Source organism: Gymnodraco acuticeps, unplaced genomic scaffold, assembly GCF_902827175.1.
Source record: "Gymnodraco acuticeps unplaced genomic scaffold, fGymAcu1.1, whole genome shotgun sequence".
In the NCBI taxonomy this organism is placed as follows: domain Eukaryota; kingdom Metazoa; phylum Chordata; class Actinopteri; order Perciformes; family Bathydraconidae; genus Gymnodraco; species Gymnodraco acuticeps.
The window spans coordinates 721,430-792,407 of NW_022990943.1; the positions used below are offsets into that span (position 1 = coordinate 721,430).

Sequence of the window (70,978 nt, forward strand, 5' to 3'; positions counted from 1 at the left end):
AATAGAATCAAATCATTTTTTTGTTGCATTTTAGTAGATTATAAAAAGAAATGCCTTTAAAATAGGATGCAAGCAACACTAGTTTCTTAACCTGAATTGAAAATAGACTATAATCAATTTAAGTTTGCATTCTTATACCATTTTGTACAATAATTATAATGAATAAGTTCAAACAAACTAAAACTTACAGCTGATTAATAACGGTATCTAACTTGAGTTTTTATTATATCAAAAACCTGTTGAAATGCTACTGTTATTTTTACTGTCCCCCAAAAGCGCGTCGGCAGCCTCCAGGAATGCTTCTTTCACAACTTCGCCGTCTTTGAAAGACTTCGGCCCAATCCCAAACCACTCCCTCGACCCTCCCCCTCCGTGACGGAGTGAACTCCGTCTGTAGGCACACTCACAGCTGAATGAAGTTCCCTCCATTAAGGGTTAAGGGTAAAAATACAGCGGCAAGCTTTGGGACGGCCTCCCCTCTCTCCGCAGGAAACGGAAACGGACGTCATGGTGTCCAACTCACATCTCCATCTGTCGGCTGCATTGACCTGCGTTGCTATCCGTCGCCTGTTACTGGGTGCAATGGCAAGATCCAACAGAAGGCGCAGAAGGTTGAGGCGCATTTTAGCGATGTGCCAGTGGCAGGTAAACATTTCAATATTGCTAATACAACAATTATCTTCACTTTATTTCTTATATAGTAGCCTATGAACTTTGTATGTGTAATACAAATAGATATTTAGATATATTGTGATATACATTCATTTATTCTTTCCTTATAAGCTATATGTGTATATCTGTATAGTGTCTGTAGAATTCCAACACAGAGAAATGTTGTCAGTAGTTTATAGAATAAAAAAGGAAAGGTTAATTTGACTTGGTCTCAGAATTGTCCCTGTGTGTGTGTGTGCGTGTGCGTGTGTGTGTGTGTGTGTGTGTGTGTGTGCAAAGCGCTGGAGGTCAGTCCAAGCTTTGCCCCTGACATCATTGCATGTTGTGCATTTCTGTGCATAGACATGAACGATGTCCTTGAGGATGCTGAAGCCTTCCCCCCTGAAGATGGGGACCAGAGTCCTCCCCCTGCCGCAGCATGTGGACAGGAAAGTCCTGGACACCACCTAAGGAACAGGATTGCTGCACAACTCTCTGCTCCTGTCCAAATGGCACCACACCAGAGAGCACGATTACATCGAATGAACTTTGTTTTTTTTTGGAAAAACGTGGTTGTCTGTTAACTTGTGTTTTTGAAATGATGTGCACACATACCTGATTAATTTTGTTTGTTTTAGTGAGCTCCACTTCTCACTTTAGAGAAAAGAGGTGAAATAAAATAAACCTGTGCACCGTTGATTTCAAACTTGGTTTTCCTGAATTGTCTTTCTGCATAATCCCAAATTGGAGACAAATGTCCTTACCTCTTGGATCATTCAATCACGAGCACAGAGCAAAGGTTCAGAAAATGAACACAGGTCTTCTAATACAATCACTTTTGTTTTTGAGTGAAACTCTGCAAATGGTTTGACATGAGCAATTAAGACCGTAAATGTCATGTATATTTTAATGCCTTATACCTATGAAGCGCACAGACATATCTTTATTTAAAATGCTGATATTCAGGGTTAATCTTCAGACTTTGGAAAAAACACTTTAGTTCTGTGCACAACATTACTTTGTGCAAAACTTTTCCTTCTACATTATGAAACCCACACAGAACAATGTAGCCATCTAACAATCAAGCAAACGCAATGTCACCTTCATCACCCGTCTACCTGTATTTACTATAGAATATTGAAGACATGAAGGACAGTACGTTAAATTAGGTTTATTGTCTTCCAAATAAATAATACAAGCGAACAAAAACAAGTCTTTTAAGTAACATCAATAATCAAACATAGAAATGGCCAATGGTGGGGGGAAAAAAATAAATCACATTTTGTCGACCATTTTTTCGAACAGGGTTAGAGTGCTGCATTATTTGTCTGTGGCGTTCGTCCTCTTTTTCTGCCTCGCGTTCTAGGCACTCCAGCACTCCCATAGCACCTTTTCTTTTATTGGGGGGGGGCTGCTGGGTGGTTCCAGCATCAGACAGTGATGAGGGTGGTGAGGGGTCTGGATCATCAGCCACATTTGGGGGGGGAAGGAAGAGGAGCAGGAAGCAGCCTCCGGATCGAAGAGGATTGTGGAGTTTGCCAAGGCTGAGGCAACAAGGACAGGAGGACTAATTGAAGGCCTTGCACCTATGGCCTCATCCATGGCCATGAAGAAGGGCCATGTTGCAGGGGTTTCTTCCCCCTGATCAGTCCCTGTTCCAGTCCTTGGCCTTTTAAGTTCCTATTGCAAACAAATGCATGTTAGAAATCTTTGTTCAGCTTTTTCAAAAACAAACATGTTTTACAATAACAATACACCATTTACCTTGTATTTCTTTTTTAGGTTCTCCCATTTCTTGGAGGCCTGTTTGTGAGACACATGTTGCCCAAGGTCCAGTTCCTTAATGATTGACCTGTTATCCTAGAATATTTAAACAATATATATTGGTGTTAAGGCAATGACCCACTGTGCACATTCATTACTTTCATTGCACAAAATATGAATTGAGTGCATAACTCACTCCCATGCTTCTTTGGCAGCATTGCGTTTTTTGCAAAACAGGTCATCCTTGTCCATCCTTAATGCAATAAGTGCCTTGGTTTTTACCACAGTCCCTGAAATTACAAATCACACTTAAGTTTAAACCGATTTCGTAAGTGAATGGATACATGAATTGACACGTGTGTTGTTAGTTTGATTCCGATTTAGATTTGTACATCTTCAAAATAAAAATCTAATGTAATCTTGGCAAATCAAATTAACACGTGTAGATTTATAAATACATGTTCACAAAGGCATGTTTTAGTTAAGGCAACGTATTATTTATCGTTTAAAAAAATAACCACATGGAACTCACATTTGTATGACGTTGTTTCCTCCATGCCCGAAAAACGGTTGCACACCTGTGGAGTGAGATTATCAAGCCTGCATCCATGCAAACTCGCTGTCGGAGGCTTTTATAACCCACTACGCCTCCGCCCTGATTGCTTTGGACCAGCCCTCAATATGGCGGACCCTTCGCGTGAAACGGAGGGGTAGGGTGTAGGGGGCGGTTTGGGAATGGGCCTTCATGTGTTTCACAAGAACGTGACTGACACGATAAGATGCTATGGGAGCAGCCTTGCTCTTGTTGTTGGGCCTGGTGAAAATGGACTGCTGTGCATTTAGCTGTGCTTTCAGGTCCCTCCCCTTTTGGGAGCGTAGGGCAGAATTAGGAGGGAATAGGCTACATGCACAGTCACTTCCGCATTTTACTCATAGCGGCCGATTCATTTCCTGTTTGAAAATGACGACCTTCTACACCCGCTGCCTACAAGAGCTTCCGAAATTAAAAATGTCAGATGTTCATCGGATTTGCCGGACGACTAAAGCCCCAGCCAGCAAACTCGATAAAGGCTTCAAATTATATGCTGCGTCATATATACACAACTATGAAGGTAAGAAGGTAACCGGTACTAACCAGCTAGCTTATGCTCCGGGTTACGCTAACATTAGCCGTCAAAAGCTAGGTAACGCCAGAGCCCTATAGTATAACTACTATTATTATTATTATTATACTACTACTATAGTAGACTACTATAGGGCTCTGGGTAACGCTATGTACTGTTTCTGGTGTTAATTCTTTAAAACATTAGCCATTTTGCTAACAAATACTATCGTTTAATAGCCTTATAGCCTAGCCAAGGTTATCTTGTTGTTAGCCACACTGCATAATGGTATCAGTTTTTGTAAAGCAATGTTGCCATAGATGTGTTGACGTGAGTATAGATCTAACGCTGTTGCTCTGTTTTTCTTCATTCAGTGTCCAATAAAGACAGGCTGACAGGGCAGGTCAGCGTGAGAGCCTTGTGCTACAGGTCAATGCGGAAGAGCGAGACAGCACACAGTTTGAGTGTAGGCAGGCAGCATTGACACTGTTCCCCCCTGTTTATTGAGTTTCAGTTCAGTTAAACATTAGTTTACCTTAAGGGAATCTCAACAGTGTCCTACTTCTCCCTGCTTTATCACAGCTGATTGGTCAGATATTATTACATTGATTATGGATGTGTAAGTTTGGGGGTTCAAATATATAGTAAAAACTGCTTTAATACAATTTTCAAGGCATCTTAGTTTCCAAAGAAAGTTCATTGTGGTATTGTAGGGTAAGAGGGTAACACTAAGCATTCAGGAATACATGCTTCTTCTAGGATAATGGGTCAGTAAAAATAACCAATAATTCTACTCATAATAACCTCCTGGCTCATAGTAACAAGTGAGGTTACTAATCACTAGTATTTCTTCTCTCTTTTTTAGATAACGCTTCGTGATTCATCACCAGTGGTGCTCACGCACAACCAGTGCTCCTGTGTTGCAGGAACTGTTTTGTGCAATCACACAGTAGCATTGCTGTTCCAAACAGCACACTACACTGAACTGAACATGCCAGTTGTGCCACCTGTGCATAGCTGTACTGAATCGGAACAGCAATGGCACAAGCCGCGAACAATGGTAATTTCAATGAGGTTCAAATACTTGTAATCTTTCACAGAGTTTTTGTTTTAAAGTGACTCAACGAACAGTAATTGTCTTTTCCTTAAGGGTGTGAAGCCAGGGCCCATCAACTCCATGGTCTTCACCAAGCCTGTACCAAATAGGATGGTGCAGACTGGAGTAAGGTAATTTTAGCTGGAAAATTGTGTTTCCTGTGTTTTTAAAATTCATAATTCTAGTGCTGTATTCCTAACCTTTATTGTCACATTAATGTGCTATATTGTCTTTGCCATTCTTTGTAGGAGTGGATTCTACAGAGGCATGGTGGGGCCATTACCAGATCCCTGCCTGTTCAGAGTTACGGAGGCATACTCAGCATTCAGCATTGAAGACAGGCCGCTTGTGACCACAATGAACATGAGACCTGACAAGCCCCTTGTGGAAAGTGCCTTCGGGATTGTGCAGGAGGGCAGTGTTCTGTCCTATCAGATGCCTGCTTTGACGTCTCGGTACACCACACTTCACACTGACACACCACCAACACCCCACTTGCCCATAGAGGGGTATGTGATCTTGCCATGTGATTTACCGCTGGTGTGCTCAGAAGAGGAGCAACTACATATGAACAGCTTATCTGTTGATTTGGAAATGTCTCACAAAATTGAGGAGGCTACCCGTGAGCAAAGCTCTAGCTCAGAGTGGCATCTGCTCCGCAAACCCAGGGTTACTGCCTCTAGGTTTAGAGAGATTTGTCACGTCAGAGGTGAGAGCTCTGCTAACTCTCTTGCAGAGCGAATACTCAAAGGTACAAGGCAGACTGCAGAAATGAGGAGAGGTGCCGAGATGGAGCCCACAGTAGCAGCTGAATACAGTAGACTGGCAAACGTGAACTACTCCCCTTGTGGCCTTGTCATTCACCCCTCTACGGCCTGGCTTGGTGCCTCCCCTGATGGAGTTGTTTTTGACCCAACAGAATATCCCCAATTTGGCCTTGTTGAATTCAAATGTCCCAAATTATGTCGACTGCAAATATGTGCAGATGGAATGTGGCTCCCCTAAACTCAAGAAAAGCCATGCCTATTACTGGCAAGTACAGGGTCAACTTCTTGTATCTGGGATGCAGTGGTGTGATTTTGTAGTGTGGGCACAAGAGGACTACCTGGTGCAAAGAATATACACAGATCCAGAAGTGCAAAGAGCAATCAGAGAAAAAGTAGACTTTTTTTTTTTTTACACATACATGCCGAAGTACCTGTCATTAAAAAAGTAGTGGGCACTGTAGCCATTGTTAACTCTGTAAGCAGTTAGCTGCTAGACCCTGGCTCAGCCGTCATTGTTTTTAGGAGGCAATCCCTCAATCATGTGTTCTGAATGACAACAAAATGTGATTTCAATATTTTGTTTTTGATATATATTGTTTGTCACATTTCATATATGTAAATAAATATACAATTGTATTTAAAAAGACAATAAAGTGAAGTGATTTGTGTAATGAATAGTAAATCAGTGCATTTGTAAGAAATCATCAACGCATTGTAATTTGCTATTTACCATTTATTCAAACAAAACACTAGCGTGTGTCAGGCAACACGGGATTACGGTGTGCTCACCCAGCTTAATCACAGCTACCTGCACAGGTGTCATCATCTTGTCTTATTTCACCCATTTCTTGACCAGTGCTTTGTTCTGATAGTTTGACAGCATACATGCTACTGCAAACAGTTGGTTGATGTTGTAGGCATGGGACAGGAGGATGACACCATCAAAAAGTTTGTTCTCTTTTATCCTCCTAATGACACGCTCCACATGAACCCTCAGTCTGGCAATGGCCTGTGTCTCCCTCACCTGATAGGCTGGCATTTGCTTCTGCTTTGACAGAAAAGGTGGGCAGTACACCTTGCATTTGCAGCAATCGCTGATCAGGAAGCCCTTATCTACCATCACTGCCATGTTTTCAGTCAACAACGCAGCTATTCCAGATTGTTTGAAAATCTCCTTGTCGCTGACAGAACCACCATACAGACTAGAAACAAATGTCACTGCGCCATGTGGGGCTATGCCAACCAGGGCTTTCATGGTGCAGTGAGATTTGTATGTAGAATACATTTCACTTTGGAGGAGGAGTGAGGATGGTGTTTGACACCTCAGCTCTGTGCAATCCAGGATCACCTGTGTGTCTGGGAAATCTTTGAATGCCTCTGGGAGGTGGGCTTGAACTTCTGCAGGTGTAAGCCAGATGCACTGTGACCCCAATAAAGTTGTAAGAAAACTCGTCCATGTTGCAATGATGCGGCTCACAGTGGACTGGTGTACGTTGAAGCGGTTTGCAAGGTCCCTCTCTTTCAAACCCACCGACAGGAAGCAGAGAAAAAGGAAGAACTCGTCAATTGGCTGAAGCAGCTGTCTCTGGAAGATAAACAAAAAAAGGGTACTATATCCAGGGCTCGACATTAAGGACTGCCCGATGGCCCGGGGCCATATAGTATTTAGCTCTGGCAATGGAGCCTCACCTGCTGGTTGCCCGACCGGGCAATCTATTATGCCAGTATCATGCAGCTTGCGGATCCAGTAATGAGTGACCCGACAGTAAATCTAAACATATCTATAACTAGTTTAGGTAGTTTGAGAGGTAATTAAAATAGCTACGTGTGATATTCTAACCTGAAGTGTGTGTTTTGTCCGCTCACCGCTGCAGGTGATTATGCAGAGCTGCGTATCAACTCGTCAGCAGCAGCTGATCTCTCTCTCCCGTCAGATTAGACTTCACTCGCGTTTATGTCCATATCGATCAGATCCAGCTAGTTCTAGATGATATGACTACCTGCTTATTAAAAGACACCTAAACAATAAGTGTCGCTATGCAACCGGGTGAGGCCGCAAAGTATAGCGCAGCATTATGCATTTGTTTACATGCCCACCGGAACCCCAAGGTATTACCAACAGATCAACGCACAATCAACCCATACAGGACATCTCTTTCTCCACATTAAGTGTTAGACATTAGAGTTGACTCTTCTTGTCTGTCACATACTCTTCTTGTCTGTCACATAAGTGGCGCAACTGAAGCGGTATTGCGCTAAAGGGAAATAATTTTGACCGAAGAGATTTAGATTTGCCGGCTAACGGGAACTCTGACGTCCCATTTTGTGTGCTTCGCGGATACGCTCGGCTCCTCTCGACTGCTGCTCGGGTCTGCTCGGTCAGCTTCCGGATGAGGAGGCATTCGTTCGACCAACTTACAGTAGATAACATTACAAACATTTTTAACAGGGGCCATAATAGTGTAAATAATGTTTGTTTTGGCAGTTATAACTGAATGTAATGTTTTCTACTTTTTTCCATCTGGGAAGCCATTTGCCTTCATCAGATGGAAAGTGTCTTGATCAACAACTTAAGTATTTATTATAGCTATGCAGGTCATGCAAGCGAGCAAACACAAACAAGAACAAACAAACAAGTGAAATGAAGAATAAAATTGAACAATATAATATTGTGGTGGTTCATCTTATAATTCAGTCTAGAGAATGCACCAGACAGCATCTAAGACCTGCAACAATCTAAATGTTCTAGGGGGAGGCCCCCCAAACCCTTCGTGCGTCATTTAGTCCGCGAGCATTTTTCAGGGCAATCTCTATTGGGCTCAGGGCCATCTGTAAATTAGCTTAGATGGCCCACAGGGCCATCTCCCAAAATCCTTAATGTCATGCACTGTATATTAATGTCATGAGTGTAGCACACCATGGGAAAAACATTAAGTTGTTTTAGTTCTCTGATGTATTCAAAAAGGATTGAGTACTATAGCCTTTTAGCCTACACGAAAGCAATGAAATGTTGGAGAAACATTTTCCCTTCAATTTGTGTGTTAAAAGAAACGTAGCCTACCGTTGATGGACGTGTGTGTGTAACCACTTCTTCATTCCTCTTGGCAGCTGATATCGCACTTGTAACACGAACCATTTTATAAATGGAAGGCTCAATCAAAAACCAGAAGGCCATCAGGTGGTTATAGCTTGGGAATCTGTACACAAAAGACACATGTCAGTCATTAATTGACTCGTTAACTGTAACACATGGGCTAATGCTTTCCTCTTGTTTGCTATAATACATTACAATTCAAATAGACTGATTAAGAAGGCACTTGGTGCAGGTATAGTAATATACAGCAGTAACATGTAACAACTACATTAAAGCAGCAGTAATAATAATCTAAAACATACAGGGAACATTTTACATAGAATGACTACTTTTACTCTTCATTCTTAAGTGTGCAACTGGGAGAAACGCAGTGGATATTGACATGTACTTTTACTTTGGTAAGGTTTTGAAGATTTCCACTTGTAGTAAAGTATTATCAGTATGTTGTTAGTATTAGTATGTTTTACTCCACCACATTTAGTTAACCTTCATAGTTTCTAGTTACTTATGAAAACACATGATTTATGATTCTACATGTTCAGTTCAGGAGTATTTTCAAACCATAGTATTTGTACTTATACTTCAGTTAAGTTGAGTAGCCTACTTATTCCAACACTGCATGCAAATAGTCAGCAGTCAAACGGCAGGTAAACAGGATTCTTTATAAGCTAACCCATCTTAAAAACTTGGATAGAATTTAGCCAAAACATTACCTGGTATAGAATCGGAGGTTGTCGTCGGAGCCAGCAAACCGCTGTAAGCAAAACTCTCGCTGGACTCTTAACTCCTGCAGTTGCTTCTGCAGATCCTCCACTGTTTTGGAGTTGTCTTCTGTAGCTTGAGAGGACATGTCCAGTGAAGCTGGTTCAGGGGTTGAGCAGTAATCATGGTCACGGACATCGATGTGCTCTTCCTGCTCCTCCCGAGAGACTGGTTCAGTGGGCCGCTCTCTTCTCTCCCAAACACTAGCCCGCGGTGTTTGAGCAGTGAAGTGATAACACTGAATATTGTTGTTCTATTTTTAGACACATCTCGCGATCGACTGGGAATCTCTCCTGCTTTAGGGAAATGAAGGTGTCACAGCACCAAGAGCAATAAGAATTAAACTCAGTATAGGGCACACAAATGTGAAAGGAATAAAATAAGAATATAAATGTACATATTATCAGGTCAGTGACAAACCCCTACTATTGATCCAATTATTTTCACAATAACCGCAGAACTTATATTACACTTACACTCCAGAAAAAAACATGAACTTCAACAGTAAACACACAATAGAGAATCCGAGAAAAAGGGACTGATTATCACATATTGAAAACATTTTCTGTTTATCAGGTAAAGTGCTTGATAAATGACACGAGTCAATAAATCCTTTATTTATAAAGCACCTGATTCTATTCTTTTTATGTGTTTGAAGTATATTAAGGCATTGTGGAACTCGCTGTAGCAATCTTAATCTTATTTTCATTATTATTGAACTTTATGTCAAAGAACTGATTTGAAAAATACATTGTCATTTTTTAATCAGGCACTTTTTTTTTGTAAAGCCAATGATATCTTAAACTGGGTGATTCAGGTTTTAGATATAAACATAATAATGCATATTTATGTATAGCCTAAATGCCGTAAGCTAGAGCAAATCAAGCATGTTAAAACGTTCTATTTAACATTCTAAGAGACTGATAAGTGACAATATAGTTAAATGTTATGAGGATGTTTCGTGACCTCCTATATATATATATAATTCTCAAACTAGTATTACCAATGTAATGTGCTTGTCACAGTCTGCTCCATCCTTCACCAGTAGTTTTCCATTCACCTGTCTCACCTGTTAACCACACACACGTTGTTGCTCTCTACTGCACCCATTAGTCATATTGCCAGTATTTAAACCCTAACCAGACACACACCCGTTGCCAGATCGTACTTTGCCTTCATGCTAGTCTTTCACACGTTTGTTACCAGATTGCCTACCCGGTTCCGACCCTGCCTGTCCCCGACCTGCCTGCTCTGCCTGTTCCCTGATCCTGCCTGTGCTTGGACTATCCTGCCTTGCCTGCTGTCTGACCCTGCCTGTACCTCCGTTGACCGCCTCGCCTGCTCCCTGACCCTCTGCCCGGCCCTGACTCACCTTCTGCCTGCTGTCCTCTGGTTCGTTTGCCTGCACATCATCCGGCTGTTACTGTTCTGCTGTTATCTCTCTGCTCTGGTATTATTACCAATAAAGTACATTACCAATACTCCTTGGTTTCTCGAGTGCTGCATTTGACATTGTGACAGATTGTGACAGTGCTAAATAAATTATAGAAAAAGTTTTTTTTTTATTACATTTGAGTTAGGTTTGGATAATTCACAGGCTCATGTACAAGTTTAAGTATGAGTGTGACACATTTTAAATTGAACATTTATTAAATAAATTACAAATAAAAATACAAAATGAGATTACAATGTAGAAAGAAATCAAATGCAGATGTTCAAAAAGGGAACAAAAAGGACACTGAATGGTATGATACAAATAAAATGTAATGAATCATGTGCTATGGGTATTATAATCCCAAATGCCCTTATTACTAATAATGTTATTGCAAATCATATTTTACTTTCAAATACAGATTTGAAAATAGTGGTATTTTTGCGAACCTATTCATAATTTGTAGATTGTTAATTTCACATGAACTGCTTTTGTTAACATTAAAAAATAAAATAACAACAAATGTGTCAAATGTTTTGACTTGCCATTCGATCACATTGTTACTTATTCTGACTTCTGAGTGTGTAAATGTAATTCTTAGAGAAATAGTTTGGGTGTTAATTTCAACCTGACAAGAAATATGGAAGATGTAAAGGCTGTACACACCAACCTGAGACCAAAGAACGCGTACCGAAGGCGTCCCACTTTTACGTCGCCTGCGTCGGCCACGCCACCCGCCTACGAACACACCGCAAAGACTTCAGTCGACGAGTGGCCATAACTGTCCTTACCAGCAGGCAGCGGTAGTGTGTATTCGTCATTCAAAAGAGGCAACAACCGGAAGACAGACTATACACAGAGAGAAGAAGAACAGGCTGCGTGATATAAACAAACAACAAATAGCGTCTGGGTTCCATTTTCACTCACTCTCGTCGATCAAAAACATGTAAACATAAAAAAGAAACACTTGCGTCCGGGTGAGATGAAAATGAAAAAGATTAGCCGTCTGTGTGTGCCTTCTTAATCGTTTGTTTTGGTCCTTCACTTCCGCTTCGCTTCTCATGCACTGATTCGCTAAGCTGAACAGCCAATCAGAGTGATTTATTTGGCCGATTCAACATGTTGAATCAGCCGCGGGAGGTGTGAAAATGTGCTGTAAAGAGACGACAGTGCGGGACACACCAACCTGAGTAAGGGCGCCGCGAATGCCCGACTGCCTCTGACGGCCTCTGACTCCCAAAATCGGGTTGGTGTGTCAGGGGCTTTAGACGACAAATTAAAAAGCTGAGATCCAATGAAGCATTGAAGTGGTCAATTCATTTCACCCGATGCTGTTGTTTCTTAAACCTCTTTCCCATCTCTTAAATGCGTATACAAAATGATTGCATGCCAAAATGATTCTGCTTCCCATTTTCCACACCAGAGCCTGAACACTGCAGCGATGCCTCCCCCCGGTGTGTGTCTGAACATTATGGAGGCCCGTCAAAGGCACGACGGTTATGGTTGCTTTGCCAACCCTGAGAGGTTTTTAAACCAAGACTACCAGCAGCTGGAACAGTATTGCAACATTCGAGGAGTGCGGTACATCGACGACATGTTCCCCCCCGACAGGAAATCTATCGGCGAAGGGATACTGAAGCCTTCTGACCTGAAGCGAGTGGTGTGGCTGAGACCAGCGGTGAGTGTTTGGGAAGAGCTCAACAGAAGCTAAAGAGTATGCCAAGCCATTTGAGTATTTATTCTATATACTTGATATCAGACGGCAGTTTCCTTCACTACTTTTACTAGTGTGTACCAAAATACTAACTACTTAACTAGTAGGAGTGTATTTTGACTTTACTAGTTGACTAGTTATAAATACATTATTTAACATGCTAATAAGTTCATACAAAAGTGTTCTCTAGGTCTCTAGGCTTTTTCACCTCACCAGTTAACTAGTGAAGCTCAAAATGTTTATTATTGGAACTAGTAAAAGACAAAATGTTCATCTTGTTGGAATGACTTTACAACTAAACTTGTGAGATTCCCAGCGTTATATGGCAAGCTATTCCATATCCTTGATATCAGTCGGCCGTTTTCCGACACTAGTTGAACCAAAATGTTCCTTAGTTTACTAGTAGAACTGTCTTTTAACTTTACTAGTTTACTTTTTTCCAAACTTGATTCAACAAGTTTACAAGTTAAGGCAAAAATGTTCACATGGTAACTAGTAAAAGCCCATTTTACCTAGCGTGTGAGGCTCAAAATGTATACGAATAAAATAAAAAATCAACAAGTCACACTACTTTGATTGTCTTTTAGAATAACTAGTTCATTTTTGATATTTGATATACTTTATTAATCCCCGTGGGGAAATTGTTTCTCTGCATTTGACCCATCCTAGTGTTAGGAGCAGTGTGATGCCATTTTGAACGGCGCCCCGGGAGCAGTGTAGGGAACGGTGCCTTGCTCAGGGACACCTCGGTAGCACTTGGTCTTGCCGGGACCTGAACTGGTGACCTTCCAGTTACCAAGCCAAGTCCCTATCGACTTCGCCACCACCGCCCCAAACTCAGCGATTGTTGATCTAATTAGTTAACTAGTGCAGACTTTTGTAGTTCACTGGTTAAGTGGTGAGCTGAATCCCTGTTCGACTAGTTAACTTGTCAGGAACTTTACAGCCCAGTAGTTAACTAGTACAACTTTCATGGTCTCTAATATGTCTGGAGGGCCACTAGTGAGTCATAAAGTTGACTCGTTTGAACTTTGGCACCATTATTGCGGTGCCTGGTGTCACTAGTAAGGCCTGTATTGAAACACGTTTGATAAAAGTGTACTTTTAAAAAAAAGAGCGACAAGTCTTTGTTCAACTAGAAAGAAAGAATGCAAACCAGTGGGACCAAATGTCTAACTACTGCTGACAAAGAGCCACCTAGTGGAGGAAATTGCCATCTGACATAAAGGATACATTTTCACACGGCTTTCCATAGATGACTGCCTGTATGTTTGATCAAGTAAGTCATAAATAGTCTTTCATCAGCATAGAGCTAAACCATATACTCTTCAACACTCCCCGTTTCAGAAAATTGCTCCTTACCCAGCCTTTGTACTTGACGGGGTCTGCAGGTTTGACTTTGGTCAAGGACTTGTTGGTAAGACATTTCTTCATTTATCATTTTTCCAATAACATGCTTCTTGTCTCAACAACTCATTGGCTCATTTTTTAAACAGAAGACTGCTGGTTTCTGGCCTCAATTGGAGCACTGACATTCCAGAAAGACATCCTATGTAAAGTTGTCCCTCTTGAGCAAACGTTCAATGAGAAATACTGCGGGATGTTCCACTTCAGGGTAAATATTCACAGCACAAATGGTTCTTATTTTTGGCACTATATTTTCATTGAACTCTGATTGTAATCAAACTTCATGTGCTGAATGTGGGATGTCAATTATATGGAAGCAAACAAGAGACGTAATTATTTAAATTGTATCAGTCACCGAATTTATAGCATTGAAAATGTTTACTTTGAAAATCATGTATCTGAATTTTTTTGTTCCGAATTTATGTGAAATAAAAATCTGAAATATCTTGATATCCTGAATTTCAATGTATTTGTTTCAGTGTTCACAAATTCAGATATAAAAATTCAAGTAAAATACATTTGAATGCATAAGTTGTTAGAAGTAATCGTGGTGAATGTAGTTTTCAGATAATTTACTTCAGTAAAAGTACTAGTGCTACACTACACAAATACTCTCTTACAAAAGCTCTGCATTTAAACATGTTAATGTTACTTTAGTAAAAGTATACTAGTATAATCAGGAAAGTGTTGTTAAAGTATTTCAAGTAGAACATTTTGCTGTATGATGTCCTTTTGTTGTTCTGTTGTTTATGTTTTTATGTCTTCTTGTGGAACCTACTGCTGCAGGTCTCCCTTGAAAAAGAGATCATTGATCTCAATGGGATTTTACCTGGATAAATAAAGGTTTTGAATTGAATTGAAGAAACAAGTTATACTATTATATTATATCATTTGTTTTTTTATTATTATTATTACCCATGCAAGAGTTGACTTAACTGTTGTAGTTGGAGCTCATTTTGAACAACTAATGATTACTTTCATTATAGGCGCTTTCAAACCGGAGTACTATTACCCGTACTTTTCCCGTTTAGTTCCGTTAGTGCCTGGAATTTTGCGTTCACACCAAAAAGAGAACTTAGTTTAGAGAACTTTCACCCCCAATTTTAGTGCCTGCTAGAGAGGTGGGACTATCCTGGGGAGAAAAAAGTACCAATTTCTGATTGGCTCGGCGAATTGCAAACCACGGCCCGTAAAACTCGGAAAAGTGTTTTGAAGCCGCCATTGTATTTGCTGGCATTAGCATTATTAGCATTAGCCCCACGCACCAACGGAGAGAGAATAACTTATGGCAACACAAAAAAAAAACATGGGAGCGGTGGAGGTGTCGGCATTCTGGCGATTTACTCGGAAGGCCGGGGACTTCCGGCCGGGGACTTCCGGCCGGGGACTTCGGGTGGCAGTATACGCCAGGGTTGCCAACTCTCACGCATCTGGCGTGTGACTCAAGCGTTCACTCTCAATCTCATGCTCTCACGCTGCCCAAACTATTCTCACGCCAAAAACAAGATGAACCGGCGATCGTTTTTGGCTGGTTATTTACAATGTTGAGTTGACAGCTGCTCAAGCTGTCGATCTGCTCCCTCCCCGCCCCCACCACCACCTTAACAACGTTAACAGACAGCAGAGCAGTGGGAGCCGGTTGGTCAATCCCTGACCCGTATTGCGCATGCGCAGATCTAAGATCCAGTAGAAATGATAAAAAAGTAAAAGTCTGCTGCTCATTGTTCTACTAGGCCAAAATAGAGTCAAAGAGTATATGAGAGTGAGAGTGTGCAATTAATATATTTGGCGGTTTGGAGTAAGTCTGTAGATTTGTTTGTGTGTGTGTGTTTAATGTATAGGCCTCTCACGATAATTAATTTTGTTGGATACATTTTCCCGGAAATTATTACGATAATATTGTCGGCACCGTTGTATGACCATTTTAGACCACTGACATAATGATAATATATAATAATAATTCAAGTACATCCTTTCAAACTGCTAGTCACATCCTCATGTAAATGGAAATGTATCGCGTTCATTTTTATTTATCGTACGATACGTCAATTAATTGCTTATCGCGACAGGCACACAATAAAACAGTGGGAAAAAAAATGTGTTTGACTTTCATTAGTGAATGAAACGTTGTGCCCTTTATAGTCTGTGTCCAATATTGTGTATTTGTATATATTGTATATATATCCTATATACAGTGGGGCAAAATAGTATTTAGTCAGCCACCAATTGTGCAAGTTCTCCCACTTAAAAAGATGAGAGGGGCCTGTAATTTTCATCATAGGTACACTTCAACTATGAGAGACTGAATGGGGGGAAAGAATCCAGGAAATCACATTGTAGGATTTCTAATGAATTAATTGGTAAATTCCTCTATAAAATAAGTATTTGGTCACCTACAAACAAACAAGATTTCTGGCTCTCACAGACCTGTAACTTCTTATTTAAGAGCCTCCTCTGTCCTCCACTTGTTAACTGTATTAATGGCACCTGTTTGAACTTGTTATCAGTATAAAAGACACCTGTCCACAACCTCAAACAGTCACACTCCAAACTCCACTATGGCCAAGACCAAAGAGCTGTCAAAGGACACCAGAAACAAAATTGTAGACCTGCACCAGGCTGGGAAGACTGAATCTGCAATAGGTTAGCAACTTGGTGTGAAGAAATCAACTGTGGGAGCAATTATTAGAAAATGGAAGACATACAAGACCACTGATAATCTCCCTCGATCTGGGGCTCCACGCAAGATCTCACCCCGTGGGGTCAAAATGATCACAAGAACGGTGAGCAAAAATCCCAGAACCACACGGGGGGACCTAGTCAATGACCTGCAGAGAGCTGGGACCAAAGTAACAAAGGCTACCATCAGTAACACACTACGCCGCCAGGGACTCAAATCCTGCCGTGCCAGACGTGTCCCCCTGCTTAAGCCAGTACATGTCCAGGCCCGTATGAAGTTTGCTAGAGAGCATTTAGATGATCCAGAAGAGGATTGGGAGAATGTCATATGGTCAGATGAAACCAAAATAGAACTTGTTGGTAAAAACTCAACTAGACGTGTTTGGAGGAGAAAGAATGCTGAGTTGCATCCAAAGAACACCATACCTACTGTGAAACATGGGGGTGGAAACATCATGCTTTGGGGCTGTTTTTCTGCAAAGGGACCAGGACGACTGATCCGTGTAAAGGAAAGAATGAATGGGGCCATGTATCATGAGATGTTGAGTGACAACCTCCTTCCATCAGCAAGGGCATTGAAGATGAAACGTGGCTGGGTCCCAAACACACCGCCCGGGCAACAAAGGAGTGGCTTCGTAAGAAGCATTTCAAGGTCCTGGAGTGGCCTAGCCAGTCTCCAGATCTCAACCCCATAGAAAATCTTTGGAGGGAGTTGAAAGTCTGTGTTGCCCAGCGACAGCCCCAAAACATCACTACTCTAGAGGAGATCTGCATGGAGGAATGGGCCAAAATACCAGCAACAGTGTGTGAAAACCTTGTGAAGACATTTGACCTCTGTCATTGCCAACAAAGGGTATATAACAAAGTATTTAGATGAACTTTTGTTATTGACCAAATACTTATTTTCCACCATAATTTGCAAATAAATTCTTTAAAAATCAGACAATGTGATTTTCTGGATTTTTTTTTCTCATTTTGTCTCATAGTTGAGGTATACCTAGGATGAACATTACAGGCCTCTCTCATCTTTTTAAGTGGGAGAACTTGCACAATTGGTGGCTGACTAAATACTTGTTTGCCCCACTGTATATGCTAAGGTCCCGCTGCTGACATGATAGCAGTCATTTAGTGTGCATATGTGTAATTAAACCCATGATATGAAAATCTCACTCCAGCCAGGTACCCAAAGTTGGCAACCCTGGTATACACCGTGAAGTTGTTTGCGGCCTGCCAGAAAACCAAAAGCAGAAGAAGAAGAAGTGACGTCAGCGGCTTCATTTGCATAATCTTCCCTCAGGGAACTTATTCCGGTGTGAACGCAATCGGCTCTTAGTTTCATGGGGGTACTAAGTGCTGGGAACTAAGTTTGGTGTATAAATGCCCTGTCGTCCAACAACATCGACCCATCACACCGTCCCTGACTGGCTTTTGGCTAACGTCCATCGCATCCCCACTTCCTCCCATCCGGTTGTAACCGTGAAGAAGTCGGGGCCGCAGCTTGGATAAGGCACACTCACACAGGCTTACCTCGTGCAGATTGTGCATGGAAAAAATAGTGCGGAGACTCTGTATGGAGCCTACCGCGCACCATGTTCCCCAGGTCCCGAAGGAGCATGGGAAAACATACGTGCACGACGTCCCCCACACTCACATACCCTCCGTGTAGAGTAGGCATGGACAATAGTGAGGAAGGCTACAGACCTGTATGGGGCTGATTGCGCACCATGTCTCCCGAGTCCCTAAGGAGCACGGGAAAAAACACAAGCGCATTATGTCACTACTGACCCACAGCCCCCCCCCTCTCACCAGTCATGCGTTGCCCCGGCAAGCACAGACGACGAGAAGGAGCCAGACATGTCCAAGAGATAACATTTTATGAAGGGGCCTGCCACAGCCCGTGTAGAATGTGCACGGTCCCCAGTGGGGAGGGCTCTCCCTGCCCATCCATAGGCATGTATAATGCACTTGCAGAGCCATCCACTGCTCCATCAAACAACACCTCTGTCTCCGCCCCCTGCTTTGCTGTTTTTGACCGTTTTGAGCCTATGACTCTATCCTCTGTGCAGGAGATTGTCTCCAAAATAAAGCCCTCTGGTTCTCCAATCGACCCTGTCCCTCCTCGATTTTTTAAAGAGGTATTCCCCAATATAGGACCTTTTGTTCTTGACGTTTTTAACAGCAGTCTGCTCACAGGTGTTGTTCCGGAAAATTGGAAACATGCAGTTGTACAACCACTTATTAAGAAACCTAGTCTGGATCCCACAGTTCTTGCAAACTTTAGGCCTATTTCCAAATTGCCTTTTATGTCCAAAATCCTAGAGAAGATTGTATACAGTCAACTTCTTGCTTTTCTGGAAGAGCACAAGGTACTCGAGGTCTTCCAATCTGGTTTTAAAACCTTGCACACAACGGAATCCGCTCTTTTAAGAGTTTTTAATGAAATCCTTTTAGCAACAGACTCAGGTGAATGCATTATCCTTTTACTCCTTGATCTAACAGCCGCTTTTGATACAGTGGACCATGAGATCCTGAAAGCTCGTTTGGAGCAGTGGGTGGGCATTAGGGGCAAAGCCCTCGAATGGTTTAGGTCGTATCTGACTGGTAGGACTCTGAGTCCTCGTCTGCTCCTCTCCTTTGTGGGGTTCCACAGGGCTCAGTGTTAGGCCCCCTGTTATTCTGCCTGTATTTGCTCCCTCTTGGGTCCATTCTTAGGAAGCACGGTATCGCTTTCCATTGCTATGCAGACGATTGCCAAATATATGTGCCACTTAAAAAGAACAACTCATATTCAATTAAACCGCTGTTAAACTGCCTTGAAGACATGAAATCCTGGATGTCATGCAACTTTTTAAAATTAAATGATGACAAAACCGAAGTGATGGTTTTTGGTGCCCCTCGGACCACTCCTATAGACCTAGGATCCTTGGGCCACTCACAGGCCTAACATCACAAATCTTGGGATAAAGATGGACCCTGAACTTAAGCTGGACAGCCAGATCAAGGCAGTTGTTAAAAACAGCTTCTTCTACCTCAGGCAGCTAGCCAAAATAAAGCCTTTTTTAAATAGTGACCGTGCTTTCTCTGCTGCCATCAGACAGGCTTCCACACTGTCTGTTTTTAAATCCCATCTTAAAACCCACCTCTTCTCCTTAGCATTCGTAAACAAGTAGATTGTTGCTTTTATTTGCTTTCAGTGGTCTATTGTTTTTATTATATGGCTGTTTTAAAAAAAAGTATTATTACGTTTATTCTGGTTTGTTTTGTGTTTGTATCTTTTATTGTAAATGTATTTATTTTATGTTTTGTGAGCTTATCTCTCTGTACAGCAATTTGGTCTAAAGGTTTTAAAGTGCTATATAAATAAAGTTGGATTGGATTTAGGGATGCACGATAATTATCGGCCCGATAATTATCGGTCCGATATTAGGAATTATGACGTCATCCCGATAAACCCGATTCCAGTATTAATAGCCCCGATAATATACAATATATTTTTTGGGTAAAAAAAAAGAAAAAAATACTGCGGTGTGGGTGGATTGGGATGAGGGGCGCTTGTTTTTCACTCGGCTCCTCCCGTTTTGCCAGTACTGTGGTATTAGTGGTTTAGGAAGAGGGGAGTTTTTCGCAAATCCAGCGCTCCCTAACTCGTGAAGCCAGGACAGTAAACAAACATGTCGTCGGTGGTATGGGCGTTGGAGCTATGTGCAACTCAAGGCATATGCTCGAACCGGAGCTGCCTGGACGCTGCAATCATGTTGCGCACTATCCGTGCTGAGTGTGCTGACTTTTCGTACAATGTCCCACTGTCTGGCTTCCTGCATAAAGTCAAGTGCTCGGCGCAGTTGTGGCGAAATGTCGCTCCTCTGTTTTCATTTAAACAGCTCCGTTAGCGCAGCTAGCTAGCACCAGATGCTAACAACAACAATGCACGTAAGGTCTCTCTCTCGCTCGCTCGGGCCACACATACACACACCCTCCCGGTCCTCCAGATGGCCAGTCGGTGCCTGCCGGTGAGCGTGGAAGTGTGGTCTGCCACAAGCGGGCGACAGGAGCGGGGCTGTCAGCATCAGCTTGTAGATGGTATTTTAAACTCGATGCGCTCTGAAACTACGGGGCGGCCGAGGAAAAAAAATACACATGCGTTAATCGCGTTAAAATAATTAGTGGCGTAATTTTTTTTGTATTATCGGTTATCGGTATCGGTATCGGTCTTGAGAAGCAGGAAGTTATCGGTATCGGTTTCAAAAAACCAATATCGTGCATCCCTAATTGGATTGGATCCTGTTAGGCACTTCTTGGAGAGAGCTTTTCCAGCTACACCATCCCCAAAGCACACAAACAGCTGTTCAGTGCGTCTAATGGCAGCCGTGCGCTCTACATAACATGCTAGCGCACGCACTGGGCAGAGGAAGTGCAATTTAGCCTCCCTGGCCCCACCTCCCTGGGGTGGAAGATTAAAGCCACCTAACTGAATAGCCCTTGACCTGAACAAATTCCTTAGGCTCTTAGGAGCAAAGGAGGGGTTCGGTCTGAGTGTCGCCCCGCTACGGTCACCCCGGATCAAAAGACAACTTGGGTGCACCGACAGAGCGGTCGGCTCGGACACTCTTTTGGCCGAAGTCAAGGCAAGTAGCAATGCTGTCTTCCATGACAGTGTTTTCAGGGAGGAGAGCTCCAGAGGCTCAAATGGTTCTGTGACCAGAGCCTCGAGCACCAACGGCAGGTCCCATTGCTGGGAGGAGGCGTGCACCACTGGGCGCTGCCTCCTGACCCCCTGCAAAAACCGCGCCATAAGCGGCTGACTGAAGGCTGACCTGCCTCCAAATCCCTCATGGCACGACGAAATGGCTGCTGCATACACCTTAAAGGGGACCTATCATGCAAAATGCACTTTGTGATGTATTTTATACATACATATGTGTCCCCGGTGCATCTCGGAACTCACGCAGCGTCAGAAAATAAAACCCTCTCTCTTTTCCTCCATACCCAAATCTTTTAAAAACGGGTGTACAACGAGCGGATACATTCCATCCGAACTGATGTCAAATCGGCAGCGGACCCACAGAAAGTTGCTATCAGAAACTTTGTTTACATTAGCAAGCCTCGCTAACAGTCAGAGCTAACCTGTACTGTGTAGATCACATGTGTTTTAAAAAGCAGGAAATAAAAAAAGAACTCACCTTGTGATAAACCTGCAAGAGAAAAAGCATTTGAGCTCCATACTATTTCAGAATAATCCTTGACGTGGTTTAAACAGGATGGCGTTTTATCACAGCAGAATTTAACTTTATCTCCGGTAGAATTCTGATCAGGCATTAGCTCCGCCTCCTCTTCTTTCTTTTTTTTCAAGCTAAGGACCCAAAAACCGCATTTCTCTAACAGGGCTTCAAAAGAGGGCTTTGAGCAGTATGAGGGATGGCTACAATGGGTGAACTGTTTGGTATTTTGAAAAAAAACTTCACATACATGTTTCGTATAGGTATGGCCCTACAACATATGTTTCAAATATAGCATGATAGGTCCACTTTAATTGTGGAATGAGCCAGCCCCCTGTCCACCAGTATCTGTAAGTAGGCAAGAATAGAGCCCAACATACATGACGGAGGCTCTAGACTCCTTCCTTCACCGCGGTGGAAAGGCGTAAAGCAGCATTCTTGGCCATGGCTGTTGCCCCGATTGGCGAACAGGTCCACCTCTGCCCTTCCGAACTGAGTCCAGACCTGCTTCACCACCTCCGGGTGAAGCCTCCACTCGTCTGGCAGGGGTCCGCCTCTTGACATGAGGTCGGCCCCCCCGTTCTACCGTCCCGGGATGTGCAGGGCCCTTAAGAGACAACACAATCTGTGAAGCCCACAACCACAGGTTCTCTGCTGCGGTCAACAAGGCTATTGAGCGGACTCCGCCCTGCCTGTTGATATACGCCACTGTGGTGTAGTTGTCGCTCCTCACTAGCACATGTTTGCCCTGCATTAAGGGTTTGAAGTGCTGTAGGACCAGCATCACTGCTTGCAGGAGGTTGCTGTGCCAAGCCTTTTGGTGTACAGTATCATCCCACTTAATGTTTTACACTTCTCTATTACGTTTTAACTTGGATCGTTGATTAGCATCATCGATTAGCATCGTTAGCACAGATATAGCTACCGATTGCTCAAATGCTAACCCAACTCTAAACATTCATTAACGTTAGCTTCATAAAAACACCAGTAACATAACATAAAGTAGGTGGGTTTGACTTACCGAAGAAACTGCATTCATGGAGGACGGTCTGTTTTAACCGCAGAGCCATAACATAAATCTGATATGTGCATGACGAGTACTCCACCAGGCAACAACAAAACAAAAACGGCCGGGTTCAAGTAGTGTTCGCCGAATGAGCTGAGCAGGCAGAGCCCCTTTAACATCACATTGCTGCTAGCAGAGAGACAGAAAGCTAGGAGCAACAGTCCCGTTGTCATGAAGGGGGAATCTAACTATATACAGAATGTTTTGTTGGATAGAAACATGTTTATTTCTTTTAAGTTGGACATTTTTAACATAGGGTCTGTTCCCATCTGCGTCCATCGCCTACAGTTTGCAGCATTTCCGCATTTCCCACCTCTGCCCTTCCGAACTTAGTTCAGACCTGCTTCACCACCTCCGGGTGAAGCCTCCACTCGTCTGGCAGGGGTCCGACTCTTGACAAGAGGTCAGCCCCCCCGTTCTGCCGCGGAGTTCGCCGCTTGGCTCTGATAGGCCAGAAGTCGGTTCAATTGCATTCAGGATCGATTGCTCATCCTGTCCGGGTAGCCCGGATGTTGCGCCCTCTAAAGGTTGGACGTCGAATTCGAAGCACCGAATTTGAATCACCGAATTTGAAGCAACGAGTTCGAAGCTCCGAATTTTAAAATGAATGTAGGCCTACTTGAAATTTTAGATCTGGATTTGATCATTCGAATTTGAGCAACCTATGTGAAATTTAAAAACTAGAATTTTGAGATCTGAATTTGTGAACTCACAATTGCGTATCAAGATATAAGGTAAATTCAGACACATGGTTGTCAGTAAAGTAAAATATTTAAATGCAGGGTTTCCCACACATAGACTTTACTTGGGCCCAGGTATATTATCGTCCGCCAAAGTATGTAGCGCAACCCATTTAGGTTTAATCTTTTTGTATCCGTCAGCGAGCACGACGATTAACTACCCCTCCTGTACCTGTTTGCTCTGCTATCGTGTGAAGGATCTGCTTTATGCGCTCCACAGTAACTCCGCTGCGAGGCTCCGGCGAACAGTTCATGAGCATGCTCCACTAGTCCCCCCCCCCCCCCCATTCTCAGCTACCACCACAAGTATATTTCAGATCTGTGGGAAACACTGAAATGCTATAAATTTGGTGTCTGATCAAATTTAAATAATTCTGTCTCTTATTTGCTTCCATACTATTCCACAAAAAATGTGAGCATTGAGTACAAAATAATATTTAATTTATTTTAATAATAATGCAATATTTTTCTTTAAAAAGTACTTGGTATTATATGGATATTTATTTCCGTCTTGGCTTAACCAATAATTTTTGGAGATTTGGAAGATGGGTTGACGTCGTCATTGATGACAAGCTACCAACAATAGATGGCAGACTGATATTTGTCCACTCCAAAGACCAAAATGAGTTCTGGCCTGCTTTGATGGAGAAGCCTATGCCAAGTATGACAATGACATTGTTTCTCAATAATTGTTCTTTCTAAGCATGAATTGTATCTGTAACAATATTTTTACATCGGTGTTTTAGAGTGTGTGGTTCCTATATGGACATGAATGCTGGAACTCCTGCCGAGGCCATGATGGACTTCACTGGTGGTGTTCACATGTCGATCGCGCTGTCAAACCCCCCCACAAACCTGTGGGAGCTGATGTGCAGAGCTAACCAAACCAAGTCTCTAATGGGCTGTGGTACAGCTCAGAGGGTAAGGACACATTTACCACACAAAACCATCACTGGCTGGATACTTTTCAACTTCTCTTTAATCGTAAGATAAATTCAACAAATTTCATTTTCAGTAACCAAGGAGAAAAACAAGGAACCTGGAATAGAAAACGCTGCAAAATAAGATCTAGCTGTTCATGTCAGTTTTTGCATTTTCAAAAGCTTATAAGCGTTTTTTTTTAAACATCATACCAATGTAAAGTCTATAGATGGAACAGGTTTGGCCAGCTACAAACACACTACTGAGCATGTGCAGTAGGTAACAAACCTTAAGGAAAAATGAATGGCGGCCATCTTGAATTCCAGTATCAATGGTCAAGACTTGCCTCCTGTTTCTATCTTCTCTATAACTCTGTATTCCAACATTTAAAAAATATAAATTTAACCTAACCACATTATTTTTGATATTTTAGCAATTAGATAAGTAGATTGTAGACAAGTTTTCACTTGTCTACAATCCGTTAACAACATAAATGATTAAAATGTTTGACTTGTAGGAGACATCTGCCAATACCGTATTACCAAATGGATTGGTCCAAGGCCATGCCTATACTGTTACAGGTGTGAAACAGGTAAGGAAATAAACTTAAGACATTGCAGAAGGTAACATTACCTACAGCTATTAAATAGGTTTGTAAGCTTTTACTACCTTTGCATGAATCATTTGAAAAAATTGATTGCATTTTGATGAGCATATGTTAAATAATTGTGGTGCTGTCTGCCATGATGACTGTTCAGATGATGAGCCGAGGGCAACAAATAAACCTGGTGCGTTTGTGGAACCCCTGGGGCACAGGAGAGTGGAACAGAGACTGGAGCGATCGGTGAGAACAACTTCAGAGAGACATGGCTCTTATTTGAAGACATATTGAGATTGTTTTCCATATGATAATATAAATAAAGATTGGCAGCAGCCATGGGTCTTTTTCTGTATTGGAATATACGCAATGCAATGGCCTTTATGGTACATTCCTAAAGGTAGTATTTAGAAGGATTAAAAAGGTATATCAAGAATGAAGCGTGAGAGCCAGGATCCTTTTTTATTTTTATATAAAATCACTTGTGTTACCTTTTCTGTACATTCCCATAGGAAACCTATTAAGGACTTGAAACGGTCATTTGGTTATGGATATTATAAAGTAGTTCTGTCATTTAAAACCTAAGCTTTGTACTGTGCCACTGTATTTGCATATAAACAGAACATGGGGAGAGGCCTAATGTTCTAATCTCCAGGACATATTATGTTTCTGTAATAACATGCCCCTGAATGTCTAGAATCAACTGAAATACAATATTGTCCCTCTTTAAGGTCTCCTCTGTGGCAAACCGTGAGTTCCAAAGATCGGGAAATGTGCCTTTCAGTGGCTGATGATGGAGAGTTTTGGTAAGCCAATTCAATTGAATGTTGAAACCTTTCTATGCACCTGGATTTTAATATACAGTAGCAACTACTTCAAAACACTTTGGAAAGAAAGATAATTAATCTGTACCTATTGAAAATATGTCAGGTTAGGGTTTCATAGTTCCAGCATCATATCCAGAGGGCAAATATATCATGTCAAATGAATCTCCATAGGATGAGCCTGGAAGACTTGTGTGAGTTCTACACAGATCTGGACATCTGCTCCCTGAGTCCAGACTACCTTTCTACCTGTCACTGAAAGACCTACATGAATGATGGCCGATGGGTTGCAGGAACAACTGCTGGAGGATGCATGAATAATAGAAGTACTTAAAGAATATCTGGACTTACAATGAATAAGGCTGGATAAAATGTGCCATATTATGTGATCGATTACTCTTTAAAGGACTAGGAAATGACACCTGTCAAATCACCAGATAACATAATTTAACAGAGGTCACACTCCTTTTTCCTACTTAGTTTTTTTAATGTCCCTTTTGTCTAGGAAGTGACTAAACAAGACTAGGGTTAGTCTTAATCTTAGCCCCAACCCTAACCTTTATGTAAGAGCATTGGAGCATTCTGGGGCGGCAGTACCTGAATCAATAATGGCTTGGCTGGGAACCACAGGGTCGCCGGCAGTGGCGCTGCAAGACACTCTGGGTGCCCCAGGTAGAAGAGACATGCCCCCCAACACATCCAGCACAACCACCCCCCTGTGGTGCCTTTTGAGCAATGCAAAGCTTGACTTAGAATCTTGTAAAGCACAGAATAACCAAACAATTCACATTTATTTGTTTACAGAAGCTATGATAATGTAGATTCAGTAATAGATAGTTGACCATTTAAACTTCAATTTGCCTTGTTACTCCATTTTTTTGTTCAAAACGTTTTAATGTTATCTTGATAATATATCAAATCACATATCAGACTATTTACAAAATTATACATGCAAATAAATCATACTCTCTTTGTCTTGCAGACAGTTACTGGACCAATCCACAGTATCGGGTCAACATTGGCGGTCAAAGTCCGGAGAACAATGGAGAGAAAAATGTGCTGGTGTCTCTCATGCAAAAGCCTGACAAGAGAAACAGACACCTGGTTCAAAGCCTCCACATTGGTCTCTGTGTATTTGAGGTAAATACTGTTGTTCCTTTTGCTTTTGTTGTCAAAGTATAAGGACTGTTATGGATATACAATCAGTAGATTTGGAAGGCAGCCGAGGTTGTCAGATTGAAAACAACAATACACAAGAGTTGGTTAGTGAGGTAGATCTAAGACTTAGGCAGTGTCTGCTTTCTATGTGTGTGAATGCATATGCTTGTTAGAAAAATACAATAATTTAATTGAACATTTGACGCTAATATATTAAATACATTTCTTTTTTTCGCCAACATGAACTCTACTGATTTCCCTCAAGGTGAAAGACAAGGTAAGAAATGTTTCCCTTTTTAAACCTCCGTCCACATTTTGCAGCTCAGGTGACTGATTTAAAGAGTTAGGGTTAGGGTTAACCCTCTTTATTTATGACTACAGTGCAAGGCGCAGAAGGGGAAGTTCCCAGCCTCCTTCTTCAGTAGCCACGCACCAGTTGCCCAAAGTAAAACCTACATTAATGCACGTGAGGTGATGGAGTTCCTGATGCTGAGGCCTGGTGAGTACCTCATCGTACCGTCCACCTTCAATGCCAATGAGAAGGCCTCCTTCATCCTGACCATCATGTCCAAGGCAGAGGCCATGGTCTAGTAAGTCCCTCTCTCTACTACCATTAACCAACTCTCTTTGTACATCAAACAATAAAACCTGCTAAATCTAATTATTTCCTGACAGTGAGAACTCTGGTGACCCTCAAGATGAGCCAACTGAAAGGGTGTGTAAGATATAATGATATTCCATTGTTGTTTATTATTCTGATTCTATGTCCTTAACTATAACTTTTTATAAATGTCATTTGGGGTAAAATTCATCTCTTGCACTTTATCTTTATTTAAGTTAAAAATCAAACAAGTCAAAAATGAACAGGACGACGAGAACAAGATATCCTTTTTCCGCCAAAACTCCGACAAGGTAATATTTTCATTCTCACTGCCTAGCTAAATACCTAATTGAAAAATTGAATTGTCATTGATTAATTCTTTGAACATGTGATTACTGCAGTTCCCTTTTAGCATTTTTGTGTTTTTCAGCTCATTGTTTTGATTAAACAGTCCACATAGGTCCATCCATCAAGTGGACAGGAACATGACTGAATTGCTTGTATTTTTTTGTGTCTGCTGGATGTAGGCTGACAGAGCAACATCAGCATTAGTGTTAAGCCTCCAAACATATCTTAATTGTTTCGAAGGGAGCTGCTGTAACGTTGATGCGCTAACTGTTCAATTTCACTCGGCCTGGTGTTCCTTACATGCGCTTATGCTAGTCCACATACCACTCCACTTGGTGACGATGTTATTACGTTGTTTGCCAGGAGCAATTTGGCTGTCTTTCTTTGTATTCATTTGAAGACAAATTATGTACATTTCGGTAACCGGGGACCTCCTTACACAAACTCATTTGAAAACTATCATTTGTTTTGTTATCTTCTTCTTGGCAAACCAGCTTAAGGTACTTACAACACGAACGGTACTGGACTGTGGAACTAAACGTCAGCATACGTGTAGTCAAAGCACATGCTAACTGAACACTTCCTTTGCTGACATGGCGGATAATGTAATTTGCACCACAACAGCAAAAGCAACTGAATTATTTGGCCTTTAGCTAAGAGGCTAACATCTCCTGCTGATTTAGCCTGATTTTTGTGATTGCAGCAAGACAAATGTTAGCCAAATACGGAAACAGTATTCGCTAGCTGGACGTATGGACAGGTCCAATCTTGTTTTCTTTTAGCTTGTGGCTAACAGCATACTCACTTACAAAATATTTGGATAAGTTTACATCAGTCTATTTAATCTTGCTTTCATCCATTTCCAGTACGAAGAGGTGGATGCTGAGCAGCTGCAGAGGCTTCTGAATGAAAACGTGGTGAAAGGTTTGAACTGTAAAATCATATGAGCAGGTTTTATAAAAAAACAAAACAAGAGTCTTAATATACAGTATGGTCATTATCTAAAGTGAAATGGGCACTGCTATTGCAGGGTAAAGGCCATAGTAACCATGCTTAATGATGCTCTTCTTCTTTAGGAGATTTGAAATCTGGAGGCTTTACCATTGATGCCTGTCGCAGCATGGTCGCTCTGATGGATGTATCCTGTTGATGCATTTGATAACATTGATGTTGATTTCGGTATTGATACCAAATTAATTTAAATTAATAATAAAGTAAAGATGTATACTTTTTTTTTATTTACCTCTAATAAACATATTAAATAAAAGGCTAAAACATGAAACATCATATAGGCTACAGCTCTTAATACCTTAAAGGGGACCTATCATGCAAAATGCACCTTTTTATGTCTTTTATACATATGTGTCCCCGGCGTGTCAAGGCAAGTTAGGCAAGGCAAGTTTATTTATATAGCACTTTCCAACACAAGGCAATTCAAAGTGCTTAGGGTGTCAGGGAACTCAAATAAAACCCTCTCTTTTCCTCGGTGCGCAAATCTCTGAAAACGGGGCTACAACGAGCTGATCCAGATTTGCCATTGATGTTATTTACCTCATATCGGATGGCACCAACGTGGTGGACCCACGGCCCTATTAGAAACTCGCTATCAGAATCAATGCCCGACGTGTTTTGGATGTAATATGGTCTTTGTTTACATTCGCAAGCATGCCAACACTCAGAGCTAAGCTGTACTGGAGAGCACATGTGTGAAGAAGCAGGAAATATAAAGGAACTCACCTTGTGGTAAACCTGCAAGAGAGAAAGCCTTTGAGCTCCATACTGTTTCAGAAATTATCCTGCATTTATTTTAGACAGTATCTTTCGGGTCCCCTATGAGCCCCGCCCCCTTCATAGACATGTTTTTTATTCATTTTTATATATCTGAGACCAGTGGCGGCGCTAGGGGGTGGCTACTTGGGCTCAAGCCCCGGATGTTTTCTGAAAAGCCCCGGATGTTTCACTTAAAAAAAAAAGAAAATGTGTTGAAAACGTCTCGGGAGTAATGTGCAGTACCGGAGTCCACCAAAGTGGCAGCCGCTGTGTAGCCTTCCCTGCCCTGAAGAAGAAGAAGTGATCCTTCCTAGTCAAGCCCCCAGGAAGTGCGCCGGACTCTGATGAGAATATTCGTTGTGGCCAAACGGTGGTACTACATAACCGTTAGGTTGCTGGGCCCGGAAACACTTTTTCCCATTGACTTACATTGGGAAAGAGTGGTCTGTAAATCGTTAGATCATTTTTTTAAAACTAAATAAACTACCCAGTATGAACGTTTGTATAGCCCTTATTAAAAACATTCGGTCCTCAAGTTGTAAAATGTGCTAATAACGTTATTCTGAGAGTTATTTTCCTCGGCATTATGAACGTGCATCTAACCTACGGGTATTTATGGAAACATTTTACACCTTTCCTTCAAGTATTATACGTTTTAGTTACTTGTGGGTAGGGATGCTCCGATCGCCAATTTCGGGGCCGATCGCCGGAATCAGTATCGGCCGATACCGATCGCCGATCCGATCGAGTGGGCGGGGCCTAAATGGAAGATTTAAACATCACTTTAAATCTTCCATTTAAAGTGATGTTTAAAACTCAGTTAATGGGGCTCATTCACTGGAGCTTCCACAAACAACAATCAATTTAATTATTACATTCAAATGATGTACATTATTCAAGTTTACATTCACTTTGGATAATAACACGGGAGAAATGAACGGAAGCGCTCTCTTTTCCTCTCTCCCTCCCCCTCTCCTCTCCTGACAGCCTGTCAGTATCTCAGGCAGCTCACTGATCCAGTAATGAGTGACCCGACAGTGAAGAATAAATATATTTATTGTGAGGGAATAATTGTAGCTTTACATAAGATATTTGACCTTTCGGCTTGTTGACATTTTACGACCAAGCCGAAGTCTGTTATCTGTCTTAAGGAATGGGAAGTGTCACCTTTTGCTGCCATTATCAGTTTTATGACCGGTCAACTCTCGGTCACAAGAGCCATAGAGTCAGATAAAGTGATTCAGTGATTCCAGGTGTTCACAGATGCCTTCCCCAATTTGTGGGTTGACTCCCTGTAAACTGGTTAAAAGGTCTACTGAGATGAGAGGCTGATTCAGATTTGACATGGCAAACCACCGTGCAGTCAGAACCTTTGACTGTGTGACTTGTGATGTGAATTTCTCCGGCCGATGCTTGTAATAAACTGCCAGTGTTTGACATCAGAACTCCTGCTCGTCCTGTGTCTCCTTCATGAGTCGGTGACTCCCACTGCATTGCTACACAGAAGTTTCCTCCACATTTATAATAACTAGTTTAGCTAGTTCCAGAGGTAGATAAAATCGCTAAGTGTGTTAGGTCTAACTCTTGTGTGTTTCGCTCCGCTTACCGGTCCGGCGGGCGGAGCTGCAGGATTTCTGCTTCACACACACGTTGCATACCGCTATTTTACTGTCTTTTTCGGACACCTTAAAATATTGCCAGACCGGTGAAGCCATTTTGGCGAGCTTGTTTTGCCGCACACAGAGAAAAGTGTCATGTATTTTACGTCATGCGATCGGCTCTCGCGATCGGCATGTTTAGAGAGCACCGATCGATCGGTAGAGAGTGAGTATCGGCCGATCTCGATCGGTGACCGATCGATCGGAGCATCCCTACTTGTGGGCTACTTAACATGAATAATCACTGTTACTATCCTTTTACTCCATCACATTTCAAAGAGAAATAGGCTATTGTTATTTTAACTCCACCACAGTAATCCATCATCAGCTTTACTTTTTAGATAAAGATTTAACTCACAATTGATCATAACAGCTTTCAAAATACATACATTTGTATATATTACCAAGTGGTTTCATGTACAACCCACACAAGTACAGTATGGGGGTTATTCTCTATCTTTATTCAAGAGTGTGGTCTTTAAATTTGAGAGCATACTTTATTGATTTCACGTTCAGAATATGTATTTATTTCCCTCAAACCCTGTCCTCACACTCAAATAGTGCCTGCTTGCACTTAGATTTGCTCTGCTTCTGCTCAAACTGTACGCTTGCACTCAGATATATTGCTGCTTACAGATTTCCTGTGTTCCAGCTTAAAACCTTCTCCTCCATTGCAGTGGTTCCCAACCTGGGGGGCGCCAGGCCTCAGATGATTTGAGGCCAAATATCATATTTAGACACAGAAATGTGTAATTCTTTCTTTAATAGAAATGTTTCTTCTGCCCGTAAAGTGTCCAAACCGGACTTTTCTGGATAAGCGGGAATCCAAATGAATTAATCCTGAGTCCAATAACCATCAAAGTCACTCCAATAGTGCTCCTTAATTACACTTTCATCCTCCTTTAACAAAATACTTCACATTCATCTAGTTTGTGACAGTAGTTGTAGCATTTTTGAGACTTTTAAACTTGAATTACCGCTGTTTGTGTGAAACGCTCAATGAACTACATCTCTGGTCTCCCACAACAACACAGGTCACCAAGATGGCTGTCACTACTGTCTTGTCAACAAAACGATTGACTACCCTTACTATCACCACAATTAAACACGTCCAGAAGAATGTCATGCAAAGCTGCCTGCCTGCCTTCCTTTGATTATCTCTGAACTGCCTGGTCTTTTTAATGTTTAATGTCAACCATTTGTGCAGATAGCATGAAGTAGAAAAGATCGGCGATCGCCGATGCTAGCGTTAGCATTTCTCCCCCGGGCTTAAATTGTGTATTATAGAATGATCACACCGGTGACAGTACTCTTCAAAGGGTTCACGAAATATGACTACTACTCTTACTTTTTAACATATTGGGTTACTTAATGTTACTTCATATTAAGGCCAAAAAAAAATGACAAGGATGTAATGCTAACTAACGTACTAGCTACTAGCTAGGTAGCTAGCTAACTTGATCCAGCCACTCCTGGTCCTTTCATCAGACGGAAAGCGAAAGAACGAGCAAGACCCATTGCTGGTATGATAACAACCTGGTACTAAGCACACAGGCATCTTGTTAAAGTTATCTTAGCCAGCGCCATATAGATAGATTCTATCTATATATATATCTTAGCTATCTCTTAGTGGAGGAAAACAATTGTGACATCACTTACGCGACTCTGGGATTTGTAGTCTTTCTAGTTGCGTATTTTTCATAGTCTTATATTTCAACAGTTTTACGACAAACTGACTTTTTTGACATGGAAATTATATGGAAACATCATATGTGTAGCACAATTCAAACGGGATCGAAAGATACGTTTTCTCTCTCCATTGACTTCAATACATTATTTTTCCGAAATAAGGTCCCATGGACCGGAAGTAGATGGGCGTGACTTCGCCACTCTATTTACTTATGGTGCGTTCACTTTACTTATGGTCAAATCAAGCAATCTGATGTTTCTTAGCCGTGATATAATGAGCGTATATCCCGGGTATAATTGTAGTTAGTAGGCTTGTTTGAGACAAGCAAGACCTGCGCAGACCTGCGCAGTTGCGATCAACGTCTTGCTAGTGCGTATGATGGTTAGTCATTTTGTCCGACTTGCTCTGGAGGCCCGCCCACATGAGACTTTGAAATTTCGCGGGACAAAGACGCCCGCAGCCTTGAGAGCGAGGCGAGGCGAGTTGGCGCAGTTGCTCTCCACGGGCTGCGGAAGCGAAATGCTTGATGGGAAACGGCTCGCTGGTATCTCGAGCTGAGCGCTCATTGGTGGTTTTTACCACGTGCTGGTGATGAAACTCTCCAATTGGCTGGCAAAATGTTGTTGTTGTTTTGTGTCAGTTTTACGTCGCCACTTCCATTCACATTTTTCATCATTGTTCCACAATATTTATCATCATGAAATGAATATCTATATATGTTATACTATACTTGCACTGCTTACCGTTTTCATACTTTATATATCTTAGCATATTCATACACACTGTTCATACTGCTCTCAGGCTGCTGTGTATATCTAGTGTATTCATAGCCCTCACTGTTTATTCATCATTCAATTCATTCTATATGTTATTCTGTAGATTGTGTACATTACTTTTCACTTTACTGCTTGTTGCACCTGGTTAGAAGCTAAACTGCATTTCGTTGTCTCAGTACCTGTAATATGTGCAATAACAATAAAGTTGAATCTAATCTGGAGCAGGAACAAATGTATTTACTTAGTACATATCTGACATTAACGATTAAACACATGTGTGCATTCTTTATAAATGCAAACCGAGTCAAGCCGACTCCGGAGGTGGCGGTATGCACCTTAAAGTTGTTTGCAATCCGCCAAAAAACCGAGAGAAGAAGAAGAAGACGAAGCCGACTCCGAGCATGGACTCCGAGCTGTCCGACTTCAGGCGAGCTTTTTGAGACCTCCCCCGGCTGCGATCGGCTATTCTCGTCTACTTTCGAGGCGAGCCGCAACGCGTCTCAAACAAGCCTAGTTACTTACTTACTTTCCTCCTGTTACATTACGTCCGTTACGAAACTAACTAACAAAGCTTAAGATGGAAACATTTAAGATTAACTTCGACCTCCGGGGTGGCCTTACTATGGAGGAGTGGATTGAAAAGTGCCTATCTCCAGAAAAAATAAGCACCTAAACGACGACAGTCTAATATGTTCGCTAGCTGTTATTGTTGTTGCATAGCAACCACCTCGCACTATGTTTTGTGCAGAAGGCAACGGAGGGACTATTTTATTTTATTCCCGGGCTGATTTTAAGTCCCAGTCCGCCACTGAACGTAGCTATTATGTAAGGTGCTGGTATATATACTAACTGTGCTTTCCCCCCCCAAAAGTTGTAAATTAAAGAAGTGAAGTACATGTTATGTTATAAAGCCGTGGAGGGCGGTAGTTTATAAACCAAAGAGTAACCGCCCTTACGGGACGCACTAATAAGTAAAGCGAACGCACCCGCAAGGACACCTGGCCTTACAAGTACAAACCACAGACTGTCTGTGTCATGGCGAATACAGTCGCTGGTTTATTTATGTCTGTAGGCCGTTGTTATGAGCAGGGGCGTCGCCTGGACCTGAAAACATTCGGGGCTTAGCCCACAGTGGCGGTGGCCGCGGCGCTACAGTGGAATATTCTACTGCAACACTCCCCACACGCACACACACAGTACACCCGCGACTGTTACAATGAAGGCTCAATAATCAGCTCACGGCATATAGGCAGGGGTAAAGTGCTATTTTTTTCTGAGTGGGGGGGGGACCTCAACTCCTCTAGGGGGGTCCGGGGGGATGCTACCCCGGGAAGATCTTTTTTAAATATTGAAGTTAAAAGCATCAATCTGGTGCACTTTGAGAGCAACATTAAGAGATCTATGGATACCTCTCTCAACACCCATATGAAACAGAACTGTAAACAGATTTTCTTTTTCTTTATGGATATTTTACAAATCACTCCCCTTTTAAACTCTATTCTTGTTTTACTGCCATATAGACTATAATGATCATATGAAGGTATGCCGCGGAAATAATCTTTTGAATAATTTGTGACCAAACCGTTTGAGACCCACTGAGTTAACGGCGCATTGACACCAGCCTTTTATAGTCCGGTTGAATCTAACCCTGGTGCGTTTAGCTGCTTGGTGCGGTTAATTTGGGTCGGTGTGAACACAGTCCGAAACCTCTGAAGTGAACTAAACAACCGGACTCTGGTCCGCTAAAATAGGTGGTCTCTGAACGCTTGCTTGCGAACTCTGGAGCGGTTCATTGCTGGTGTGAATGCAGTCCGCACCAAAACATAGGACGCGTAGTATTTACGTTAGGGATCGACCGATATGGCTTTTTCAAGGCCGATACCGATACCGATTATTAGTAATCAAGGAGACAGATAACCGATATTTGGAACCGATATACATTTGCAGTAAAATCAGAAAATCTTGGTGTCAAAATGTAGAATAACACAAACTCCAACACAACTCAACACAACTTCTTTGAAATGCATTTAAGCATATATTATGTTTAATGAACTTTTAAACATCTTACAACTGGTTTCCTCTCTGTGCCCTTTTCTTTAGTGCAGTCATCTGCAATGAGTTAGAGAGAGAGACAAGAAGTGGGGCTGCAGGCTGACATGCTTAACTAACAATAATGCTTAATTTATTATATCTGTCTATCTAGCATAAAATCCCAATAAGCTGCTAGCAACTGCAAAACACTAGTGCTAGCTAATGTTTTGCAAACTATTAAAAGTGAGGCTATTACAGTAGACCTAACGTTAGTCTATTAGCCTCACTTCTAATATTTTGCTAAACATTTGCTAGATACATGTTGGCTATCTAATGAGCTTCACATATCAACCTGAAAAACTGCGAGGCTCCACTCGCAGCCCCCCCTCCGCACCACAGTTACTCCGCTGCGAGACGCTGCAAGCACCCCCAACTCTGACTGACTTCCCGCGTCCCTGTGTAACTGGGAAACTGATAGAATTGGATCATAAGATCGTGGTGTTTTTGCAACTTCCGCATAGGGATGTTTATTGAACTTCGGTTTAACACATGTATGGCTCTGCCGCTCAGCGCTGCTGCTTGCTTCAGTCTGTGTTCTTTCGCACCTGCCTGTAATCTGAGAAGGTCCCGCCTCTCTGGCTGGCTCCCGCCCAGAAAATCTTCAGTAATAGCCTATCAGATAGCGCTGTGGGCGGGACATTGCTCGTGTACACAGAGTGGTGACTGCAGCCAGAGAAACGGCCGCATCAGAGCCAAAGTTGTATCGGCAATTTGATACAAAAAAGGCCGATACCGATAATCGGTCAAATGCGGAATATCGGTCGACCCCTAATTTACGTGTCACAACCTAGGCGCAGCCAACAAAATATACACAAACAAGAGTAGCAAAACCAACTAAAAAGAAACAAACCTTACAACTCAAAATCTTACCTAACCGAGAAAATAAATATACAGGCTTCTTACCTACACTAACGTAAACAGGAGAAAACGATCAATCCAAAAGGGAAAAGAAAAACAAAAGGGTTTGCACTCCTGAGAACATACATCTGTCTTGCAAAGACAGGTAAAGTGACACTGGCCCGCAGCCAGAGGAGAAGGACAAAACGATACCAAGGTGCGCTCACACTACCACAGAACAAAAATATCAACAAATAAAAGCGCCACGTTGGGAGTAGGAGAAGCGGAGTCAGTGAAAGCGGCCGAGGAACTGCACGGCTGCAGTTAAATATCCTCCCGTCTCCCCAGGTGGACCAATCAGCCTGTCGAGGGCCTCCAATCAGCTACCGGGCACCACCTGTTCACTCATACGCAGCCACAGACACAGGAGGAGGAAGAAAATACCTGCACACAAACAACATAACGACCCAGGGTCGTAACACCATCTCATAATGTTCACATAGAAACTAGCTGTCAATAGGAATATAATTCAAAATAATTATAATTTCATGCAAAAATCTGTCTCAAAAAGAGGTTGCACATTTAAATTCAGGTGTTGTTATGGCAACGTCAGTGGCCAAACAGCCACATTTACTGCTGCAAATACGTTCAAACATGCTGTCGACACATAAAGCAGTGGCAACTATGCCACCATTTCAGCTGACTTTTTCTCAGAAATACTGTCACATAACATCCATATATTTCAGTGCTAAGCTAACTATGAAACACTTTAACTGACAGGACTCAGGATCAACTGTGTAATGTAAGGTAGCTTCTAGCTTCATGTCGAACAGTCAACATTTTCCAGAGAGCTTTCTTTGAAATCACCAGGTAACGCTAAAAAACATTACATTTAGATTGTATGACAAAGTGTTTATTTAATATATCTGGCTAGCTATAGCTACTTGCTAACGGTTTAGCTTACCCCCGCGATTAAAAGTAACGTCAACGTAGCTGTAATTTATGCTTTGCTTACATGTTCGCATAACTTTGAAGTTTACTGACATTTACATACCTTGTTTACCTGGCCCAAGTGGTGGCTCTGTGGTTGTTGTGTGAGCCACCACTTGAGAATTGTCGTATTTCTTAAGAAATCTTTTTCTTATGTCCATCTTCAAAAACTCTGAGTCCGACTGACAGTTTAAACATTGTCACAGGATAGGTACCTGTCAGCCAATAAGACACGTTTATTTCCATGTAACTCTCTGGTTGGTCTGGTGTCTTGCCTCTGTTGCATTCACTGAACACAGTAAATTACATTTCTGCCGTCCTCTCACGATGAGGTTCAGGTAAAGCACGGTTAATGTATTATATTATTGAGGGAGAATTGTCCGGGCTACAGAAATAACATTCGGGGCTTTGGTCCTGTATAATAACGTCATTTTACAGCTTGTGAGAGCAGTGCATTCATCGGTGTTCGTTTTAATGCTGCCAGTTTGTTGACGGCCTGTGTGTTGATGGGACTTCTCATGCTCCCTCAATGTTTCCCCTGCCTTTTGCCAGTTCTTAAATCCTCCTTTCACAAAACTCCCATCCCTGATCTTGTCTGCACTGAAACAGAAGAAGCACACCGCATTATCACTTTCTCTTATTATTTAGTGAAGCTTTTTATTAACTGCTTACACTAAAATGCTAACTCAAAAATAGTAACTCAAAATAAAACTTTTGTATTGATTTGTTTAGTGAACTTTTTGGCGTTGCAGTTACAACTCTCCGCCAACAGATGGGGGTGCTGCAGCCCCCTCAGCACCCCCCCCTTCCCGCGTCCCTGACGCCACATTACACTCTTTACGTCACAAACAAGGATGGTGGATGAGAATAGATCTATAAAACGATAAGCAATGCGCCAGAATCAAGGTGAGACTATCCGCATCCTTTAAAACTCTACGCACATTCGTTTCACCGAAATAAGTAAACGACTGTATTTGAGTGAGTTAAATGACACCTATCATGCTATATTTGAACAATATATTGTAGGGCCATACCTATATAAAGTATATAAATATAGTATATATATTTTCAAAATACCAAAAAGATCCTGCATTTTAGCCATGCCTCATTTCGCTCTATTTGCTCTTTCCAGCGCCATATAGAGAAGAATTACGACAGCGGAGGACCAAAATGCTTGATCGTCACGTGGTTCAGGGAGACTCAATAGTTCCCCGGAAGTTCGTGGTGGGACATTTGAATGCATGATTACCGGAGATAGAACTATGATTTTTGGTAATAAGTAGTGAATAAAGGTTTTGATTTGCAAAATGTATACAACATATCGATGTGTATGTATACATCAATATTTGAAAAAGTTAAATTTGCTAATATTTGAGGATTAAGATAAAATAAGAAGTACTTTATTGATACCAATTTGGGAAATGTTTGCTTTGCAGCAGCAAAAGACAAGGCATTGTACATAAGACAGTTAAAAGACTAGAATTAAACAATCGAAAATGTAAACATCTCAAATAGAAATAAAATAGCAGAAAATATACATAGTGTGAACAGCTATCTTACCTGTTAACATATACATGTTAGGCTAACGTTGCCTTGGTTAAAGAGCCTGTTGCTGTTGTTTATTGCTTTGAATTGTTTAAAACAGATATTATCTTCTTAAACTTGAATGGTAGTCAGGAGCATCACTTCCTAATGTTTGATATATTTAGAGGGAGGGAAGGAAGGTTTCAAAATTCAGATTTAGATTCATTTCTACAATTTCTTTAATTCATGGTGGTTTCAGTAATCCCCTGGTAATTGAGGACATAAGTAATCTAAATGAGTAATGTCTTCTTTATGACTTTCAGAAAGGACAGGAGACCGACAGGTGCCTATCAATTATTGTCAACTGACAGTAAATAAATGGAATTCAATAAACATTGAATAGCATGCATGCAGTTTGTCTGTGCCTTTTCCTCCGTGTTGTCCTGGCATATAGTCTCCCCCATGGTTTGCTGTGCTGCCTGGGGATGCTCCAAGCGCTCAGAGAAAGGAGTATGAATGTAAGGTTTCCCCACTGACACAGAGAGGAGGAAATAATGGCTGGCTCAAGTCAGCAAGAGCAATTTAACTATCACAAAAGACAACAACAGCAACAACATATGTGAGGTAATCATATTTTTCACAAAACGAAGACCACACCATTGGGAAGCTTAACGTCTGTTTAATAAAAATAAGGAAAAGGGAGAGGCTTGCAAAGCTCTGGGAGTTGAGACTCAGGTGCAGGGTGAGGGTCTCATTGCAGGTCTTCAGGCTCCATTGAATCCCCCTGGGGTTCTTGTGCTGAAAGAGGGAGACAGGAGAAAGGGTAAGATACATCTAGCAACCTAGAGGATGGGAAATTGCTGACCTATTTTAAACGTACCTTGTGTTTTCACTCTCACTTAAGTCCCTCTCCCTTTGCCATCAATCCAACATCAGCTGAGCTGCAACATAATACAGACAGGTAATAATCAACAGAATCACAAAGACATAATATGACTCTGCTAAAAACACTCACCCATAAGTTATGTTTTTGTTTACTGTTTAGAAGTCTCAAATATCCACTCTAAATCCATATCAATAGTGATGTATCACAAAAATAGCTCTCTTCCTTATTATTGTGTAACGTTAACTATATTATACTAGCTTGAACTCCAAAATGGATATCCTCATTTCACCACCTCCACTCCCTACAATCACACGCCCCAATGTTATATTTAACTAATATGTAACTCCCTCCACCCCGGATAAAAGCACGTTAAGAAGCCCCTTTTCTCTAATTCCACAACGTTGGAGGAAATAACATTAGGAGAACGGATTAATAGGCTGTTCGTTGTTAACGTGTGTTGCTAACTTTATCCGGCATTCTAGCCTAATCTGTTATCTGTAAACGTTAAATATACTGATTGAAGGGATAATCCACTAACATCCTTTAATACACATGTGTAGTTAATTTGATTCAGATGTTCTGATAATATCCGCAATATACATCTTTAAACGTCTTCTTACCTTCAAAAGTCCATCACGAACGGTCTATTATGCTTCAACCATAGACTGCTAGCCACAGTCGCTAACTTCCGGGGAACTATTGAGAGGCGCCACGATCCGCCATTGCTTTAAAAAACTGGTCCATAGAGAACCGCAGTGACGCCTCCTAAAACCCGGAAGTAAGTTAGCATTTTTACCACGTCCGGTTCCTTCGATAAAAAGCAATGCAATTTCTCCATAGGATTTTGGAAAATAGCTCCAAATAAGGTCTGTGTTTGACACAAATTGAAGAGACAGATCACGTTTTGTTCTACGACATTAAATACATCAGCAGTGACCCCACTGGTGATTTCTGAAGAGTTGAAGTGTCTGAAAAACGATGGTTGTTAACAAGTGGCTGAATAGGACTACAGAAGTTGTCCAGGCCGTTTTACGTCATTACGCCGAACACGTAAAACACTCCCGCTAAGTTTGTTTGCCCTGTTCTGCTTGAAAGCAAGTACTTGCCTCCTGCAAACTGTTCAAACAAACGCCTCAACTCGTTCCATTTACAATCTGTATGTTTGAATATGGATCTTAAATTGGCGTGACGTTGAAGCAGCGACCCTGCTGTAGTTCCTTTATAGCATAACGTTAGCATTTTGCTTCTTGCGACTAGATTTATGATTCGAAAATTATAAAAGTAGGATAGACATGTGGATATTATCCGGCTGAACAACACGTGATCTGTCTCTTAAATGTGTGTCAACCACAGACCTTATTTCAAGCTATTTTCAAAAATCCTATGGAGAAATTGCATTGCATTTTTGACGAAGGAACCGGAAGGAGTTTACATCCGGGTTTTAGGATGCGTCACTGCGGTTCTCTATTGGAGTGAACGGAGATGTCGTAACTCTTCTATTATATGGCTCTGGCTCTTTCCAGCGCTGTTTTTGCAGGGGGCTGATTCTGTGAGCTGCAGCTGACCACGCCCCCCTCAGGAGAGGGGAGTGTGCTCTGAGATCAGCTGCTAGGCTGCAGCGGGGAGAAGAGGGGGAGAAAAAGAGATCTCCGTCCACCGTGTTTTATTCTTATAGAAGTAAGAAGAGAAGTAATGGGGCAGAAACCCTCCTTTTTACGCAGCGGTCCACACATAGACATCAAACGGCGACATATATTCAGTTGCCAGTTACTTTTGGCATTAGGGCAGTGATATCCAGTGGTGTAGTGGGGATTTTTTTACTGGGGGAACGCTATTTTAATTAGGTAATCCCAAACAATGCCACACAAGTGCGCACGCGCGCAGTGCACTCACAAAACGGGCAGACAGGTCCACAGAAACTACCGGTATGCTTAGTCCTACTTTAGTTACTGTACTGCAAAAAACAGACGGAACTGCGCTCAACACACATACAGACTCAAAACCATGGACACACTGGCACATAAGTTACATAAACAATTTATAGGCCTAAATTGCATAAACTACAGTATTGCAACTAAGCAGAACTCTCTCTCTCAATCTATTTAAAACTCATAACAAACAAACACAATTCCCAAAGTTGTCCTAAAATTAACTTATTAAATAAACGAAACGAAAAATATAGCCTACTTATGCAAACAACATTGAATCTGGACTTGAATTTATTCTGATTAGGCCTAGCCTACATTGCAAATAAGCAGACAGCGCTGATTTTCACACACACACACGCACACACAAACACACCTTGCGTTTTGAAGACTGATAAATCCGAAATGGATGAACAAACTTTGCAGCCCAGTTTCCCAGCTTTGCAGTCTATCCACGGGTATGCCTCTTGTTTCCTCCGCCACATCTCCTCCGTCCACACCTCTGGGAAAGGTGAGCTTGAGCTAGCCAGGGGAACGTTGCTAGCGCAGCTAACGTTGACGTTAGTGCTAGCATTATCCACGTCTTTAGGCGGCTCTTGATGATGTAGTGCTAGTAGCAGCTTTACTTGTAGCTTCGGTGCTGCTAGCCTCTTTCTTCTTGTGAATTATATTCTTTTTAGAAAATAAGTCAAGTAAAACATGTTAGCCTGCCATTTGTTGGAGTAGTTATCTCTTCTCCGCGCCGATCCTATATGAGTTTGCTTTAAAAGAAGGAAAACTCAAAACAACCAGGACGAGGGTTAAACAATAATCTGTTTTAATAATAAACGGTAATAATACAATACACTTCTCAAAGGGGTCAGCCCTCCCCCTGCTCTGGTCCTAATCCCGGGAGAACTTATCATCTTGACGGCAGCAGGAAAGAGACCGGACACAAGGCCGAACAGGCTTACATACAAGAATAAAACAGGAGGAGTTGGGTCAGCTGGTCATCTTTTCAGGTAATCTCATTGGGAGATGCAAAAGACGCTGTGTCGCAGCGAATCAGCGCGCGCCAGCAGAGGACCCGCAAAGAGTCTCAGTTTGAAGCAAAAACATCTGGTATTTCAGCAGGTTTCACACACACACATTCTACCCTCTGCTGTCGATAGCATGTGTCTATATAAGGGTATTTCCTCTCTGTCCCCTCCACTTCTCATATCTCCAGCTTCTTGTTCATATAAACTGCTACTATTAAATACAAAGTAATTAAGTACACACATATACTATTCAAGATATGTAGACTTCCCTGAAACATACTGGAGATCTTAAGCAGAAGGTACTGTCATCCACCCAGCCCCCTGCTCTGCATAACTACACCTCCCCCACAGAGCAATAAAACCCTGTTTACTCCAACCAGCCCAGAATGTTTATAGCCATTTTTGGTCCTTACATTTATGAAAGGATAAAACAGAGAAATCAATATAAAACACAAACACAGGTATTGTTTGAACAGTATTCACTTAACTGCTACTATTGATAATTACCAGAGAAACTCAAGGGACCTCTTTTAATATCTGGAAATTGCAACAAGACTTTCTGCCATTTCAAATGTAACACACTTCTTAAATATCAGATGATAATAATCTTCACATTATAGAGCTTTTTCATTAGCGTTCTTGAGGGAAAGAGCTGCCGCAAAATCGGCGGGCGGCGAGCTGGTTCGCTGTGGGTGTGTCACTGACACACTCCCAGCTCGCCGCGGGGTCCCGAGCCTGATGACGAATCATAATTATTTAAGGACATCTTTTTTATTTCGTATTATAATTACTGTGAAATGTATTATGTTTTTGTCATTATTACAACAAATACACTCTTGCAACTGATAACACTGGCAATGATTTTATATTTATTAGACTATTAAAAAAAAAGATCATGCTCCAAATAAGTGGGGGTACGGCGTACCCCCGCGTCCAACGCCCACTACACCACTGGTGAAAACTAACCTTGGATGATGGGTTAGTAGACTAAAAGCTTTAGGAATCCAAAGTACAACATATAATAAGTACCCTGTATCAAGATTGATGCAAAACAAGTGATATTTGACCTTTTTAGACAGATTTAGCAAAAAAAACCTCTTCTGGGGCCATTTGGGTGGATTTTCCTTATCTCTGGCCCCCCTTGTTCGATTTTGACATGTGACATCTCTTTCTGACCGTTAGAGCCAATAGAATCGAATGGGAATCGTCCCGCACACACTCATGTTAAAAAAAATATATGGCGTCTTCGCGCAAGCAGTTTTGCTCCATAGTGAAGCTGTCTCTAGGTTTGACATCTCAAAATCGAAAAGCTGATTTATTGCTCATGGATTATCAGAAATCATTCAAAGTGACAGACACATTGGATTAACCTATGGATTAACTTCAGCATTGTTTTTATCGTTTTAATGCCATTGAAGACCACTTTTGACCAGACTACCAGCTAACTAGCTCCATATATTTTGATGTGTGTTCTTGTTATTATCTCCGAGAGTTCGTATGATTGAGTGATAATGAGGATAACCATCGATTCTGTGTCCCCTCACGATGTGAAACGATGGGTTGAGATGTGCAGCAAAGATAAATACTAAGGTTTTGTGAGTGAATTTCGGTGCAGTCATCTGTTAGCATTTTTCGCTCGTTGCTAATTCAGAGGCTCAGCGTTAGCATTGTGGGGTTTTTAAAAAAAATAAAAATTAAAATGATCAGTTAGATGAGTTTCTTTCCGTTACATGGATATAAAACATTCATAGTTTATTAAATGAACATGCCCTCAGACACTGTTTTCTGCAAGATATTGCAGAAGGCCCCCAGAACCGGGGTCTCTCAGGCTTAACAGATTAAATCAATAAAATAATTTTCTAAATCCATAAAAGCATTTCAATTCATATTGGGAGTCAGTCGTTACTTTGTCGAGAATGTGGCCATGTAATAAGCGGGATAATGTGCCTTCATGCCGATCTAGATCCCTCCGCTTCGCGTTGGGCTCCTGATCAGCCTGTCGGTGTTCTTTTCCCTATAATGACCACGTCGCTGCACATTATCCCTTATATATGATTATATAGAGTCATTATTCATTTGTTTTAAAGCAGGAGGCGCAAAAGCTTTCCTCGGGGAGGGAGAAAAAGAGCCACAGCGGAGAATAAACAGAAGGGCAACCATGGCAACTATGCGCGGGAAGTCTTCTTCGCTGCTTTTGTGGCAGACTACAGCGCCACTTACAGGCCTGGCATATGTACTACAGCGTCTCCAGCGCTTTCGAGCAGCAATGGCCGGCCGTGGCCCAACCTCTCATTCCCCTGATAGGTGGAGAATTGACCAATAGCCGTAGCACCACTTTACTGACGTCAGTAAAGTGTTCAAATCTGGATCAGTCTGTATCAGATCCGTTGCAGCCCCTTTTTTTAGAGATTTGGGTATGGAGGAAAAGAGAGAGGGTTGTGTTTTCTGACACTTGGTGAGTTTCCTGGAACACCGGAGACACATATTCATGTTTAAAAGACCTATACAAGTGCATTTTGCATGATAGGTCCCCTTTAAGTTTTCTTCATTAAAGGGTGTTAATGAATAAGTGTTCTCCAGTGCCTTTTGTCCGCTTTAAGGTATTATTAAGGTAGGGTTAATGTTGCTCTCAAAGGGCACCAGATTGATGCTTTTAACTTTAACTTCCTGACCCCCCTAGAGGAGGCGACGATCCCCATAAAGGATGTTCGGTCCACCCCCCACTTGTAAAAAATAACACTTTACCCCTGCACCCCCCCCCCCCCCCCCGAACAACTCCTGGGCTAAGCCCCGGATCTCCTACAATCCTAAATCCGCCACTGTCTGAGACCTATGCTAATGCCTAAAAATTGCATGATAGGTGACCTTTACTGTTTGTTTAGACATCAATCACCGGCAAACTGAATGGGGAGGAATGTGTTCGCCTGTGGAAGAAGGTCCTCCTGTACAAGGTAAAAGGAGTGTTGTAAAAAATGTTTTTATAATATCCAATATTTTGGAATTGCTATATAGTAGTCTCTTTATTCTACCGTAGGACTTTTAAATACAGATATGGGATGATCATTGATGGTGCTTTCGTCTTTTACCAGGACATTTTCTTCCGCACTGACGTTTCACGAACTGGAACACTGTCAATGAAGGAGCTGAGGAACGCTTTCCTAGCTTTAGGTACAAAGCTTAAATTCAAAAATGCATTCTATAGACAGACCTTCCTCTGTTATTGATGATAAATAATCAGATAAAAGTCTCTCTACAGAAACATTAATATTAAAGCATGAAAAAAGGGCAGTGTGCAGGAGTGTATGTTTTGCAATCATAATTGCTATTTCTTGAAAGAATTGCTGGGAAAAGACAAAATAAGTGATACAAACAAGGGCAAACCTGTTAAAAGCAAAAGTTGACTTTAATTAAATGTATTACGTCAACGGGTTCCACATAATTGTATTAGGTCAGTTGGAAGCAATAATATCAACTTGAACCTAATAGTTTTTATTTTCCACATTTAAAGGGATAGTGGAAATGGAACCTCAAATAGTTTCGTTTTAACTTATATACAAGCATAATTACGTACCAAAACAATCACACCTGATTAAAAAAATATAATAATTGCCTTACGCATGTTAGAAGCACTTTATTGCAGCTTCCCCGAAGTTTTTTAGAAACGAAATGTTTCTCAGCCTAACCGGAAGTGACGAAAACTCAGGAAGACGATACGATAACAAAACATGGCGTCTATGCAGAATGAACGTGGAAGGGCAAATATACCAGACAAAGAAGAAGGATTGTACGAGGTATCCAGTGATGATAGCGAGTCAGAAACATCCTCTCGGCTTTCCTACGAAAATGTCGTTTTAGGAACTGAATCTGAATCCGGTTCAGTAAGCGACGATGGTGACAATATTGAGCCAGACGATGGACCATTACGTCCTTATTTGTTCGAGCCCGAGCCCGAGGTGATGGTTCACGGCATGGGCAATGGCGAGGATGACCAGGACCAGGCGCCAGATGATGCACCCCTACGCACAAATAATCTTGACTGGTAGGTCCCTAAGCATAGCTCACGCATCTTAAGATCACCTGTAGCCTTTACAAATATTAATCATTGTTAACCAGTTAAGGCCGAAGGTCCCCCCAGTGGACCCCTCCCACCGTTTTTTCTCTCTCACATGTCTCAGGGCTTCTTAACATTTATGAAACTATTAATGTTTCATACCCTTTTAAAGGTAAGAAACTCCGCTAACTGACAATAAGAACAATTGTTAGCTAGAAAAAACACAAGATTAATACCAAGCCTTTGAATTAGCATTGAGCGAAACAATGCTAACTAATGCTAACGCTTTTTTACACACAACACACGGTAGAAATGCCCTTATTACTATCTTAACTGCACAAACAAGATATACGATTTAAAGCTGAGACTCCACAGATGTAATGTCATCACTGTAAGACCTCGAATTCCTGGAGCTATCAGCCAGAAAAGAGAAAGTAAACAACATCCGGTTCCAAAAATATTACAATAATTACGTCTTACCTTTTTTGATTTGTGATCAAAAGTTGTGTTCAACGGAATAAAAACCTATCTCAAGGTTAATCCAATGTCGTTGTGTCACGTAGAATTTTTCTGTCGCACTACAGCCATACAAAACACATCTATTCACCATAATAAAGGTCGGCTATTCACATGCAAATGCTATTGAATGTCCGCCATTGTTTGTGCCCGTCTTCCTCTGCTCTCGTCATCACCCGAAGATTCCCGACGATTCCCGAAGTATTTCGTTTCATTGAGAGGGCGCAGTAAAATTGAAAATAAAATGAAACTAGGCGGATGAAATTAAAAAAAATTGTTTAATATGCTTCTTTTTAATAAAAATACATAAGTTAAACCCAAAATTCGCGGATTTCCACTATCCCTTTAATTAAAGTCAACGTTTCAATTCATTCAGTGTGGTCATGTAGTGCAAGTGAAAATGTGGCTTTTGCAAAACATGTAATATCCTCAAAATAACTAAATGCATGTTGAACAGGCATTAAGGTCAAGGATGACATGCTGAGTTTGATGGCGCTGCGCTACGGAGCCTCCACTGGACACCTGACTCTGGAGAGCTTCATCAGTCTCATACTCCGCTTCAAATGCATGTACAGTAAGTACCGGAGACATCCATTCTTGCTTTCTAAATATGTTGATGAAGAAATATTTAGAATACATATGACTTATGACAATTGATTTACGAAGCGTGTATTACTCAACAGAAATCTTTAAACAATTGTCTGGGGGACAAGCCATCACTCTTCAGGAGTCGGAGGTAATGAAATGTATTCTTCTTTTAGAAGGTCATTTAAGATTGTTTTACATACCACCATTTTTGGGATAGACTAGAAGACAGAAGAAATACATATTTGTCTCGGATAAAAATGGACATAATGTTATTAAAAGTGGTAATAGACCAACTTTTGTTAATACCCCAAATGTAGTGAAGAAACCAAGTGAAATGCTGATGGTGTCATTATTCTTACATTTGTATTCCATTTTATTTAGTCTTTTATTGGACATTTTACTACTAAGGTTTATATGCATATATTTACTCTATTTTATCTTTTTATTACACATTCTGACTTAAACTTTTTAAGTTTATATAAATTTCAATAAATAAATTGTTTTCTAATTCTGATTTTAATTCTGATAATGCAGCCAACAATCAACATTTACTTCATAATGATTCATTATAGCAAAACATGTCTGTTCTGTATTTTCAGTGGATGTACATTTCCATGTACACTTAACTCAACAAGGGAGATGGACGGAACAATTCTTCAAGAAATACAGGAGTAGTTATTTCAAAGTGTTTTCTTTGATTTGTCATATTACATAATGAGCCAATACATAATAAATACTTTAGTTTAGCTAAAGGGCATTCTTTTTTTACTACTCTAACAATGTTGCATTGCAATACACATTAATGAGAAAAACGCTAAATAACCAATCCTATAACATGAATCTGTAGCACCACGTAGACTTAATGTAAGATGTGATAATAAGATGGAAAGTTATAATAATAACAGACTTAGTTACTGAACTTATTTTTGTAGTTTTATTAGAATTATAATGAAATCTTACAAGGGTTTGTCTAATCACTTTTTGGACATTATATGACATAATATTAAGTACTTTTTAACTGCAAAATCCTTTACCCATTTTTGACAACTTGAATCAAACAATAAAGATGTCAATTCTGTGAGAATATGTGTAAAGTGTTGGAATGGGTTTCGGGCTGGCCTCGTTTAGCATGCTCACTGTCGGTCATCTGCAAATTTCATTTGTCTTGGATAAAAATTATACATGGATTGTCCTGTATTTGTATTGCATAAGAACTGTTTTACTTCTAATGACATTTCAAAACCGTTAAAGAAAAGAAAGAGCTTTTTTGTCATTGGTCCAGCTTACTGATTTAAATATACAGTTGCATTTGATGACTTGACAGTTACAGGAACAATACAAAAAAATGGTGTAAAGTGATTATTCAATTGAAGTGCATAAAAATGATTGGATCATTCAGCAAAGGTCCCATTGAGAAGTATGAGAAGTTATCTTCTCGGACGCTAAACAAACAAGCAGTTGACCCCACAACAGAGTTAACCAATGAGGTAGATGGACAATACAGTTTATAAAGCAAGCTTCTTTTTTTTTAAACAAAGATGATATTTACATGTTGAAACCATAGACTAGATAGATATAAAGGTTGAAACGTGTATTTAAGGTATAATATATAAAATGTACAGGTACAGAGATGTTCGTTGTATGAAGAAAGAGTGTTACTGACACTGTTAGCTTGCTGTCTTTGTGAAACTTGACTGTCATTGCTCTGGATTAGTTTTATGTAGCGCCTCCTAGAGGGATGTGGGAGAATGTTGTGTCTGGGTTATTACCTGTTCTCCCACCCAAAAGTTCACAGATTACTGTTGCACTTCTGCCCTCTGGTGGCTGATGACAGCACAGGGTACAAACCACTCACTGCACAAACAGAAATACATGTTGAGTCCTACTGGGCTTAGTCCATTAGTGTGCGGTTTGTTTCTCTCACAAATCTATCTACTTGTTCAGGAACATTTGCAACAAGATATTGACAGGAATTTATAGGCTGAAAGGAGATTTTCAAATGAAGAAGAAATACATATATCCAGCATATAGTTTAATCAGAATCTGAAAATTGTATATATGCCCGGGGTAAATTGGATTTTGTAACAGTTATGTAATGACTGCAGTGAACACAGGCAACAGACTCAACAGCGCTCAGAGACAAAGGCAGTCGTTTTTGCAAAACGTCGGTACATGCCGGATCACTCAGACAGGCAACCACAACACACGAGAAGTAGGCAAAGCAGGTCCACAAATAATGGGGCACAGGCAGTGGCGGCTGGTGCATTTTTCTCCGGGGGCGGCTCTACTCTGACTTACTGCTTATCTTTCTTACAGTGCAGACGCTTTTCTGCTTGCTCCTGCCTCTGCTTACTTTTTATGCTGATTTTCCTATTCTTATTCTCTGAAAACTTCGAGCAGCGGCTCCTGGACATTAACTTATCACTGGGACAGTTCATCTTCGTAAATAGATGGAGGGTTTCAGCCATATTTCAACATTTTTACGACGACCTCAGTCTTACAGTAGTGTGGCCTAGCAACAGCTAAAGCCTGGTAGGCTACTGCATGCCATTTAGCTTAAGCTAGTTGGTAGCAAAATGCCTCCGTTCTCTACAGATTACTTCCACAAACTTATACAGAAGATGGCTGTGTTGGAAATGAAAATGCAACGGTTGGAAGTTAACGTGGAAGTGAATGGACTATGTCGTGGGAATGACACCACTTTACCAGTGTTGCAAAATAATGGAAAAGGGTATGCTAACTCACAGCTAGTTAGCAGCTACAAGGATTCCAAGGAACAGGAGGGCTGTGTACTGGGTAATAAATCTACAAGTGGTAGTCCTCCCTGGAACTCTCTGGGTACAAAGCCTAAGAGTAAATCATTTCCATGGGATTTGGGAGGACGGATAACAGGCAGAGCCCAGCGCCAGGGTGGGATTTTCACGGCGGCCATGACGGCCATGGCCGTCGTAGCCCCTCGGTCTGGCCGTTATGCCCCACAAATAATTGTACGTCCTATGGCCACCATGGCCTTTGGGCCCCTCACAATGTTAAAAGTTCCTTTAAAAGTGTCAGAACAGTGGTTTCTGAACTGCATTAGCCATGCTGCGTTCACAACGGACGCAATGCGAATACTCGCATTGCTCTAGTCTAACCGCTGGAGTTTCACCGCGGCTGTCAGCTGTGTTTACTCCTGTCATTCAAACAGGACGCGCTGGAGCGGGGGCGGGGCTTATATCCATGTAAATACTGTGGTGGAAACCAACTACGACCAAATTAACCTATTTTACCGTGATTTCATTGTAATACACGTTTCAAAATGATGCCGAAGTAACTAAATACTGATAACGATTAGTAAAAACCATGCTTTAATGCTTTGACAAGTGTGCAGACAAGACAGCATGCGAAAAACCTTTTAAAATGCGTGTTTTGTGAATGGAGATTGGATCGATCAGGCTAAACTAACGTTGTAGCTGCTCCGTCCACACTCACAACAACGTCCTAAAGACAGAATTAAAGCAGCGACTGTATTCGTCATGACACAGACAGTCTGTGGTTTGTACTCGTTTAACTTTTGTCCAGTTTCTGAACAGATATGAGGAGCTGTGAGGAGTTGATTAAAGAGACACACGCACGCACGCACGCACGCACACACACTTTTGTGTTTCAAAGTATTGCTTGTTCATACAGTTGGATGTTGGAGCGTCACTGTGCACTGCTTAATGATGTGTGTGCAGAGTTTGACCCTTGAAGGCTGTTTCTTCTGCTCTGAAATTGAATATATTTGTTACATATTAATAGAATTTTTGATTTTTAGATTTAATTTTGGATTTGTGAATGGGAGTTGTAGTAGATGGAAAACATACCAAACACTAATTATTCAAAGTAAAGTATTTCCTTTTAGATACGTTAATACTAAGGAGGCATAGGCCTATATGATGATACGATTATTGATATTAAAAAAGTGATTTGTTGTTTGTCATTAGAAAGTGAAGTTATTGATTTTTAAGCTCCAAATCCTAATTTTCCCTCAATGGCCTTTGTGACCTGGCATGTGGCCTTTCCACCCTGAAAAAATGTGTGACACCAAAGGCCAAATGGCCTTGCCCCTAAAATGACGAAAATCCAAGCCTGCCCAGCGCTCTGAAATCTGTGATGCGACCGGCTGGCCTGCATTGTTATCACCCAGGAAGAGCGCCTCTTCAACCCCTATTCATACTAGGAAACAGCCGTGGACAGCTGCTAAAGGGAGAATTACAAACAATCCTCCTAAACCACCAAGTGTGCCAATCCAGAACAGATACGCTCCGCTGACCGAGAGCCGGAGATCTCTTTCTGATGACCTGGATAACCTGTCCTCTTCACACAGCAGGGTAAGGACCAATAGCTACTCCAAAAGTAAAAGGCTAGAGCAGTGTTTCTCAAACTTTTTCATACCAAGGACCACTTAACCAATAAAAAAACACTTGCGGACCACCTAACTCCACAAATATCCAAAGACACATCGTTTTTTGCAAATCGCCTGAAAATGGTACAAACAAGTGGCCACATGTGTGATGAAGGTGTTTATCTGGGCTATATCATGCAATCGAAAGTGAAACTTAAGCTCGCTCCATTGCGGAGATATTCCCGGGAGAGTGCGGAAAACTTTAATTAATTAATTAATTTCAAATGTGAAATTTTACCAATATACTCACGGACCACTAGGGGGCGATCACGGACCACCACACTTTGAGAAGCACTGGGCTAGAGGGAAAGCTACCGACTGGGCTTGAAACTCTGATTGTGGGTGACTCTGCTGTAAGAGATGTAAAAGGTCTGTGTAGTAAGAACAACACCAAAGTACTCTGTTTTCCCAAGGATGTGGTCTCTGACTTGCCTGAGAAGATCCTGCATATTGGGGCTGAACATCCGACTGTGAAGAATGTGGTACTACATATTGGAACAAATGATGTTGTGAAACAAGAGTCAGAAGTGCTGAAAGAAGACTTTAAATGTTTGTTGGAAACTGTCAGCTCTCCAAATGCAGAGGTGTTCATCAGTGGCCCTCTGCCGCCAGTCAGAAGAGGAGTGGAGAGATTCAGCAGATTGTTTGCACTGAACACCTGGCTTTCAACTGCCTGTACTGACCATTCTGTCCATTTTATTGACAATTTTAACTTTTTCTGGGATCGCAGACATCTTTTCAAGGCAAATGGAGTTTGCCTGAACAAGTCAGGAGTGAAATTGTTTATCTCTAACATATTCAACTGCCTCAATCAATCATCAATCTGTTCCCTCTGCCAAGGACAAGCGGCAAGAGGAATCAAAACAGGAGAAAGACACAACACATCGCGCAGAAAACCCTGAAGAAGTATCACTGCACCCGCCTGAGGAATGTTCTGATTATGGGAGACCTATGACACAAATGGAGGAGTCTCCACTGCCCGTCACCCTCCCTGTCAACGCCTTTGAGGATACTCTTCATTCATCCCCCAGCTCTCTCTACTCTCCGCACCCTTTCACCCTCGCCCACCCCCCTGGAGTTCGATGACCGCATGAAGGCGACACGCAGGGTTGGCAGCATGTCCTTTACCCCCGCCCCTCAACGACGCCCACCAAAATCACCGAAGCAGAGATGCGCACCATCTCCCCCGGCTTCATCACCATGGCTACCACAATCATCCAAACCAAAACAATACAAGGAAGATGGAAGCAGATTTCCAAACCCCCCTTTCCTCACCCTGCCCTCCTATGATGAGAGGAGCAGGGTGGTGGGTCCTCCCTCCCCTTCAAAGCCTGATAGGGATGTGTGTGTACAAAACGCTGCAAACTGATATCTGCTGGGTCCAGGCTCAAGGGTGTATGGCACTCTCAACTCTTTCCAGGACATGCCGGGGCCCTGCCTGCCTGTAGCTTTGCCGATATCTGTGTTGATAGGTAATAGATTAAGAGCGGGAAATCATCTTAGATACAGGAAGCGCTCAAACGTTTGTGTGAGTTTATCTAATTTAGCAGTGATTCCATGTCAGCCACAGCTTGTTACAAAAAACCTGACTGATAGTGTGTTTAACGAACTTAAACTAGCTTTATTAAATGTCAGGTCTTTGGCAGGAAAAACATTTTTAATCAATGATTTTATCACTGAGCACAATCTCGATTTTATGTTTTTAACAGAAACTTGGATTGGACAAAATAACAGTGCAGCTGTTCTTATCGAATCAACACCTCCCAACTTTAGTTTTATGAGTCAGGAAAGAATGCATAAGAAAGGGGGTGGAGTTGCTATTCTGTTAAATGATTCCCTTCAATGCAGGAAGACATCTTATGGGAACTTTGCTTCTTTTGAATATGTGGCCCTTCAGCTGAAATGCTCCTCTCGAGCTCTGTTCCTAAATATCTATAGACTACCCAAATACTGTGCAAGCTTTTTTGATGATTTTACTGAACTGCTGTCTATAGTGTGTATTGACTTTGACCGTCTAGTCATTGTTGGTGATTTTAACATCCATGTTGACAACCCCCAGGACAGAGGGGCTAAAGAACTGTTTTGTGTTCTTGATAACTATGGACTGACTCGGCATGTGACGGGGCACACTCTGGACTTAATTATCTCAAAGGGTCTGAATATCTCTAAGGTTGTGGTGACTGATGTTGCACTCTCTGACCATTCCTGTGTTTTCTTTGAGAGCTCTATTTCTGTTCACAAAAATGTTCAAAAAGAGATAACCACAAAGCGATATTTAACTGAAAATACTAGGGAAATGTTTACTCAGAATTTTTCTTCCACACTTGCCCCTGCTAACATCTCAGTAAATGAGCTAGTAGATCATTTTAATTCAAAAATAAAAAATGTTATAGATGCCATTGCTCCAACTAAGGTAAAGGAAGTGTCTGGCAAGAAAATATCTCCATGGAGAAAGGCCATGACCGTGAAAACAGAAAAAAGAGAATGTCGAAAAGCTGAACGCAGGTGGCGAAAAACAAATCTCCAGGTTCACTTTGAAATCTATAAAGAGAGACTTGACCTTTATAATTTGGAATTGAAAAACGCACGACAATCATTCTTCTCTGACATCATTACCAAAAACAAAAACAACGCACGTGCCTTGTTTACTACCGTCGACAGACTAATTAACCCCCCAGTGTCAGTAGCCTCTGAATGTCTATCCACCAGGGCGTGCAATGATTTTGCCTCCTTCTTCACTGACAAAATTCAGAAAATCAGACAAGCAGTCAGTGCCTCTGCATCAGGAACAGCAAATGTGTTGTCTCTGTGTCCACTTAACATCAATTCAAACAACATGACACAATTCCATCAGATTAATGATAAAAACCTAGAGGACATTATACAACTTCTGAAGTCCTCCTCCTGCTACCTTGATATTATTCCAACAGGATTTTTCAAAGATGTTTTGCCTTGCATGGCCTCAGATCTACTTCATATAGTAAACAAATCTCTTCACTCAGGTATTTTTCCACAGGCCCTGAAAACTGCAGTCATTAAACCGCTCTTAAAAAATAATAATCTAGATGCTTCAGTAATGAACAATTACAGGCCCATATCAAACCTCCCATTTCTAGGTAAAATCATTGAAAAAGTTGTTTTTCAACAGTTGAGTAATTTCTTGCATTTAAATAACTGTTTTGATGTGTTCCAGTCAGGCTTTCGGCCAAACCACAGCACTGAGACTGCTCTTGTAAAGGTCTTTAATGACATCCACTTAAACACAGACAGTGGCAGAACTTCAGTGTTAGTATTATTAGATCTCAGTGCTGCGTTTGACACTGTTGACCACAACATATTGCTAGACCGACTGGAAAACTGGGTGGGACTTTCGGAAACAGTTCTAAATTGGTTTGAATCCTACTTAAAGGACAGAAACAACTTTGTTTCTATCGGTAAATACACATCTGAGTTGACAAATATGACATGTGGGGTACCTCAAGGCTCCATCTTGGGGCCTCTTCTCTTTAACGTCTACATGCTACCACTGGCTCAGATAATGAAGAACAACAAAATAAGTTACCATAGCTATGCAGATGACACACAAATGTACGTAACAATTTCACCAGGAGACTATGCTCCAATTCAAACACTGAGTAAGTGCATTGAACAAATCAATGACTGGATGTGTCAGAACTTTCTCCAATTAAACAAAGATAAAACTGAGGTAATGGTTTTTGGAGCCAAGGCAGAACGTATAAAAGTTAGCGCTGAGCTTCAGTCTGCAATGTTCAAAACAACAGATAAAGCCAGAAATCTAGGTGTAGTCATGGACTCTGACCTGAGATTCAACAGTCACATTAAATCAGCCTACTATCACCTAAAGAATATATCTAGGATTAAAAGACTAATGTCACAGCAGGATTTGGAAAAACTTGTCAATGCTTTTATCTTCAGTAGACTCGACTACTGCAATGGTGTCTTCACAGGTCTCACTAAAAAATCTATTAGAAAGCTGCAGCTGATTCAGAACGCCGCTGCTCGAGTCCTCACTAACACTAAGAAAGTGGATCACATCACTCCTGTTCTGAAGTCTTTACACTGGCTTCCTGTGTGTCAAAGAATAGATTTCAAAATACTGCTGCTGGTTTATAAAGCACTGAATGGTTTAGGCCCAAAATACATTTCTGACCTCCTGCTAAATTATGAACCATCCAGATCTCTCAGGTCTTCAGGGACTGGTCAGCTTTCTGTCCCCAGAGTCAGAACTAAACATGGTAAAGCAGCGTTCAGTTCCAAATATCTGGAACAAACTCCCAGAAACCTGCAGGTCCGCTGCAACTCTTACTACTTTTAAATCCAGGCTGAAGACTTTTCTTTTTGTCGCTGCTTTTAATTGAACTATTCACATCTTAAACTGCACTGTAACTTTTATCCATGTATTTTTTTTTTAATGTTTATTTTATTAGCTTTTCTTTTTAATGACTGATTTTAAATGCCATTTTCTTAATGTCTTTAATTTTTTGTAAAGCACTTTGAATTGCCTTGTGTTGAAAAGTGCTATATAAATAAACTTGCCTTGCCTTGCCTTGCCTACCAAAATGTAAGCAAACTTATACACAAACTCAAAACATATATTACAACGCAGGGCTTGCTCAAAGGCACACAGCACTTGATACCAGAGGTGGGACCAAGTATTTGCACTCAAGTCACAAGTAGGGATGGGTATCGAGAACCGGTACTAAGTCAATACCGGTACCTGATTGGACGGTATCGGTATACCGTTAAGCCGCTGGACAAACGGTGCTGCTATCGGTATGTGTTACGTCTACTTCCTTAGTTTAACTTTAAACCATTCTTGTTGGTTGGGAACCCTCATCCCGTGTGATGTATCCGGTTTGAGACCCCTCTGATTGGCCACTGTAAATGCCACTCGTCATCTCTCTCAACAGCGCTCTTATTATTGTTGTGAGACTCCCTGCAGGCATGGCGGACAGAGCGAAGCGATCGAAGGCCTGGGTGCACTTTTAAAAATGTAGTGGCGATAGTGCAAGGTGCAATCTATGTACTCAATTAGTTGCTTGTAAAGGGGGTAACACAAGCAACGTCATGAAGCATTTGCAAACGAGACACTAATCTAAAACGGTGCAGGGTATTTGACAGCCTAAACAATGTGGCTGCTAGCGATACTGCTAGTGCTAATAGTGCTAGCGGGCTTCAGCCGCGCCGTGTGTAAATGTGACCTGAGCTAAGGCTCGCAGGCAGGTTAGCTGCTGCGCACGGGTAATATGTTTTGTTTACCTGAGTGGAGTCTTTTTTTAGTTTATTAACACTCAAATCAAATCAAGTTTTATTTATATAGCACATTTATAAACGATTTTTGGTCGAGCCAAAGTGCTGTACATATAATACAAATAGCCTACAGTAGAGACACTTTACAGCAAATACAACAGCACAGATTGTTCAGAATATCAGTATGAGAAAACGACACCCTCTGTCCTTGTATGTTTCTGTTTTGGTGGTCGTGCCACAACCGTGCATGTATGCACAAGTCATAGGGGCGCTATACAATAGCACTACACCCCTGCAATGTGTGTGAAAGACAATAGACTTTACAGCATGTTTTTTTAAATTGAAGTTACGTTGGTGTTTGTGTGTTGGTTGTTGACGGCAGTGTGTGCCCCCCCTTGGTAAATGATTTCCCCCCCATTCTATTTGTTCTAGAGCCGACCCTGTGTATTGTCCCTAGGGGGAAATTCATTTGCACAGCTCTGTTGTGGTAAACCGTATTGGTACAATGAGTGACATCTAGTGGCGGATTGTGGAACATTGATTTGATTTTTCTCATGGCAGTTTGACTCTAGAGACAAACCAGGGGACTTTACTTTGAATCTGTGTCTGTCCATTTGGTGTAGTGTTTTATCCAATATTACATTTGGTTTATATATTAGTCACTTTCTTATGAAATGCCCGGTTTTAGGCCTTGGTCTGAACATTCAATCCTGGAAATAAAAAATCAACCAGATACATTTTTCTCGATAGATAGTAAGTAAGTAACATCTGTATAGGAAGACGAGTTAAGGGATAGAGGAGAAAAGGTTATGGTATAATTACAGAGCCAATTTATAAATGGAGGAAATCAATGTTAGTCTGTTAACCAAAGTGCAGCCATCTAATAATGTACTTTGTTATTAAAGATCAGAAGAAAAGAACAGAACGAGAGGGGTAAATCCGGAATACAAATAAAGAAGCAAAGACATTGTAGAGCAGTGAGAAGGAAAAAAGCTTGGTGTGTCAATTCATTACATTGCCAGTATTTTTCGTTGTTGTGAGAAAAAAAAAATCTGCCGTGCAACACTAACATTGTTACATACTGTATGCAGACGTATTATTTTAAGCAACACATTAAGTTGACGAAACACTCAACTCAAATGTAATTAAAGTCAGATCCACTCGTGTCTTAGATGGGGCAGTAACATAAAACTGTTGTACGCATTCAAACACTCGTTTATTTATTTTTTAACCAGTTGTTATGTATTCACCTTGCAGGTGCAACTATGTGGCTTGTATCCTGGATTTATATATGTTTAAGTAATGGATGTTTAAAGTTCATATTTGTCTAATATTAGTTTACTTTTCTTTAATGAAGTATGACGCTGCGCTGTCAATACACTTGTCCCTGTTTGTGATTGGTCAAATGTTGCTAACCCCGCCCCTTTCACGTGAACGCACTCTCAGCTGGAGAGAGAAACCCAGGCTTGATGTACCGAGTTGATAACCAGCGTCGTAGGACCGCTTAGCGAGATCTCGTTTGTTAGTTAAGATAACTCAAACATATCCAGGGTCTGTTGAACTGGCTTCGTAGTACAGTTTACAGGTGGCTGCATAGCAGCGCTAATGTCAAAGACACAAACATTATACATTATATTTTTATTTTACATCGGGCCCAACTCATCCAGGATTTGGGCCCACTGTTTAAATCAGGGCTGAATACAACATTTTAATTGTTTTATTATTATGTTCAGTGGCGGCGCCAGGGTATACTGGGGTAGGCTACAGCCATACCAAGAAATGGCTTAGCCCCACCATGAAAAATGATGTTAAAGTAAGCAAAATAAAGCCTGCCAACTCGCGCGGAGTTAATTGCACAGACAGCAGTTAGTAAGATTGATTTCAGCAGTCACTTGTCTGGAAATACCGAAGACTAGAAACGGTTTTGAAAACTTTTGTCAGGTAGTGATCGTTTTCTCAATAGAACATCTTTGATAATGTCTTCTGGCCAATCAGAATCAAGATAACGGTGTGGTGTTGTTGCAGCAAGTCCCGACGGAGAATACTTTTGCTGTAGTCATAGGCCCCGTCTCAGGTCGGTTAAATGAAATCCTTGCTTCCCTCACTTGCGTCGTTTCACTGTGACTAGTCCCTCCCACCAGGGAAGCATGGAGGGACGCAAGGAAACCACGAGAAGCAGGGAAATGAGTTTTAAGAGCAATGGGACGTCCTTTCCTCCGGAGCGTCACGTGAAGCGACGTCCGTTTGTGATGACGACGCACAGCTGTTCGTCTGACAGCAGCTCTGTCCCCGTTATTTTCACAAACACCCCCGCCTACACATTTACTGATACAAACATTTGTATCATCTGTTGTAGACCCCAATAAATAAAATCAAATAAGAACTCATTCTCAAAAAAGATAAACGCCATTCTTAAAATGTATAAACGAACAATAGTTTGATTAATATTGATTCGAGTGCACAATAGAAATAAAATAATTGAGAGAAGAAAAATATATATGTTATCTATCAAAACCCAGTTAGATTAACATTCATTGGATTGCACACTTTGTTTGTTTGTTTGGATATGTAGCACATTAACATTTTAATAGCACTTAATGACTGACTGAATGGAAATGACAATAAATGAAAATATAAAACGATGAAAATGTTTCCAATAAATGAATAAAATGATTTTTGACCACTTTGTTGTAACTTAATGATACTTCAATTGAAACAAAACACGGTTTAAACTGAGGAGTGACTCTCGTGAGTTTCATTTATTTTCTTCACTCCGCTGGGAAACTGCTCTCATGTCAAGAAGCATGAGATCAGTGCATGCACTGCATCGTCCAATCAGTGAGCGATACACAGTAAGGGGGCGGGGCGAGTGTCTGAGGATTTCATCGGAGGATGGTCTGGTGGTTCCTCGATTATCGCTCCTCGATCCTCGGTCCTCCGGCAGAAATAAGAGCCATGGGACGGTACTCAAGATGGCGCAGACAAACCAACTTCCGGTGAGACCAAGGACCGAGGAGCGAGGAAATGAAAATAGTCGACCTGAGACAGGGCCATAGGCGGCGCGTGAGGCTCAGGTTTGGGAAGGCTAAATAACTTTTTTTTACCTGACGCATGCACACCTCCGCCAAAAAAAGAGTACCAGGGGGGTATACTACGAAGCAGGATTTTCGCTTCGCCGGCTAAATTCAGGGAAAACTCCGGCTTTCCGGTCCTACGAAGCTGGTTCTCTTTTTAGCAGGCTAGATCTCCATGGTAACTTATGCTTAGCGGCTAACCTGGTCGTGACCAGGTTAGGTTGCAGGCTAAGAGATAAGCCTATAAAAGCTCCGCCTATCGACCAATGAAATCTCTGTGAAAATGACGTCACCATTTGTAGATGACACTGTGGAGCTTGGAGCTCGGATTGTGAGAGGCGCTCTCAGGCGGGAGAGGATTTTTAGGGAAAGAATAAACCCTTTGGCTTTCCCTGAAGAGTATTTGTATGAAAGATACAGGTTCTCGTCAGAAGGGCTGACTTATCTGTGTCAGCTCCTCGAGCCATATATTGCTAATGCCACACATCGGAGTAGTGCCCTTACAGTGCCGCAGATTGTATGTATCGCTTTGCGCTACTTTGCAACCGGCAGTTTTCTGTATGCCGTGGGGGATGCAGAGAACCTCAGCAAAAATACAGTCTGCAGTGCTATACATAAGGTCGCACATGCTCTGACAGGGCTCGCAGAGTCCTTTGTTGTGTTTCCTGGCACATGTCCCACGCAGATGATCAAAGAGGGATTTTACAGCATGGCAGGTATGTGATTATATCTTTACAGTGAATGTTGTTCCTATGACGTACACTGTTGTATAATAAATGCAGCCTACTATTTCACAGGGTTTCCCAGGGTGCTTGGCTGTATCGACTGCACACACGTACCGATCTCTGGGAGAAAATGAAGGCGACTATGTAAATCGCAAATCATTCCACAGCCTCAACATTCAGGTAAATCTTGCACATTCACTAGAACACACATTGAAGTCTGGGTGATTCAAGGAACTCACATTTAAATATTCACACAGTACATGTTTCACACTTGGACTATCTTTATCTACAACATGGGCTCATTGCAAATGAACACTGATGCTACACTGACTATGATGCTCTTTTTGTGGAAGTAGGCTTGTTAACCCCACATGCTTTTGCAGGCCACATGTGACACCAGCCTTGATGCAAAGTGGCCTGGGTCAGTCCATGACTCGAGGATCTTCTCTTAGTCATCACTGTGTCACAAACTTGAGCAGGGTATGGCAACTGTACATTATTATTGTTTTGTGCTTCTTAAACTGCCTTTTGTGTATACTTATGGAAATGTTCCTTTATCTTCAGGAGTCTTCAGTGGAGTGCTGCTCGGGGACAGGGATTATGCCTGCCTGCCTTTCCTGATGACCCCGTATCCTGACCCTGGTGAAGGGCCACAAACCAGTTTCAATGTGGCCCATGCCAAAACCAGGGTCCAGATTGAAATGACATTTGGCATACTGAAGGCCAGATTCACCTGCCTGCGGGGCCTCAGAGTGGCCCCTGAAAGAGCATGCCGCATCATTACGGCCTGTGTTGTGCTGTACAACATTGCCACAATGAGGAAGGAGAGGGCCCCTCCTGCAGACCCCCAACCTCCTGATGTGGTAGACCCCATCACCCTGGACTACCCTACTGGCAGGGCTGTCAAAGATGCTATCTCATTGACATTTGCACAATAAAAAAAATAACACACAGAGAGAGAGGCCTTGGGTGATTTATGTTGGAGTTTATTTTCTCAGCCATTCCTGAAGGAAAAAGAGAAGAAAATCATAATTTTGGTTAACTTTTTCTGTAAAGAAAAAAGGGATTTGTCTTTTAGGTATCCTAAAACATAAAGGTCACCTTATGCACCTTTCATTTGACTTGAAAATAAATGATCGAATGTTACACAATTACCTGTCTTTCTCTTTCCAATTTCTCCACCTCCAACTTCGTCTTTTTAATGAGTAGGGCATTTAGTTCCATGGTTTGGGCATTTATTTGTATATTTTGGACTAGGGTCCGTTTGTACAGGGCCCTCACAGAGTCTGCTTCAGCCTGAAACACATATATGTTGCGTATACGTATTTTACTTACGCATTCACGGAGTCTGCAATCTCCTGCCAACTTTGTTTGCGACGTTTGGCAGCCACAAGTGTGCTACTTTTAGCTTGAATTACGTGTTTCACATCCTCGTAGCGGCTCATGATTATGGTCTGCTCCTCCGCAGTGAAGTAAATTGGTTTATCCATGACTCCGATTGGTCGATCGCTCCAAATACCACCCCTTTTATGTGAACGCGCACCTAACTAGATAGGACACGGCTGGCTTGAGCGATCCACTTGATAACCCGTGTCGCGCGTATGTTTTGGATTAGGCCAACCGGCTAACTCAAACATATCCAGATTAGGTTGAACCAGCTTCGTAGTATAGGCCCCAGGGGCCTCATTTATAACGCCGTGCATAGGATTAACGTGGGAAGGTTGCTTACGTAGTAGAAATCCAAAAAATAGGTACAGAAATGTTCCGACATTTTCCGATTCACCAAACATTGCGTACCGGCGAGGAAAGTGCGTACAGCACTTCCTACGCCGGTTTCTCTTTATAAATCACAATCGAATCGAAATGCGGTGCAGCTTTTGCGGGCTTCACGTAACACCCATATTTGCCTATAAATAGTCAAAGAAATGCCCATTCATTCATTCAGACTGACTTTATGAAGAAGATCGCAGGAAATGACGACAGAACAGCTAAAAAAGACATCTCACACCGTGTCAGATTTTGGCTATTTTGGGGAGGTCGAGATAAATCATATTGTTTGGTGGATGCAGTTTGAACCAGAGTAGCAGCATGGAGGTCGGATCGTCACCAAAATAAATAAATAAGCAGTGGCGTTTTCTCCTGAAGGCCAAGGGAAACCAGGCTTCCCCTGTTTTTTCGGATTGTAGTTATAATTTTAATAAATAAATAAAAACACTTCGTTTAGTTTCGGAAATTCTTTGTTGTGTGTTGCTGCCGGCCCGTCTGCGTCTATCGTTTTTCCAACCCAGTTTAGATTTAACCACGCCCACTCTATAGCGATAGCGTCATAGACTTCATCTTCGGCAGTTATAGCGGTAAAGCAGGATATTGAATAGTTGTTTTTTGTCTTTCCAAAGGATTTGTTGACTGAAAGGAAACGATCCTGTAATCAAAGCCATATCGAAGAGTCCTGAGATTGTATTACTGGTGTTTTATCATCTATAAATAGCCTGTGTGTATTCTCAAATGTCGTTTTCAGGACAAACAAAAGACGTTTTAAATATCTTATCAGCTGATGTAAGTGCAGAATATTGAATATAACCTTGACTATTACTGTGTACTTCATTTATCCGACAGCATTATTTAATGATACTATTTTATATATATATATATATATATATATATATATATATATATATATATATATATATATACATTTTTTCATTTATAAACATATATATATATAAACACACACTTATATGTACTCACACATGTATTTATTCATTTATACACACAGATGTATTCATTCATTTATACACACAGCATTATTTAATGATACGGTTTTATATATATATATATATATACACACACATTTATTCATTTATAAACATATAAACACACACTTATATGTACTCACACATGTATTTATTCATGTATACACACAGATGTATTCATTCATTTATACACACACTCACATATATACACTTTATATTAATTAATTTGTACACACACACATACATATATATATATATATATATATATATATATATATATATAAACAAAACAACACAATATAATAAAAACAGTTGCAATAATAACATAATATGGTATGATCAATTCTACCCTTTTGTTTTTGCTCCCATATTTCAATTAAAAAATATTTTTCAAAATCAATATCGGTGGGGGCTCTTTTGCGAAGATAATCAATAACACCACCTGACAGTTGTTGCAGATTATACAGCATACTTGTTACTTACACACATGTGCGATGGTCCCAAAAAAGCCAAAATCCGCACTGTAAAAAAAAATATACATTTATTAGGCACTCTGAATAAGGGTTGACTGTGTAATAATCATGCCTTTTAATTGGTGTATATGTCTCACCAGGTGAAGGCTGGGACAGTGGGAGGGGTGAGGTAGGAACAGGGGACTGCTGAATGCTGAAGTCCCAGGATACAATCCCAAGTTGACTGCATGATCCACTTACCTGTTTGCATCAACTGCAGGAGGTCAAGCAGGGGTCATCTGATGTCCTTTAGGTTGGATCAACACCAGCCTCTGGAAATTTTTCATGACTGCAGAGGGCAGTGGACCTTTAGTCATGTAATACTGTGATGTAGGGTAATGCATTTGTATTAACAGGGAGGTTATATTTCAGCATTTGAGATACACCTTGAGGCCTGATTTGGTAAAAAGCCCACTTACCACGACAAGGTAAATGGGATAAGATATGACAAAGACATAAGGTGAAAAACAAATGAGAAAGAAAGGCATACACATATACAAACAGGTACATAAAGGGTGTAGAGGGGCACTGAATACCAGTGTCCTGCCTCTAAACAAAAAGATTGTGGTTGTGCCTGTTTATTAGAATAACCTTAAATGGTAGGTCAGGCATGTGTGGGTCTTCGGTCCTATAACATAAATCAATATATATATCAATATTATGTAAAAAAAGCTAAACGTGAAATAATAAGTATGTGGATCAGTAAACTCACTTCATTTCCCCACGAGTACTCTTGAGTGTCGTGTGCATTTTTGCTTGACAGCAGGTGTTCTTGCTGCTTTTGGCTGCTCTCGGGTTCACCCTATGCTGACACTTATAACTTGCCTGAACAAAATAAAGCAGATGTATTATAGTACAGGTCAAAGTAAAAAGGATCATTAAAAAGTAACTTCAAGAAATATCAACAAGACAACACTTACTTTGAAAAGCACCCGCTTCCCCAACCTGGGTCGGGTAACATCCACCCTCCATGTCACCCCTGATGACCCCTTCAGCTTTTGTACCCACTCCTTGACCTGTTCCACAGTGTGGACATCCAGCCTCAAAGTGGCCTCAAAACCAGTGTGGTCCCCCAGTGAAACCACCTCTTCATACTGGCACACGTGGTATCTGAACTCACCTGGTAGCCAACCCTACAAGGAAACAGACAACTATTAATTAAAATCCACACACATAATACTGTGTCAGCTCAGAATACCAGTAAGAGTTGTGCCATGATCTGAAGAACTAAAGAGGACCATGAGGTTTAAAATGTACTGATTTTACTTAGAACTAGAGTAGAATACACATTATACTGGCAGGCTTAAAAAGTCTGAAAAATAAAAATCCAAAACAGTTATGAAATACTATATGGCAGTAAAACAAGAATACAGTTTGAAAGGGGAGTGATTTGTAAAATATTCATAAAGAAAAAGAACATCTGATTACAGTTCTGTTTCATATGGGTGTTGAGAGATGTATCCATATCTCTTAATGTTGCTCACAAAGTGCACCAGATTGATGCTTTTAACTTCAATATTTAAAAAAAAAAATACACTCCCCACTCGTAAAAAATAGCACTTTACTCCTGCCTATATGCCGTGAGCTGATTATCGAGCCTTCATTGTTACAGGTGTATGTGTATGTGTGTTTGCGTGTGGGGAGTGTTGCTTTTGTGCTCGCGCTTCTGTGCGTGCTCTATAGTGCCCGTAATAGAGTGGCGAAGTGACGCCCATCTACTTCCGCCCCATGGGACCTTATTTCTGAAAAATTATGTATTGAAGTCAATGCGGAGAGAAAGATTATCTTTCGATCCCGTTTGAATTGTGCCACAGATTACACATGATATTTGTTAATCTTAAAAAATCATTTCCATTTAAAAAAAGTCACAGTTTGTCTTAAAACTGTTGAAATATAAGACTATGAAAAATACGCAACTAGAAAGACTACAAATCCCAGAGTCGCGTAAGTGAATTTAGCTAGCTGACATTAACGTTACACATTACACTCGTGTTACTCACCGACACCTTGTAAAGCCGGTCCCGCATGCTGGAACCGACTAACTCCCCTTTTGTGTATGTACAGTTCTCAACATGGCCAGACTTGTAGTGATTTTCACCTCTTTTAATACTTTTCGCTTCATTCTGAAAGAAAGAGGTGAAATGTGCTAATGTGACGGCCATCTTGGTGTTGGTGACGTATGCAAGACCAGAGTTGTAGTTCATTGAGCGCTTCACACAAAAAAAGGTGTTACTTCACAGTTTTACGACACATTTTAATTTTTTTGACTTGCAAAATGATCTTTTAAATTGACAAACATCATATGTGTAATTCGTTGCACAATTCAAACGGGATCAAAAGATAATCTTTCTCTCTCCATTGACTTCAATACATAATTTTTCCGAAATAAGGTCCCATGGAGGTCCCCCGGAAGGGGAGGGACTTCACCACTCTATAGTATTCACTGGAGTCTGGAGTCCAGCACCTCAGCACCCCCACTCAAAATACCTTCCCGCGCCTCTGGTATGGGCCCTTCGGTTCGGTACATGTGTGTACCGAACAAATATAACGTTAAACGTAAAAAATTGAGACCGTGAACAACTTTTTGGAAGTAATCTCAGGTGCTGCGTCGCAGCATTCAGAGTAATTTGCTCACATTGGGTTCAACGCGTCATAGAGCGAGCAAGTCATTTCATTGGACGAGAGGCATACTATGAGAGCTGGTCACAGGGATGCGTTCACATGTAGTCAGTAATTTGAGTAACTGTCGAAATGGCGAACGCAGATAAAGTTGAGCTCGAAAATCCTCCAGCATCATTGAAGTCTCCGGTTTGGGAACATTTTGGTTTTGCAGTTACGTACAAGGATGACGGACAAAGACAGGTGGACCGAACCAAAGCTGTTTGTCGGCATTGTTCAACTAAAATTGGTTACGCGGCTGGCAATACATCAAACTTGCATACTCATTTGAAAAGGCATCACCCGAACGTGAATATCACCGGTACCAAAAGAAAAAAAATGACTGAAGTGCAAACCCAACTCCCGCTAGCATTTAAGCCTCCAACACTCGCAAAAAGTTCAGACCGAGCCAAAGCTATTACAAACGCCAAATATCCTTATGTTGCCATGTTAGCAAAGCGCTACCTGGCTGTATCTGCTACCTCTGTCCCTAGCGAGAGGGTGTTCTCCAACAATGTCTCCTGCTGTGGAGACATTGTTAGTCCCAGCAGATCTGCCCTTTCGGCAAGCAATGTGGACAAGTTCATTTTTCTTAACACAAAATGAAAATACTATGACAAGCAAGTCATAATGTCAAACTGGCTGCTTAGTACAGTACAGTTCAAATACAGATTATTTCAGTTCTTCGAAATGCTGCACCTTAATGTTTATTTTATCATATTTAGTATTTATTTGAGTGAATACATTATTGACAGTTTAATAATAATTAAAAAACCCCAAAAAATGATTTATGTTTTGTGATCATTTTTTCTGCTGTACCGAAAACCTACCGAACCGTGACCTACAAACTGAGGTACGTACCGAACCGAAATGTTTGTGAACCGTTACACCCTATTGGACGTGCAGCTACGATAAGTAATAAGGGTGTTATGAGTGAGTTTCTGTGCAGCATTTTTCCGCTCGTGGCTAATTCAGAGGCAGAGCGTTAGCTTTGTGGGTTTAAAAAAAAAAAAAAAAGATCAGTTATCTGAGCTTCTTCCCGTTACATGGATATAAAACATTCATAGTTTATTGAATATTAAGATGCCCTCAGACGCTGTTTCCTGCAGATGACGCATTTTTCCCCCGGTATCGGGGGGGGCGGTGTAGAACGGGTTTGTTACAGCCGCTGCTCCCTTGTACCCTTAACTCTGTGTGTGTGTGTGTGTATGCAAATGAGCTGTGCAGTTCCTATGCTGTCAGTGGCCGTCTCGACCTCGCAACATCCGCGGGGATTGGACAGACGTCACCCAAGCCCTGCCCGCTTCTGCCACGTCATCCGGGGGAGGAGTATAAAGGCTGGGCACGGATACCATTCGGGAGGCTCTGTATTGTGTGACAGACGCCTCAAGCCTCTCCTTGTGATATTGCCTTCGTTCTGTGACTTCTGAGACTGTTTAGCCGTGTGTATTCTGTGTTAGCTACACTGATTAGCAGTGTATTCAGTAGGGTTTCTGGGCGAGCACACTGATTAGCAGCGTGTCATCGGGTTCTGTGTTAGTATAGGGTTTGTGTGTGTATATTGCTTAGATCCAGGTTGATTAGCACCTGTAGACCAGCATTCCCATGTGTATATTACGTAGATCCAGGTGATTAGCACCTGTAGACCCGCACCAGCTCTGTTTTCCCACAGTCCCGTTTTGTTGTTTTGTTTCCACTTTAGAAGTGAGGTATTTCCTTTCCTTTTGTATAGTACTGGGCAACTCTCTTTTGGAGACCCTTTTGTGAGATAGTGACAGCTTGACCCGTTGTTGGGCCAAGCTGTTTGTGTACATCATTTACTCAGTTGCCGTTACAAATAAAACCACCGGTAACATATACCAAATCCAATCTGGTCGTGTCGTTTCCCTTTTGTACCCCTAGCCAAGAGGGAACCTGAGTAAAATTCAGGGAAGGTGATTGTCAAGTGCCAAAATAAACTATGCAATATATTAGAAGTAGCCTACTTTGTCAGACTTAATATTTATCTGTTGATACCCAACGTTTTTTTCTTATTCAAAAGATGACATTAACTTAAAGTATTCTTTAATGTTTAAATAAAGCCTTATTAGTTTGTCTGTTTTGCACATCCTCCTTGTAGGAGCCATGAAACGTGTTTAGTAATCCTTTATGTTTTAATATAAGATATTTGTTTGATCACTATTGATTGATTGGTTTGGGTCACATGGATATGGGTGGCACTCATTGTAATCCTGTTCACCTGGGTGAGGTGTGGGTGTGTGGAAGAGAGGGTGTGTGAAGCTGACAATTGAGCGGCCAGACCAAGCAAGGAGGCAGAGGCAGAACGTCCAAAATACAACCCGGTGTGGGCATTTATTAAGTCAGGAAGACTTGACACACAGCCTCAATCCTGCTGTTTCTCCCTGACCACAGCCTGCAGCCACAAGGATCTCTCACACACTATCTCCCAAACAGCCAAACCCCAGAGTCTAAATGCCCAACCCAATCAACCCAACAGGACACAGGTGAGGGGGGAGGAGACACCACAGAGCACCAGGTGCACACAATCAATGGCACCAGACATGGGGAAAGGGGAACACATTTCAAGATAAAATACAATAAACACTACATCAATAAATAATATAAACTGTATAAACATGTGCACATATGCAAGGCCCGAAGCCATCAGTGACAAAGTTACCTTCGTCACAGGGTGACACAGGGCCGTTGTACTTTTTTGTTGACCGCAAGATTACAATTTCTTTGATTATAACAATGTATATGTCTGATCACCGAGTTTTTTCATTAAACTACAAAACAGAGCTTTTGATCTCAGCAAGTACTTTTTTAGCTTGTCATACAACTTCAAACAGGCCCGGCCTCAGCCTCTCAGCGACTTTGTTTGTTTCCTGCTCTCGCTACATTTTGTCAACAAAAAAAACAACAAGCACACAAGGCGTAAGGCGATCATCATCAAACAAGGATCTATTGGATGAGAATGGAGATATGGAAATAATTCACGGAAAGCACTGGCTGTTAATAGAGACTGCAGTTTTGGAAGCCGCATTCAACGCGGATCACAGCCAGGTAGCCTTACCGCTGAATGTGCACATATTCACAGCTGTGTATCTCCATATAACTCCGCTCTGTCGCATGGAAGTCGCGCTGCTCTGTTGATGTGGACATGTGGAAATGTGATGCTTTGAAGGAATTTTCTTCCGATCTTTAAGTGTGTTGCAATCAGACGAATGCACTGAGGAAGCTTGAATAATCTAACGGAGAAAAGGAGTCAAATAAATGTTGACGTTGAAGGTGTTG

General features: G+C 41.4%; 3 protein-coding genes, 1 long non-coding RNA gene and 1 pseudogene across 4 annotated transcripts; 4 read left to right on the forward strand and 1 right to left on the reverse strand.

The window, feature by feature from the left end:
* The first annotated feature begins 367 nt into the window (after positions 1-367).
* On the forward strand, positions 368-1,357 carry LOC117558526. The gene is made up of 2 exons (XR_004570843.1): positions 368-645; positions 1,015-1,357. It is a non-coding gene; the product is annotated as an uncharacterized LOC117558526 (long non-coding RNA).
* A 2,001-nt stretch (positions 1,358-3,358) lies between these two features.
* On the forward strand, positions 3,359-5,619 carry LOC117558531. Its single transcript, XM_034234781.1, has 4 exons — positions 3,359-3,527; positions 4,384-4,578; positions 4,669-4,745; positions 4,863-5,619. The coding sequence occupies exons 1-4, from the start codon at positions 3,432-3,434 to the stop codon at positions 5,617-5,619; spliced, it is 1,125 nt and encodes a 374-aa protein (XP_034090672.1). The 5' UTR covers positions 3,359-3,431.
* Positions 5,620-6,096: 477 nt separating this feature from the next.
* LOC117558519 lies at positions 6,097-9,413 on the reverse strand. Its single transcript, XM_034234769.1, has 3 exons — positions 9,189-9,413; positions 8,443-8,578; positions 6,097-6,966 (listed from the first exon to the last, which is right to left on the reverse strand). The coding sequence occupies exons 1-3, from the start codon at positions 9,323-9,325 to the stop codon at positions 6,214-6,216; spliced, it is 1,026 nt and encodes a 341-aa protein (XP_034090660.1). The 5' UTR covers positions 9,326-9,413; the 3' UTR covers positions 6,097-6,213.
* Positions 9,414-12,110: 2,697 nt separating this feature from the next.
* Positions 12,111-49,338, forward strand: LOC117558532 (calpain-1 catalytic subunit-like). Its single transcript, XM_034234782.1, is given in 21 exon segments — positions 12,111-12,347; positions 13,731-13,800; positions 13,880-13,998; positions 24,020-24,140; positions 24,143-24,152; positions 24,238-24,412; positions 24,930-25,004; positions 25,171-25,256; positions 25,742-25,816; positions 26,009-26,160; positions 26,817-26,986; positions 27,374-27,582; positions 27,668-27,707; positions 27,830-27,904; positions 28,808-28,865; positions 29,018-29,079; positions 45,990-46,058; positions 46,197-46,275; positions 48,132-48,248; positions 48,358-48,410; positions 48,862-49,338. Coding segments are annotated over 21 exon segments (2,079 nt in total). The 3' UTR covers positions 48,889-49,338.
* Positions 49,339-61,316: 11,978 nt separating this feature from the next.
* LOC117558533 lies at positions 61,317-62,696 on the forward strand (annotated as a pseudogene).
* The last annotated feature ends 8,282 nt before the right edge of the window (positions 62,697-70,978 follow it).

What these genes read in the sequence shown, in the direction of transcription:
- LOC117558531 (XM_034234781.1), top strand. Translation starts at nt 3,432, where the DNA reads ATGTTCATCGGATTTGCCGGACGACTAAAGCCCCAGCCAGCAAACTCG. An exon ending in ATATATACACAACTATGAAG is followed by an intron (nt 3,528 to 4,383) that starts GTAAGAAGGTAA and finishes TCTCTTTTTTAG; the next exon opens with ATAACGCTTCGTGATTCATC. An exon ending in GGCACAAGCCGCGAACAATG is followed by an intron (nt 4,579 to 4,668) that starts GTAATTTCAATG and finishes CTTTTCCTTAAG; the next exon opens with GGTGTGAAGCCAGGGCCCAT.
- LOC117558519 (XM_034234769.1), bottom strand. Translation starts at nt 9,325, where the DNA reads ATGTCCTCTCAAGCTACAGAAGACAACTCCAAAACAGTGGAGGATCTG. An exon ending in AACCTCCGATTCTATACCAG is followed by an intron (nt 8,579 to 9,188) that starts GTAATGTTTTGG and finishes TTTTGTGTACAG; the next exon opens with ATTCCCAAGCTATAACCACC. An exon ending in CACACACACGTCCATCAACG is followed by an intron (nt 6,967 to 8,442) that starts GTAGGCTACGTT and finishes TTTATCTTCCAG; the next exon opens with AGACAGCTGCTTCAGCCAAT.